Raw genomic sequence first — 72,089 nt, 5'->3', positions numbered from 1 at the left:
ATCTAGATCGCTATCTAAGCTTCACATAGTGGAAGCGCACGGGTGGACAGAGCCATCTTTGTATCAGTTGTTTGGAGTTAAAGAATTTACTGATTCTCCTCTTATCTGTTGTGTACTCTCTATCTCTTTCTAGATTCTGTTCACTACGCCGTGTAATATTTTACAATACACTCTTTCCTTGCAGGGTTCTATGTTGGTCATAGGGTAAACATGGAAGGGGCAGCCATTAGTGAGCTTCCATGTGGAGTTTGAAGCTCCCCCTTCAACTTGGCTTGATCAGGCTTTGTCCAAGGCTTCATTAGCCCCTTTGTGGCCCTCCCCACTAGCCCTTGCTTGACACTTGGTGCAGCACCTCAGTCTGTAGGTTTGCGCTGATTGCGCCAGTTGGGCAGACCATTTCCAATCAGCATTTGAATGCTCCACTGAAGCCTGGCACACTTTTGGTAGTTCATAACCTCATTTGGGCACTCCCTATTGCCAGTTGGTATGTCTTGAGCTTTGACAAGGCTTGGAGCACTGCCAGTGAGCTTCTTCTTGGCTGGAATACACAGTAGACCTACTGTTCACAGGTCTGGGCAGACTTCTGCAGGTACATTGGAGCTCACCTATACTTCATATGATGCGCGTACACCATGAAAACAATGCCCATTGTTGGTGGATGTAATTGTTATGGTTTGCCATCATTTTGGCATTGATTTGGGACTGAAATTTCATAGTTTTGACAATCATTTCATGCTGTAATAAAAGCGGGCTGAAGCTATTCTACGTGCTTTGGGTTATACCTATTGGTTCCAAATTATGTCTTGGATATATGCCATGAAGTATTGATCTTTGGGGTACGACTTCAAGCTTGGATTTCATTCCGTATGCTTTTGGAAGAGCTTTGACATTATGCACTCATTGACATGGTTCATGCTTGACATTGGTATATGCTTTGATAGTGATGCTCCTTGGGTTTATGCATACCCGTTGCCTACGGCTTGATGCTCATGTCCTGGTTGATTACCCTATGCATACGTTGAGCTTGAGTGCTCATTGAAGCTCTACCTTGGATGCATTTTGGATTATCTGGAGTTGTCTTGGATGTTACTTGGCTTTTCAGAGTTTGGATTGGGATGTACTTGATGTCTTACATACTTATGGATGCTACATATGTATGCTCTACCGCCTACATGTTCGGGATGTACTATTGATGTATTGTCTTGGACTTATGTCATTGGCACTGTGTCTTGCCTTGGTTTGAGCTCTTGAGCTCATACATATGACTTTTGTGCCAGTGGGAGCATTCTTGAATGCTTATCAAACATGGAGCAGGCGGTGCTTTTATGCATTGAGCAGTTACATGCTATTGAGCAGTTTACAGACACTTGAGACTTTGGGACTTCTTACCCTTTGGGATGATGCATGGCTTACATGTCTTGGTTCACTGTATGCTTATGAGCTGAGTCTCAGATTTGGATCCGTATCTTTGTGAGCTAACACCTACTTGTGTCAAGTTTTGGTAGTGGCAGGAACACTTTGCCCCGTTGACTGGGGGGTGTGCCTACTCACTGGCAGATGTTTGTATGACATGTTTGGGTGTTGGATTCATGCTTATCGACTGTCATATGCCTATGTTATGCCCGCATGATGCCAACTTTGGTCTTGGCAGTATCTGATTAACTTGGGATCCGATTTTGGCACTGTTAGCTCTCATTTACTGAAATCTGTAATTTATTATAGCAAGCATATATGTATGGACTGACATGGATTTTTCATGCTGAAATATTTTGAAATGATGTATTTTCACTAGTACTTGGTGGGCAGAAGCTTTGATTACACTTTTCTCGCCATTTTCTCTCAATTTTGGTGATTTTTTTGTCATTTTCTGTAATAAACAGCAAGCAGTTTTGAACTATCTATAGTCTTCTAGCCTGCATTATGGCGAGTTCGTCCATTGAACATGCTATTTTCAACATCATTAAGCTTGATGGTACAAATTACTCTTATTGGAAGAGTCAAATTTGGCAGGAGTTGGTGCAGAAATCGCAAATCAAACCTGTGAGGTTGAGCAAGCATCCGCCTGCAACTATGCCAGATGAGGAATGGCTTGAGCTTGATGAGTTATGCAAGTCCACTATTGTATTATCTCTCACAGAACAGGTTCACTACGATGTATTTAAGGAAGAACAGAGTGCATGGCAGTTGTGGGACAAAATCAAGAATCTCTATGACAAGAAAAGTCCCGCGAGTCAGATGTATTGGCTAAAGCAGCTTATGGATCTGCACATGAAAGAGAATGTGACCATGTCTGCTCACTTGAGCCAGTTCCATGCTATACTCAAGAACTTGACTTCGCAGGACATCACTTTTGCAAAGGATGTCACTCCTCTTTTCTTGCTTGGTACTCTTAATGAGTCATGGGATGTATTCCACATTGCATTATGTGCCTCTACTGCTACCTTGAAATTATTTGATGTTGAGAGTACTCTTCTGCAGGAAGAGGTTAACCGTAAGAATTTGGATGCCTCTCGTGTGTCGCATGCTATGAGAGTTAGGGGCAGGAATAATGGATATGGAAAGCATGGCAGTGGCAGTGGCCGTGGCTGTGGACGGGATTCTCAAAAATCTTGGTCCAAGTCTCGTGGAAAGTCACGTAGCAAATTCGGTGGCAGGAATGCAGATGTTACTTTCACCATTTTGGGAAAAAGGGCCATATTAGGCCACAATGCCATGAACTGCACAATGAAAGGCGAAAAGATAAGGGGAAAGACAAAGTACAGGATAAGTCTTCTGATCGTAGCATAATGTCTACAAAGTCCAGTGTTAAAATTGAAGAGATCAATGCTATGCAGCCTGAGGATGTTGATGATGATGATTATATCCTTGCAGCTTCTTCTAGTGCTTCATAGATGATAGAGATACACTCTATGTATGCACAGTGTTGGCTCTTGGACTTAGGCGCGTCCTTTCATGTGACACCTTGCCGAGAGTGGTTTCATTCATACCATACTGTTTCGGGTTCTATGCGCTTGGGTGATGACAGCTCTCTTGATATTGTGGGCATTGGTGATGTTAGGCTGCAGTTTCCTTCTAGCACAGTAGTTTTGTTATGCAGGATGTACGTCATGTACCTGCTTTGACATGCATTCTCATGTCAGCTGGACAGCTTGATGACACGAGATATCATGTATGTTTTGGAGACTCTGCATGGAAGATCACTCGTGGCAGACTTGTGATTGCGAGAGGTGCCAAGGCTGGCAGCCTCTATCCCTTGATTGTATCAGCTTTTTCCCTTGATCATGTTTTGTCTGTGGGTTCTATCCCACATGTATCTCTTTGGCATGCCCGTTTGGGCCATATGACTTTGAAGGGAATGAAAATGCTTTCTGGTTTGCAGTACTTACCGCCCCTTGATTATGCATGTTTTGATTCATGTGAGCATTGTCTTTATGGCAGGCAGACTAGGTCTATGCATAAAAAGTCTGGTAGGCCACGCATGAGTGAGCCCTTGGCATTGGTACATTCGGATGTCTGTGGGCCCATGCCTTGTCAGTCTATGGGTGGTGCCAAGTATTTTGTTACTTTCATAGATTATTTTTCACGAAAAGTTTGGGCTTATCCCCTTAAACTAAAATTCGATGTCTTGGCTGTGTTTCAGAGATGGCTTGCATTGGTTGAGAACCAGTCTGGGTATAGGCTAAAATGCCTAAGGACAGATAATGGGAGTGAGTATGTCTCACGTGCTTTTGAGCAGTTATGTGATGAGAGGGGTACTAAGCGCCAGTTGACTGCCCCCTACACCCCCCCAGAATGGTTTGGCTGAGCGGATGAATAGAACCATCCATGAGCGTATACATAGTATGCTTAGCCACATAGGCCTACCATAGAGCTTTTGGGCTAAGGCAGTTAGTACAGCTGTGCATATCATAAACAAATCACCTTCTAGTGGTTTGGATTTCCAGGTTGCCGAGGAGGCATGGACTGGAAAACCTCCCTTTTATGCGCATGTCCATGTCTTTGGATGTGAGGCATTTTACCATGTGCCCAGGGACAAGAGAAGGAAGCTGGATCCTAAGAGTGTCAAATGCATTTTCCTTGGTTATGGGGATGCAGGCAAGATGGGTTACCATCTCTGGGATCCACAGGCGCGGAAAGTCATCCGCAATCATGATGTAGTCTTCCATGAAGACAAGATGCATAGGCTATTGAGAAATAGACAAATGATGTATGCTCCAAGAGGAGCTGTCCTGAATCCCATATGCACAGTGAGGAGAGTGGAACAACTCAAAGCCTATAAAGCATTGTACTTGACTATGAAATGAACACAATATCATGATGCTTTGTACCTTCAGTTAAGTGTCTGTCATTGTCGATTCTACACAAGATTGTGTTTATGAGTCCAAGCTAATCTATCTTGGAACCTAATTCACTTGTGTAATAGTTTGTCTCTACTTGTCCATGTCATTATGAACTTGGTTTACATCTTTGATCCACCATAGCTTGTGTCATGTCCTAGATCCACATCATTTAACATGGTATGAGAGCCTAGTTGGGCATGGCACAGCTCACACTCTGAATCTCTAGTCTCCCTTCATCTCTGGTGATCTCTAACCAACCCACATTCAGCTCATATCTTCAGTTTCAACTTCAAATCTCAGTTGGACCTTGTGGCAGCCATAGCCAGCAGCACCCTGTCATCTTGAAGCTCCTATATCTCACTCCACATACCAAATCTCTCTGAGCTTCCTTCTGGAAAGTTGTTCTCCACCTCACAAAGATTCCTTATCACATCAATCCATGAGATTTGGCTATCTGGACCTTAGCATTGTCACTATTGTCAGTTGCTACCATAGCCCCAGTTTGTGGCCTGCAGGACATACCTCACTTTGAGCTCTCATATCTCTCAAACCAGGCAATATTTCAGTGTGCTTTCTTCAGGAGAATTGTTCTTCTACTTAAGGAGCTTCTGCCTATCACATCTAAGCCTGACATTCGATACCTACAAGTCTGGCATTGCTGAAATTCGATGTCGCTACCATAACTATGCCTGGTTACGTTTCGCTGATCTGCGCGCGTATTGCACTACCCGATCTTGACGATCATCATGGGGCTCTTGTAGAGCATGGAGTAAGCTACATTTCCATAAAAAAAGTTTCCAAAATGATCAAATCTAGCTCTAGATATCTGAAAAAAGCCAGGCCTGGGTCAAAACCCTGATCCAGGAAGCCATAGCCATCAAGGTGCAAGCTCATTTTTCCTTCAATTTCTCATTACTTTTAACTGAGGGCACATACTGACACTCTTATCTGAGTTTGAACTCAGTTCCCAGCAAGATTAACACTTCAAATCAACAAGCAAGAAGAAGATCAAGCACCGACATTCAATACTAAGCTCAAGAATAGTATCTATTGATACTCAACTAGTGTCAGTTGACACTAACCTCCTTGTGACACTTCACAAATCCCCCTTGCTGGTCTTTTCTCAGTTAATTGGAGCTGCTCAACATGGCAGAACTTGAGCAAATAGCAAAGTTCAATGGAGAAGGCTTCCATGCCTGGAAGGAAAAGACCATGTACCACCTAATGCGAAAGGACTTATGGGACTTGTTTGAAGATGATGCAGATAACAAGAAGGAAGATGATGAAGACGGGTTCGTTGAAGAAGACCAGTTCAAATCCAAAGAATGGAAGAAGATGAATAATAAGGCACTAGGCATCATTGCTTGGGGATTAAGTGATGATGTGTTACATCATATATCTGGCATTAGAAATGCTAAAACCGCCTGGGAGGAACTTGATAAAATGTTTGGTACTCAAGCAAAGAATTCAAAGGTAAAAGTTCAATAGCCGTACTGCTTGCAGGTGTAAACAAGGATCCATATGAAAACCTTGTGTCCACTTTGAGTAATGTTCCAAGCCTCACACTTAAAGATATTGAGCACTCACTACTCGATGAAGAAGGCAAACTAAAAACCAAGAATGCAAAAGACAATGTCTCATCATCTAGGGACAATCTTTTGTACACCAAAGGAGCTACTGGACCTAAAGGAAGAGGTCGAGGATTCATCAACAACAATAACAAGGATCGGATTACATGTCACTATTGTGGTAAGACTGGCCATGTAGCCAGTGAATGTTTCCACAAGAAGAGAGCCCAACAATTGCAAAGTGATCATCACCAGAACCAATACATGGAAGAAAGAGAAGAAGAAGAATATGCTTCCACTACCATCAACAACTCTGACAGATTGTTTTGAAGAACTTTCATTGTATCTTTCATATGTTTTTCCCATAGTGGATATTTCTTAGTGAATTTGATTTGTACAACCCTTGCCAAGATGTAAAGTCTCAAGCTTTAACTTGACTAGGCTGCCTATGAGCTAGTCTTCCGGGCCATGTTATCATGAAGGGGGGAAAAAGCCAGCAAGTGTAGGGACTCATCATTTGAGGGGGGGTGTTGAGAAATAGACAAATGATGTATGCTCCAAGAGGAGCTGTCCTGAATCCCATATGCACAGTGAGGAGAGTGGAACAACTCAAAGCCTATAAAGCATTGTACTTGACTATGAAATGAACACAATATCATGATGCTTTGTACCTTTAGTTAAGTGTCTGTCATTGTCGATTCTACACAAGATTGTGTTTATGAGTCCAAGAAAATCTATCTTGGAACCTAATTCACTTGTGTAATAGTTTGTCTCTACTTGTCCATGTCATTATGAACTTGCTTTACATCTTTGATCCACCATAGCTTGTGTCATGTCCTAGATACACATCATTTAACATAGGCAGCCTGAGAGAGTTGTTGAGATCCATAGGGTCATATTTTAGGAGAAGCCAAGAGCTTCCGCATAGCCAGTTGGACAGCCTACAGCTGCAGCAGATGCGCATGGTCAGGGTGTTGGACAAGCAGCTGGGTAGGCAACAAAGCCTACTGTGAGACGGTCTACTAGAGACAGAAGTCCACCTAATAGATTTCAGCCCTCGATGCATTATGTCTTAGTTACAGATATAGGAGAGCCTTTCACTTATGATGAGGCTATGCGCAGGGGTGATAGTCACTCCTAGGAGAGGGCTATGCAGTCTGAGATAGACTCCTTGCATAAGAATGAGACTTGGCATTTGGTTTCCTTGCCTAAGGGCAAGAAGGCTTTGCCATGCAAGTGGGTGTACAAGCTGAAAAGTACCCCTAGACACCCCAAGCCGGCATACAAGGCTAGATTGGTAGCAAAGGGTTTTAAGCAGGAGCATGGTGTGGACTTTGATAAGCTCTTTTCTCCTGTGGTTAAGATGACCACCCTGCGCTTAGTCTTGGCTTTGGTTGCTCAGCTTGACTTGGATTTATACCATATGGATGTTAAGATGGCTTTCTTACATGGGGACTTGCATGATGAGATTTATATGGAGTAGCCTAAGGGCTTTGCAGAACCTAGCAAGGAGCACCTAGTGTGCAAATTGAAGAAAAGTCTTTATGGCTTGAAACAGGCACCTAGGGAGTGGTATCATAAGTTTGATGCCTTTATGCAGTCATAGGGCTATAGCAGGAGTGCTATGGATCCATGTCTTTACACGAAGAAAGCCCGTGATGGTTCTTTATTGATTTTGGTACTCTATGTGGATGATATGCTAATAGCAGGAAAAGCTCATGATGAGCTAGATGCTCTTAAGGCTCAGCTCAAGAAGAGCTTTGAGATGAAAGATTTGCGACAGGCCGCTCACATACTTGGTGTGCGCATTAGACGTGACAGGCATTAGGGACTCCTCTACTTGTCACAGAGGGAGTACATTCATAAAGTCCTTGAGCGCTTCCGCATGCAGGACGTAAAGCCTATTGGCTGTCCATTGCCTTCTTATGTGAAGGTATCACAGGTTGATTGTCCGCAGACAAATGAGCAGAGGGCCGAGATGGCCAAGATTCCCTATGCATCCACAATGGGCATTCTTATGTATGCCATGATAGCCACTCGTCTAGATATTGCATTTGCAGTTGGTGTTGTGGCACGCTATATGGCTACACCTGGCAAGAAGCATTGGGATGCCGTGAAGGGTATCATGAGGTACCTGAAGGGCACTGCAGATATGTGCATATGCTATGGCAGCCAGGATACAGGAGTCGTGGGGTACACTAACTCTGATTATGCAAGACATGCAGATAGTAGGAAGTCCACTTCCGGCTATGTATTCACATATGCTGGAGGTGTTGTTTCTTGGATGTCCCGAGTGCAAAAATGCACGGCCCTTTCTACTATAGAGGCCGAGTATGTTGCAGCCATTGAGGCTTACAAGGAGGCCATTTGGTTGGGTCGTTTGGTTGCTGGCCTTGGTATTGATGCTATCCATATATTGCATTCGGATTCTATGAGTGCTATTCAGTTAGCCAAGAATCCGGTCTTCCATGCAAAGACGAAACACATTGAGGTGAGGTATCACTTCATACGTGGGGTCGTTGAGGATAAGTCTGTTGATCTTGTCAAGATCTCGACTAACCAGAATCCTATAGATCTGCTCACGAAAAGCCTCTCTACAGAGCTCTTTGCCTTCCTCAGAAGGTTGATGGGCGTGGGATGAGATGATGTCTTTCCTCATCCCTTTGTACATGTGTACATGTCGTACTGTCTTTTCCTTTTTCTTTTCACTCCTCACTAGGGCAGATTCGCCTTTAAGTGGGAGGTTGTTGGGGGTAAAGGCGCCTCCGCCTAGCCGCCCGTGTATTACTACACTGACTTTCACTGCCACTGCACATTGCAGGTGGCGGGCGCCCGTCACCGTCGCTTTATTCTTTATTCTTTTAGTGACAATTTGAATAAAGGAAGGCCTGGTCACACATTGTGACTGTTGGAGTTCCCATTTCTTGTCTCTCTCTTTCTTGCTCTTGCTCTCCCGCCATATCTCTGGAGTGCAAGCTTCGATCCTTCTCACCTTTCAACATCTATACAAATGGTTTTAGTGACAATGAGAGCAATTTTTTGGATGAAATTTTTCATCACTTTAAACATCAATATATGGCCGATATCTTGTAGTATGATTATGCGATTGTACTAGACGCAGTGGGGGTAGGGGGTTTTCCAATTGGCACATCACCAAGTAAAGATGACTATGAGGCTCTTGTGTACTTTTTAAGTTGCAATTGATCTTCATAAGTTTTTAAAAAATCCTACTCTTCCAACCCCTATTTTGAGTTTGGAAAAAAAATTGAATGGCCTTCTCTCTCTCTCTCTCTCTCTCTCTCTCTCTCTCTCTCTCTCTCTCTCTCTCTCTCTCTCTCTCTCTCTCCATGTGTACACACACACACACACACATGTATATATACTGAAAACAAGTGTGTTGACACTTAGAGTTCTAAATTGAGATCACCCCAGTACCAGCACAAGAAAATCGATAAGTTTAGAGGTGGCTAGCATTGTACCCTATGTGACAATTTTGAGGACCACACACATAATAGAAAATAGGTACAATTAAATGTTCTTTTTATGGAGATACATAATTTCATAGCTTTGGTGAATTGACATTAATTTTATATTGCAATATAATCAAAGAGGTCGCATATTGTACAAATAGTCTTCATTGTGCTTTTAAAATTGAATTTAACTCAAACAAATACAAAACGCACCCCTCCCCCAACAACCGGCACAAACATTACAACATAGTTGTAGTAGGGAATCTCTGCTTTGTTTGGTTTGCACATAAAATCTAGGATGAAATACAGCATTGATATCATCTCCTCGTGGACAAACATTCAATCATGCATTTGTTGCATAGACCCAAAATAAAAGTGTATTACACTGTGGCCTTGTATGCAGTATGATTGCTATGTTCCACATGATTCAACATGATTAGAACTCCCAGTGAATGTGTATGCATAATGAGTTTTGCAAACAAACTCATACTTTGATAGGGAGAACCTGAGAGAAATACATATACATAGTGACATTAAAAATTTTATATTGCATTGGCCTCATCTGCAATATGGCTACTATGTTTCAAAGATTCAATATGATAAAAATTCCCCAGTGAACCTATATGCATAACGAGTTTATGCAGGCAATATTCATACTTTGAAAGGGGATAACCTAAGGAAAAAACATATGCACAGTGACATACCTTTCAATCTTTACAGCTTCCTTTCACATGAAACATGCATTTTCTCCAATCTAAGATAATATTAAATGCAAACATTATGATTTATTTATTGAAATATGTATTAGGATTTAAATCATATGACTCATGTTTTAGTTGAAGGATGCTAGCATAAGCATATCAACAAAGTCACAAGGATTCCCTAGTTTGTGTGGGATAGTGAGGATCATATGCAATATTGACAATAGGTAGCTTCAACTTATTCTTTCGAGGCAACTATTGTGGCATGGTTTGTAGTGTCTTTTCTATAAAATATATGTTTCAATATCTTTGGAACTTCCATAGGCATTGTAATTTACATGCATGATGATACTTTTCTGACAACAGACAACCTTTTGCATGGAGAAACAAAAAGACACACACATGGAGATTGACATGTAGTTCTGCCTTCATAGCTTTATGGAGGATCACTATTGGCTCGAGGATGTATATTTGAGGACTTGTGGTTCAGAGTCCAGAGTATCATAAAGCATTTAAGACCAACAAATCCCTAGCAATTGTGATGCCTCAAAGGAGACACTTCAACAAATGCTTATCCTTTGTCAACTACAAATGGTATTGCATTAAGTCCTCAAACCATTGAGGATACCTAGGTGCACCTACAAATGTTATATCTCTATTTTAAACTACTTGCATAGAAATGATATAAGGAACATTTGAATTAGATTTATAATGATGATTATAACCTAAGATGAAAAAAACCCAACAATGATAATCAAGTGTTTAGACAAGTCAAGAACACCCAAGCAACAAGTAGATTCATATATATGCCTAGGGTGAACGTAGAAGAGAATTAGATAACCAAGTAATTTGTCATTTCTAGGAACAATAATATGGGAAACAATGGATTAAGTTACATATGAAAAGATTACCCAAACCATGGTAGAAACCATCTAGCTTGTAGAGATTGCTAGGCAAAAGAGGACTTAAGGAGGTTAATTAGATTGCTCATTAGGTTAAGTCAATGATGCTTTGTAAAAAGGGATGGGGAATTTTTGTAATGTAATGCTTATAGTGCTATAAAATGATGTTACTAAACTCTACAAAACTAGAGGTAACATTATAACTTCTTAAGGAAAACAAAAAGGATTACTAGAAAGCTTAAATCAAAAGGAAAGGAGGAAATAATCATTGGTTACCTAGCATGAAAACTAGAGGAAAGAATCCTTGTAATCTAGCATGAAAACAATTAATGCTAAACTAGAATCCCATGAAGGGATCCCAAAAACCAAGAGCCATAAGTCACTATAGCCACCCTAAATTTGGGCTAAATCCCTAACATCCATCTCCCTAGATATCTAGAAAGACTACTTCAATTTTTGGAAAGAATGTTTTCCTACATAAATGAGGATACTCACCTTGATTGTGGCTAAGATAGACTATTACATATTGTTTGTGCTACTAGTCAAATAGGGATAATTTTCACAATCGACTACTATAATTTTTTATATTTTTTATTAATGCAAAAAGATGTATCTCTCCTTCTTTTCTATAAGCTGAAAATAATTAACTTGAGTTATCAAAATGAGATGTCATCTAGAGCTTCTGTAAGGGAAAGATAAAACATCCTAAAAGGACTAGCAGTAAAGCTTGAGGAAACTCTCCTAATAAGCTTACAAGTTATTCTAAAATTAAACTAGACTTCTCTAGAAGTGAAAATGAACCACGACTTCAAAGCTTTATATATCAACTTGGGATGAATTTTTTCCATGAGGACTTTAAACATGAATTGGTTGAACCATTTCAAACAATATAAGGTTTAGGATTACCTTCCATGCATGTCACATCCTCTACTTAAAAAGGTGTGAGTGTATCTAAGAACCTAGTTCTTCCAACCTTCCATGACTATCACCAATGAAGTGGGCTAGCAATCCCTTTTGCTAAACCTTTACATGCTCAATTTGATAATAGTTATGTATCTTTAGGAAATACTTGAATTTTTCAAGATGTGAAGTAGGATTTAATCAAAAGAAAAACCAAGAGCATGAAAATGACTTTCTTAGCATCTCACAACCAAATAATGAAGCTCTTTCAACTACAATGTATCATTGAGTTTTACTTTAAGTCATGTGTACTTGCAACAAAGTTGTAAGTTGCACATGTAGGAAAGAATGGCCATGAATGTATGCATGTTGATCATGCATAAATTATAGAAGGGGTACATTTATCTAAATAAACCTTGATATAGATGCACATTGACTATGTCTACAATTATATATGAGCATCTTTACATAAAATAAAAATTACAACACATAAAAGTGCAATTTAAATTTATTTGCACTTTTGACTCAAGGCATAGAACACAATAGGAATTGCTTCACTATCCAAATAAGTAAATAAAGTTAGTTCGTGATGATTTGTATTTGATGAGGTATGCTACACATGTGTAGGTGTTTGCATAAGAATGGCTATGCATGTAATCACTCCAATGAATATAATCATAACTAGTTGCGTATGAAGCTAGGCCGCTTCATGATAAGTGCCATGAAGCAATATCAAAATGCATGAGAACTTTGCTTCCCTTGATTCTTCCTCCCATATGTGGTCAATTTGGGTCATATGATTCTCCCTCCTCTTTTTTCCTCTTCCAACTCTCTCTCTCACCTTTCTACTCTTAAAATGTGTGTGTGTGTGTGTGTGTGTGTGTGTGTGTGTGTGTGTGTGTGTGTGATTTTTTGTCCTCTCCTAACTTGTGTGTGTGCATATATGTCCTCTCTCTCTCTCTCTATATATATATGTGTGTGTGTGTGTGTGTGTGTGTGTGTGTGTGTGTGTGTGTGTGTGTGTGTGTGTGTGTGTGTGTGTGTGTGTGTGTGTGTGTGTGTGTGTGTGTGTGTGTGTGTGTGTGTGTGTGTGTGTGTGTGTGTGTGTGTGTGTGTGTGTGTGTGTGTGTGTGTGTGTGTGTGTGTGTGTGTGTGTGTGTGTGTGTGTGTGTGTGTGTGTGTGTGTGTGTGTGTGTGTGTGTGTGTGTGTGTGTGTGTGTGTGTGTGTGTGTGTGTGTGTGTGTGTGTGTGTGTGTGTGTGTGTGTGTGTGTGTGTGTGTGTGTGTGTGTGTGTGTGTGTGTGTGTGTGTGTGTGTGTGTGTGTGTGTGTCTTAAATAGCCAAAATACATCAAAGTAAACAAGATCGTGAGGGAAGTATATCGCTTATTACATACAAAATCGAATAGGAAGATTATTAGTAAGGACTACATAATTAAGTTTGCATTCTAGGTGCCAAGTGTAGTATCCGATGGCTCTCTCAATTGCCCTCATAAGTTATGTTTACCTTTCTCGTGTCCATTAGGCTATCGAACACATATGTCACAATATGCATGAGGAATGTAGAAGTAAGAGAATGTATCTCAGAGAGACAGAGATTTGGATGGCATAAGATTGTTCGATACTACAAATTTTACTTATTTGATTCCGAAAGGGTATTTAAGATATTTTAAAACCATGATTATACAAATATGTAGGATGATGAGAGTGAAAGGAGCCTTTACATCTAGGATCAAGAGAAGTGAGAGATTCTAGTGAATCAATGTCTATTTTTGCTAGTATTATTTCCCCCTCTACATGCATTGCAAGCAAGGATGAGAACACATTTATTCAACTCTACATAGTTAATTGACCAGAGGAGGAATCAAGTACATTTTCCATGCAAGTAGCTCCATATATTAGAATGATTTAGCTAGGTCCTTTAGAAACCATATCCATAAACCCTACTTAATACACTTTCTCCCATTGAGGGAAAAATGATTATGCTCTCCCTTCCCTAAAAAGGGGTTTCATGTACAAGTTTATATTCTTTTACAAAGGACAAGGGCATTATCCATGATTAGAAATGCTACCAAAAAACACATTGGAATATCTATTCCAAGTGCACCATCTTGGTTATAACCTACAAAGTAGAACTTTAATTGGAGCTTTTGAACTCCTAATAGTAGTCATTGATGTTAGGACCATGAATGAAGATACCATGTTGAAAAATTAACCATCACATTCATAATGCCCATATAAAAGGTCTTGGTAGGCATATACTCTAGGGAATGGACATGTTTCTTAATGATAGGAAAGCATACCCACAAACTTCCAATGAAGAAAAATGTAAGTACACCAAAATGGGAGAGAAATACATACTAATACTTATGTGTAATGATGTATTATAGGTGTAGATGAGTAATGAGACCCACATAGAATCAATTTTTAGATATACTAATGCTAACCTTCCTAGCATCACAGTTCTCATGACCAAATAATCTTTTCACAAATACTTTTTGTTGCATTGATCTCGATGTTGCTATGAGACATAAAAATAAAATCAACATAATTTCATAGAGAGGAGCCAATGTCCTCAATAGTAATGTTCTTCACTATGCTATTGATTCTCCACCACATGTAGAATTTGGTGCTTTACTTCATAAGAAGCATCATGCCAAAACGATGAGATTTGCTCTACCTCCTCCAATGATGTGAAGAACCTCGTGACATTACATGTTCTGAACAAGAGAGCACCATGACATTCAACATATGCTAACTTGCAAAAATCTTGATCTTCTTTGCACCTTTTTTGGCATCAAAATTAATTAAGGTCAATCTTGATATCAAAGTGATGTATAGGTAGACTTTAGCATCTTCTTGACTAGCAAAACTATTGTAGCCTACCTCATTTGCAATGTGCTAGACACCACACGCATAGGCGTGCATGCAATATTAAGAAATGATGCTCATGCAACCTTGCATCTAGATTTAAGATTATCTTGAACAAATAGGAGAAATATAGGATTCTGCACTAGTGACATTTTCCAAGCAATATAACTTATGTGACCAAGTATCAAAAATACATTCTTGGACTATAAAAGTTCACTTGGCTAAGAAGTCAAATGCCTCCTCGATCTTCTCATGATTAAACTTTGAATTATACTCATATGTCAAGGTCTGAGAGAGCATGGATGTGCTAGACAACCCATGGAAGAAGAGAAAGAGGTGTAATAAACAAAGTCCAGAAGAAACTTCTATAGAGAGTGCCTTAGATGCCACAGTAGAGCTGAAAGACTATTTGAGGAACTTGAATATGAATCCATGTTGTTGCACCATATGCCAAGATATGTAGAAGTAAGTATAACAAGGAGGCCACCCATAAATTCACAAGAGCATGCATGTAGTTTGCAAATAAAGGTTGTGGAGGTTACAATATATCGAGTTTATAGAAGGCCCCTGTAGCCTCCACTGATAGAGAGAGAGAGAGAGAGAGAGAGAGAGAGAGAGAGAGAGAGAGAGAGAGAGAGAGAGAGAGAGAGAGAGAGAGAGAGAGAGAGAGAGAGAGAGAGAGAGAGAGAGAGAGAGAGAGAGAGAGAGAGAGAGAGAGAGAGAGAGAGAGAGTTAGGGTGTTCAAAGTCCCTCCACCACCACCTTTGTTCCCTCCTATGATCGACCAAGGTACCGAATGAATTCTTTGAGTACACTCATAAGAGCAATACAAATCTACATCATTTGGTTGTAAGCGACGACTTGTGGATACTTAACATGATTACTAGATCATGATAGTTCAAGATGTGGGCTTAATAGTAGAGGATAAGAAAAAAGGACTTTAGCACTACCTTACCACACAATGTTCGTTCCTAGAACCAAGACCGCTTGGCCCATCAAGGAAACAATATGATCCTTATTTTCTATTGTTCTTTTTCATGCTCTTCACTTTGCACCTCCTTCATGTTCCACCAACACACACCATGGAAGCATGCTACATTGAGGTGAGAAGATACAAAATTCAAAGAAACCTTAGAGAGAGAGAGAGAGAGAGAGAGAGAGAGAGAGAGAGAGAGAGAGAGAGAGAGAGAGAGAGAGAGAGAGAGAGAGAGAGAGAGAGAGAGAGAGAGAGAGAGAGAGAGAGAGAGAGAGAGAGGACCATATAAACCTTAGATCCCTATTGTACATGGCAAAATTTCACTTAAAAGGTCCGTTAGCATTATATATTAAATTTGTTTGCAAGGTTAATGACCTTATACTGTGGAGTTTCAAACTATTCCATGCTCTGCATGCTCTTATTTATCTAAATATATAGATTTTGAGTATTTTCTACTACTCTTCTTGAATTTGCATGTGCACTATTACAACTTGCCATAACCTTCATCCCAAAAGAAGGATTCCTTATCCCAAAAATATTTTCTACTATATCCCAAAAGAGATGTTGCAAGGATTCCTTATCATTGTACTTACATTTACCATAAAGACATCATCTTTTTCATCTCTTGTTAAAGAACACTAATAATGACTCTCCAAAGAAAGAGCTTCTCCTCAAAGGGCAACTTCAAGGACCAACAAGTATGTCCTATAGGCCCTCGCTAGTTAGATTGACTTTCCATTCTTTGCTTATCTTGTCTAACTTAGAAGCTTGTGATTTACTAAATGCCTTGATTGCTAAAGTATTGAGATAGTGGGAAATATTATTGTCTTTATGACTTAAGAGGGGAAGAGTACACTAGCCAATGTTGCCATTGAGGACTACCTCGAAATAGGAAGGATGGCGAGCCACAACATCTCGACAAATTTTACATGATCTAGTTAATTCCCATTGATTCCTTGCTTCTTGAAAATTGAGAGTTATTTCTGGATCCTTGATCCACTAACTTGTAAAGTCCTAGCTTTAACCAAGTTGATCCCCCTTTTCCCAACCACCTTATCTAAGCGGGGAAAGCAGATTCCTTGCTTCTTGAAAATTGAGAGTTATACTTGGATCCTTGATCCACTAACTTTGTAAAGTCCTAGCTTAGCAGAGTTGATCCCCCTTTTTCCAACCACCTTAGCTAGGCAGGGAAATCAAACCCAAGTCTAATCTCTTCGTTACTTATGTCTTGATGACTCCCATTTAGTATTAAGACCATGAGTCTAGCATGTTAAACATAAGACTTGGTGCCTTAATTTTACAAATAGCTTGAGTGGACAACAAATCCTCTCCATTTAGAGGCCAAATTTTGCAAAATCCATGTCTACCAGTGCAAGAAGTTCCACTAACATTTGCAACCAAGGAATGCTTTCTCCACATCTAGTTGGAGATAGATTATCTTATTGCCTAGATGATTTAGCTCATTGTTTTGCTATGATGGCATTTAGTACATTTGTCCAATAGTGATCTTCCTTTTATAAACCCATACCAATGCTTGTTGACCCATTTTTGGACCAATACGAGCCAATCTCTTTGTAATTGCATTTGTGAAGACTTTGTAAATGGTGCTCATAAGAGCCATGGGTTGTTAATGGAATAACTTTAGGCACTAATTTTGCTTAGGGATTAGGCTGATGATACTCTTCTTTTGGGATCTTGGTAGTTGTACTGATTCCCAATAGTGATTTAGCAATCCAGTGACTATCTATGAGATGCCATCCCGACAGTGGATTAAGCATTCAAAGTATAACATCACGGCCTAGGGATTTGGTTTTGCCTAATCTTGTAAGAGAATAAGTTGTTGACAACATCCCAATCCAAGTTACTATCTTTTGTATGCAAGCCCCTGAAATATTTATGACATTCTTTTGCAATTTTTGTACGACTTGTTATTCAATTCCCATGCTCTTGCTCTAGAATGGTGAGACTTTCCTTGATTCTTTTGAGCCTAATGATTTTGACAAAATCTAGAGGAATCATAGTCATGACCCAAAATCACGTGCTTATTGAATTGCAAAGACAGCTTTTCTAGTTCTCTCACACGTGCCATTCTCCTAATCCCATGAGCATGCTACAATAGCAAAATATAATCCCAAGATAGGTTGGATCTAAGATCTCCACGCGCTAGTTCATGCAAGCATTCATTGGCCCATTTCAATTCATCTTTCTCCATGTCACATAGCAACATAACATGTAATGGCACACAATGTTCAATAGTGCACAAAAAGGTCCCCAAGGGTCCTATATCCCTTTTAAGATATCGTTTTTCATATTTTATAGATGGCTCCCCACATCCTATAGGAAAACAAGGGCTACTTTGAAGTTCCTTGGATTGACCATTAATCCATTGTGAGATCCTTCTACAGTGCAAGCATGAAATGCCATTAGTTCTACAATGACATGGATATGATCAAATAATAAACATCAAAATCCACTTTAGTTTTGACCATTGCATGTAGGCATGTGCCAAAATTAGAATTATACCATCTATTTAGCTTGTCCAACATGACCGAAAGAGCTATATATCATAATAGCTCAATCAAGTTGTAAACAATCCTTGATGTCTACCAATTTTAGGTGCTCTTGCATCAACAACCAGATTTTGAGCTCTTCACCTTGCATTAAAGCTAGGGAAGTTAAAGCATCAAGTGGATCAGTAAAAAATTAAAATCACCACCAATAAGGCACCTTTCATAAGCAATGCTTCCCAAATCCCTCTAAAGCCTCTTCCTAGCACTACTGTTGTTATGACCATAGACATTTGATTAAATAAATTTTACCATCATCCCAATCTAGGGATATTTCCAACAATCTTTCTTCAACTTCATTCCTTAAGGGATGACCAGTGTGAAACAACTCGATTCCTCTCTAGTCTTGCCACCAAAGAAGCAAGTGTATTCATTGTGTTCAAAGGATGCCCCACTCTTTTTATGTGCTTGGGTTGTCACTACATCAAAGTACCATTTCCAAAAGAGACTTCTCTTAGTCTCACTATTTAGACCCTTTGCATTAATTGTTGCTCCTCCATGGTTTTACTTGGATTGATCCTACACATATCAATGTCGAATATTTATCATTGTTTTCCATGGATCCATGCTCAATCATCCATTTGTTTGCCTAGATTAGAGTTCTCACCACTCGTTCTTGCAGTGAACTTGTTGTAGCTAATGGCACCAAAACTGTTTCATTATCCCATGGTGTTAAACATTTGAACTTTGGCATCCATGCTAGGAAATTCCCTATCAAGATTATCCATAGGAATTTTGTTAAGATGCATGAAGGAACTCACCTTACCTTTGTTGTATCGAGGGATGGCCACCTTGTTCCAAAAGTTGCTAACCTATGGGGGTTGTGATGAGGTGCTCTTTTGGGACACTAGTTTTAGCTTTGTTTGCTTGAATCTACTTATGATTCTTAATTGCATTCCATCCTTCCTCTTCATCACTATTCTTCCAAGTTGTTTTAGGTTCCACCTCTTGTTGTGAGGATCTAACCACATCTACCCATCTTTCTTTACTGAGATTAACCTTTCCGCCATCTTTTTCTTGTGCTCCACTTGGACATTGTCTATAATAGTGGTCCTAGAGACCATATCTACAGCTAGCACTTGCAAATTTACTCCATACTAGATAAAGTTTAAGCTACCCAATGCCTAAGGCATCCAATCCTAGAAATTTGGCTTCTCATATCCAATGTTCCAAAGTAGGCACCACATGATTCCTAAATGGACTTGCAAGTAGAGGCATGTGCAATGTTCTTCCCAGACCATTAGCCATGTCTAGGAGCAAGTTCCATAGATAGGTTGGTAAGTGTGGAATCTCCACGCACACTTGACATTCGTGCTTGATGGTATCCCTTCCAATTTCAACAAATTGCCATTGCATAATATACACCAAATCCAAACCCTAAAAATATATGCCATGTGCCGGACTCTTCTTAGCAGCCTTCCTTTTGTTGAAAACAACTTTGAAAAATCGTCTACCTCCATAATAGATTTGATCGATAGCACCATCTATTTGAGGATGGTATTGAACCAAGTAGCCACATCCATTATTGGGAGGTCTACATATAAAGAAAACAAGAACTGCTTTAGTATCGAAGTGACAAATGTTGTTGCAGACCTTATTTGCATCAAGGATTATCTTCTTGTTGACTCCTTCGTGCTAGGAGATTTTAACATGGTTGAAAGCATTGAAGACATATTTCTAATGAAAGGACAAGATTAAATAGGTGGAAAGACCTCTATGAGCTTCATGAGTGGCATAGAATGGACCTCTGCAGTTTTTGCAAGTCTTTATTCTTCCATTTCACCTAACTACCCTATCATAGGAAGAATTACTGTTAGGAGAGATTTATGGAATCCCTTCAATCATCAGTAATTGGCTAGGAAGCATATATATTTGGCATGTGTGGGCATGCAAAAAAAAGGCGATATATGAACATGTAAATGTTGACCCCATTCACTCTTCTAACATTGAATTTTTGTTTTAGGTGAATGCATTGAAGTTGAAGATAGAGCAAGACTAAATAAAATGGATGACGAAGCAACCACATTAGAAGAAGCATAAGCATAAGAAAGAAGAGGAGAGTTGGGAATACGAGAAGCTCAAGGCCTGCATGGAAAGGGAGATCCATTTGTGACAACAAGGGGCCTACTAGGAAGAACTGTTCTCATTTCCTCAAGATGAAATACTAAATGATATGTAGCAAAGAGCTTTATATCATCTCAAAACAAAAGTCCTCTATTGATATGCCTAAGATTTGGATAGCAAGAACACAAAGTTAGACTTCATGTATAAAAAATCTTAGAAATGTACTACTATCTTTTACTTTTAAAATCTTTTTTACTGGCTTCTTCGGAAAATACGAAGAGTTAGTTTTTAAAAGATTTAGTGTCTTATTCAAAAAACAAAAACAAAAAGAGCTTAGATGCATGTTGTGCTTAGGACTTGCGTGCTTTAGAGCCCCATGGGGCAAAATACAATGTGAGAAAGAGAGGGAAAATCAATCGCATGTTTGATGTCAGAAAGGCTATCGCCATTGGCTGAGGATTTCGGCGACTTTACCGCCAACCAATGAGAAGCGACACCCTTGCTAGCGCTGCCTTAGCAGAGGGCTTTACGCAAATGTCAGGTAGTAGGGGAAGCGGAGGCCCTTTTTGCAAGACCATAAAATGTAGATGACATTTTGGCGTTTAACACATGCACCTAAAATTTGCTTCATCATCATTTTTTTTATTAGGCTTCTTGGGCGGGAGCGCAGGCTGTCAAGGACTCAAGGGCCCCGGTGACAGTGACTAGAAATAAGACCAAAAATGAAAGAGGAAAAGAAAACGGCCAGCTTGCCGAATATTCCTGCAATTATTTGTGGTGGCCCTTTGGCCCGTAAGCTTCCTCTAAGGATCTGAAAGTTGTCCGTGCCACATGTGGGACCTACTGACGGGCTGCCACGTGTCAATAATATCTTCTAGTTCCACGTGAGCGTAGATGAATCGCGCCTACTTGAGCGGCAGAGTTGGAGTCTTGCGTTCAAATCGCCGCCACGTCAGCGGCGCACGTTTGTGACAGGAGCCACATCAGCCTGGGCGACCGGAGATACCAGCTTGCAAGGTGCCGTGACCCTCTCTCTTACGAAGCTCGAGGCTCTCTCGCTCTCTCAGAGTCAATCTATCAATCAATCGCTCACAGGCAGAAGCGCTTCCCTTGTTCTCCACAACCCTACGCTTCTCGCCGTCGCGATTGCCTCCCAGACTGCTGGCGTCTGCTCCATTCGTCCAGGCCGCTGATGCAACCCCAGAGTATGATTAAAACCTGTCCTTAATCGTCCTGGTATGTCTCTTGTCTTGGCTCATTCCGTTCCCCTAACCTGAAAAACCCTAGCCCCTTCCCGCCTCATTTCTCATTTCGTATTTCCGCTTCCCCTCCTCTATATGCCAATGGCCAAAACTGCTGGCAACATGCTCGTCGTTCCCCCTTTCGAATGCGCTTGGTTGATGGACGACTACCTCCGCTTCCCTGAGGCTGGCCGAGGCTGCGTCGCCTTCGAGGCTTGTGCAGACAACGACGTCACTGTGGTTTTGAAGGAGAAGGCCGGATCCAAGCATTACCGCACGGATGTGGATCCAAATTATGCTATTGTACTCGGCAGCCACAGGAATCGACGGCTGAAGATTGAAGTTGATGGCTCGGTTGTGATCGATGCCCCTGGTGTGGTCGTCTCAGCATCACATTTCGAAAAGTTCTGGATTAGCATCAACGACGGACGCATCAGTGTCGGAAAGGGAGACCCTGGCAAGGGCACTCTTCTTGAATGGACTCATGATGAGACGCATCACAAGGTTCAATATGTTGGCCTCAGCAGCTGGGACAAGCATGTTGGCTACAGAAACATAAGGATGATGCCCTATGGCATTAGTATTCCTCTCTCAGAGAGGCTTGCTCATCACACTACTATAGCAGGAGGACTCGCTCAGTTTCTGGAGAAGCCTGAATTTTCAGACATTCATTTTTGTGTTGGTGCAGATCAAATAACAGTGCCTGCGCATCGCGTTGTTCTATCTTGTGGTTGTTCTAAATTTCCATCAAATTTCCTTATACAAGATGGTACAATTACTCTCCCTGTGGAGTATGATACTCTTCACGGTGTTCTTGAGTACTTATATACAGGCCAAACTGAGGTATTTTTGCATATATACGTGCCACTCTTCTCAGTAACGTTGCAAGCTGACTGCTTTTCTCACTTGCAAGTCTTTTCTCAGGTTCACCAGACACAGCTAGCATCCATTTTGCAACTAAGTGAAGAGTTTGGTGCAGAATCTTTAGCTTACCAATGTAGACAGATGTTGAACTCCAAGTCTCAGGACAGAATCTCTATGGTTTGCAAATTTGCTACAACGTACTGTGATCCTGGAGCAGCCCTTATAGCTGTTTCTGGAATAGATCCCATGAAGCTAAGGGATCTTCTCACTAGTGGAGACTACACAGATGTGGACATCATGTTGGATGGAAGGGATTTCAACATAAGGGCTCACAGAGTGCTCTTAAGTGCTTGGTGTGCTCCTTTTGCAAAGGTATTCTGAATGTGTTTATTAATAAAAATTGACAGTTTACCATGCTTTTGATTTCTTAATGTTTTTGTTAGGTGTCTGTTTTGTGTAGATGTTTTATGCAGATCTACCATGGATTTGAAAAACTTGCATGGCATATGTTGGAAATTGCTGATGAGACATGAGTAGTAGATATGTTATTAGTCAGAGATTTGGCCGAGGCACATCCCTGCTGACTTGAACTCCGTTTGACCCTGCCTGCTCTTTTGACCTGAAGCCAAACTTATAACTTGCATTATATCTCCAGATATTGCTGTAGCTACAAAACAACACATGAAGTTTGACATTGTACAAGTAGAATTACTGATTGTGAGAGAGATGGCACAATATCTACTTTCTAAAATATAATTTAATGGGGTGACTATTGGAATGAAAATGTTCTCTGATCTCTGGGAAGGTTCAGAGGACGTATCTTAGATCACTTAGAAGGCCACTATATGAGGTGTTTATATAACTTGGATGATATAGGGAATCCATCGACCTAAATATCTCCTATGAGAACCAAGGCAGACAAGGAAACTATATGAGCACTGGTGATATGCTTTTGGAGAAATGGAAAAGATGATTAAACAAGCTTGTTGTAAAGTTAGAATTAATCAATTCACACTTGAAGGCTGGTCCAACCTTTATCACTTTGACTTCTTCTTTTGAAACTATACATATAATGAGGTGCTAATCATACTTTTTTGTGTGCTATTTTGGAGATAGTACTTTTTTTTCTTGTGTTAGGCCAGGGCTTTTAGGGACCAAGAAAAATCCTAAATTGGAATGTTTCATAATGTTGTTGCTTAGTCTTGTCCAATGATTACTTGAGTGTCAGGATCATAGCTACTCCCCTACTAAGGAAAGCCTAGATGGTCCATTACTGTCATGGGGACCAAGAAATCTAGTATCCTCTAGAAACTTGTAGAAGATTCAAAGTTCTAGAAGATTCTAAGAAGGTTCTAGAAAATTTCTTGAAGGATTTTAGAACAAGTTGCAACGCTTGCATTAGTGCTTACATCAACATTGCTTATGTTACTGCTTATGTTAGCGATTATAATCTCAACATGCTCATGCCAGTGTTTATGCCATCTCAAATCTAGAATCTTTCCCTTAACCTCCTTTAGTATAAATAGGGGTTGTAGGCTACAAGCCCTTCAGTCTTGCCAATACCAATTGCAAGGCTCTTGTGGGTAAGTCCTCCTCCAGTTCTAGCTTAATTCTTGTATCTCTAGTTCTTCTCTCATCTTGTATTTAGTCTCGTAATGTATCAAGATCTTTTTTTGTCTTGTATAGCGAACCTAGTCTTGTTATAAACATTATCATATCGAACCTTGTATGTCATTATGCTCATGTTAGCGCTTATATCATCTCATATCTAGAAGCTTCTCTTTAACCTACTTAACTTTAGTAGAAACAAGGGTCTTGGGCTACAAGCTCTTCAATCTTGCCAATGCCAATTGTGAGGCTCTTGCAAGGTAAGTCCTCCTTAGTTCTAGTTTAAGCCTTGTGTCTCTAGTTCTTGTCTTGTCTTGTATTTAGTTTAATCATATATAAAGATTGTGTTTTGTCTTGTTTTGTGAATCTAGTCTTGTTGTAAACATCACTATATTGATATTGAATCTTGTATCGAGAAATACATTGTCGTACTATGTCTTCTTACAATAAAGAATCAAGCTCTTCTTGTTCTTCTTCAAGTTAATCCCTTGTAAGTTGTGAGGTGGCAATCCTTGTCCTTGCCAAGTTTTTTGTTGCCCTCATGGCAATTACTCCTTTGGTTCCTCTAATCAACTATGTAATATGCTTCCTTAATGTTGGGTGTAAAGTCCCTTCGTCTTTGGGTGTAAAGCCCCTTCGTCTCCATGCGTCTCCATGTAAAGTTATATGGGTGTGAACACACCCTTATTTGTACCCTAACATATAAATACATTTTATTATGTGGATTTTGCAACAATTTGGTACGCTCATCTTGGGATTTTCTCTCTCACACACTCAACATTGCTGCTCCACTTTTGATTCACACTCCCATTGTGTACTCATACCTTCAAATTGGTATCGGAGCTCCAACTAAAGTGTGCGTGTCTCAAATTCAACTTCTTTGCATGAAGAAACGTTAGCTTCAGGCATATGTGTGTGCTGGACAGACATGCGACATGTTAGAAACCCTAAATCTATGCAGGCAACAATTCCCAAGTTGTAGGCGACAGTTTCCACGTTGCAATCGATTGTTCCTAGGTTAGTGTGGACTAGGCGACAACTCACGGGAGCTGGCGACAGTCGGTCTTGACCAGCGGGACCTAGTCGACAGCTCGTTTGATGTCCAATAGTCAGCGGGATCCAAGTGGCAGCTCGCGGTGGCACCTAACAGTTAGTTGACAGCTTGTTTGACTTTTTGTATGAGTTGGCACACTTACACAGGTTTTGGTTCATGCATGGAAGCACATCTAAGAATTTTTCAGAAATTTCATGGTTGAAATTTGGGGCCTTTCCTAGATTTGATGCCGTTTTTCCATAACAATGACATTTGACCTGGAAATTGCAAACATAGTGCACATTGGCTCTGAAAAATTTGGGGCTTTTTATGTATCCGTGAAATTTTGCTGAGCTGAGCTGAATTTATTGACATTGGTGCACATTTGGACCTGAGAAATTGGGGCTTTTGCAAAATTTTGCTAAATTTGCTTGTTTATGCTCAAGAACACGCATTGATGCAATTGGGGCAGATTGATCAGTAAAAAATTGGGGATTTTATTGAAAGTTGTGGATTTTGGCAAAATTAATGTGTGTAATGCGTTTTGGGGACACTGTTGAAGCAATCTTGGTGATGTAAGCAATGAAATTTGAGTCTATTATCTCCCACTTGTGAGATTTTGGAGAAATTGTAGAGAATTCTTGGGAATTTTTTTGTGTATTTTAAGTTGATTTGGGCAAATATGTATGCAGCATACATGCAGCTCTTATTGAGTTGATGTATTGATAAATATTCATGGTGTAGCAGTCTTAGAGATCATTTGCAGAACTCGTCATAATTTACAACATTGGTACTTGACACTTTTGCTGACAAATGGCCACTAATGTTTCTAGCAGTAGTGATACTAAATCCCTCATTGAAATCAAGAGGTTTGATGGCATTGGCTTTGATCTATGGAAGGATAGGATGCAAGGCATTTTGATTCTTAAAGATTGTGATGATGCTCTCTTGGAAACTAAGCCTACAACTATGGTAGATGAGGATTGGGCTAGACTCAACAAGAAGGCCATTGCATACATTAAAATGGCTGTATTTGATGATGTATTTACAAACATTAAGCGTCTTGATACAGCTTATGCTGTATGAAAAAAGTTAATGGATACTTATGAAAATACAACCCGAGTAAATCAGGTGCATCTCATGCGTAAACTTGTGAACATGGAGTTGGATGAGCCTAAGCTAGCATTTGAGCATTTGAGTGCTTTCACAAGGATTTTGAGGCAGCTGCAGGACTCTGGTTTGCAGCCCTTCAATGATAAACCGAAAGCTATTTTCTTGCTGATGACTTTACCTGATAGTTGGGAGGCTTTGATTGTTTCACTTAGCAACAACACTGCTTTAACCTTTGATGGTGTTAGAGGCTCTATCCTCAATGAGGAGATTAGAAGAAAGTCCAATGGAGGAAGCAGTGGTTCAGTCTTATCATCTTAGAGGTAGGTCAAAGAAGAGGGATAATGCAGCAAATAAAGGCAAAAGTAGAGTAAAAGCAAGGGCGAATAGCAGGATGTTACTTGCTATTAGTATGGACATAAAGGGCACAAAAAGCCCGAGTGTTGATACTATAAGAAAGAGCAAGAAAGAAAGAAACAACAAGGAAAAAAAAAAAAAAGAATGACAAGAAAGATGATGACAACTCTCCCTCAAAAGAAGTTGCAAAGGCAAATGTTGGATCTAATGTGGTCATTGAAGAGCTCTCTGACATTGGAGAGATACTTGTTGCAGTCTCATGCAATGTAGACACTATGGTAGCAGTAGGTGATATGCACATCACCAAAAAGGAGGTAATTGATGCCTTACTTTCAGCCCATGATGGGCTGTCCTAATCTTGAATAGTGGATAGCGGTGCCTCTTTGTTACTCCTTCCCTAGAGACAAAAGGAAGGTATAGACTTCTAGGAGGTTTTTTCACTAGTGGTGAAGATGAGTACGCTCCGTGTTTTGTTTGCTCTCACCGCATCCTTGGATTTAGAGTTGGACCCAAATGGATGTGAAGACTACTTTTCTTCATGGTGATCTGGATGAAGAGCTTCACATGAAACAACCAGAAGGCTTTGCCATTTGAGGGAACGAGCATTTAGTTTGTAAGCTGAAACGTAGCTTATATGGGCTGAAAAAAGCCCCTAGTCAATGGTATAAAAAGTTTGATACCTTCATGCTCAACCATGAATTTAAACGTAGTCGTGCAGATAACTGCCTATATACTAAAAGGGCCAATTATAGAAGTCTTATTGTGCTGGTCTTATATGTGGATGACATGTTGATTGTAGGAAAGCATGAGTACTTTGAATGCTCTTAAAAGGCAGCTAAGTTCAGCCTTCTCTATGAAAGATTTGGGGGTAGTTGAACACATTTTAGGCATGTGTATTAAAAGAGATAGAGGGCAGCACTTGTTGTTTCTCTCACAAGACAAGCACACTAGTAAAGTACTTGACAGGTTAAATATGGTTGATGCTAAGCTTCTTGGTGTGCCTTTACCACCACATACAAAGCTTAGCAACACTGATTGCCCAAAGGATGATGTAGTTGCTAGTGCTATGAAAGGCATACCTTATGCATTAGCTTGTGGATCTTTGATGAATGCTATGGTTGCAACTTGCCTTGATATTGCTCATGTAGTGGGAGTTGTTAGCAAATTCATATTTAACCTTGGTAAGCCACATTGGGAAGAAGTGAAAGGTATTTTTAGATACTTAAAAGGTGCACAAGAGAAGTGTATATATTATGGAAAGGGTACACTAGAGTCGTAGGGATTTTGTGATTCGAACATGGCAAGAGATCTTGACACTAGGAAATCTACCAGCGGGTATATCTTTACTTTGGCTGGTGGGGCTATCTCTTGGTGTTCAAGGTTGTAGAAAATTGTGGCATTGAGTACTACAGAGGCTAAATATATTTCAGCCATAGAAGCTTCTAAGGAAGCTATTTGGCTTGGTCATCTGGTCAAGGACTTTGGTCTTTCTTCACGTACTCCAAGGCTTGGTTGTGATAGTAAGAGTGCCGTATATCTTGCTAAGAGTGCTATGTTCAATGCACATACCAAACACATAGATGTTTGGTACCATTTATACGACAGGTCTTGGAAGATGGTCTTGTCACACTTAACTTGCAGATTGGTCACCAAAATGCAGCATTTTGGAGGCTGGAAACTGGTAAATGGAGCAGTGTACCACCGATCGGAGGTTGGAAACTGTGCACAGTCTGCTGTAAACAGCAGGCTGAAACAATGTCTGATGTGGCTGGTGATGACAATGATCAGATTGCAGCAGATGATGATGTCGCTAGCAGCTGACGTCAGCATGGATGAAGGCGCCAGCAGCAAGAGCAAACATGGATGGAGTGGTAGCAGTCTCAAGGGCTGGACAGCCACGTGGGAGAAGACTAATGGCTGAAATTTGCACGTGGTGTGAGAAACTTGCACAGTCGGAATGAGGCTGAATGGGGACAGCCTGTCTATTTATAGATATGGAAGGGCGTCCCAAAAATTAGGGTTTCCATTGAACTCTCTTGAACCGCTCCCTGTTTCAGGGTTTTGCTCTAAAAGAGCATTTTTTAGTGTGTTTTGGGGCTATTTAAGAGGCTAATCAGCAAGTAATGCATGTTTTAGCTCAACACCTTCATCTCCCTGTGTCTCCGTGTAGAGTTATATGGGTGTGAAACACACCCTTATTTGTACCCTAACATATAAATACATTTTATTCTTTGTGTACTGTAACATTTGGTACACTCATCTTGGGATTCTCTCACTCTCACACTCAACACTGTTGCTTCACTTCTGACTTGCACTCCCATTGTGCACTCATCTCTTCACTTAAAATACTGAAGTAGTATGACTATTGCTTGTCCATTATGTTGTGTCTACTATGTGGTCTCAAAGAGAGTAAAGATGTTGCTTAGGATAGTCATGTTCTAGATAAAGCTTGCCATTATATCATGAATGATTTTTGGTAGAACTTAGAAGAGACTTGAGTCTATAGTTGATGATAATTATTAGTGCGTAATAGGCAATTGACAAAGGGGATGGGCTGCCACTATTTGAACTGTTATCTCTACTCTTTGGAGTAAGAAGTTGGTTGGCATTCCCCTTACTCAAAGGTTTCCTAGAATACCCCTAGTAGGAAAGACTTCACCTCCATGTAGAAGGTGAAGGAGGCTTTCAAGGGCCCATCATTTCTTAGGTATTGTAGCTCCATGTTACAAAATGCTAATAAATCATTGACAAACTCACTCACTCAAACCTCCTATTTACACCAAATTGCTCTCTAATAGATCTGCTTATGTTGAAAGAGTCACTTGTAAAGTTGTGTGGCCATCTCTTAGTTCTAGACTCTTCCATTGTGTGTGGTCACCCCCTAGTTCTAGACTCTTCCATATTGATATGTGAAGCTATGATTTTGTTTTCTTGAGGCTTGTGGTTGGCGTGCTTCTAAAAAGTTAGGGGTTTTAGTATCTACAAGCCCTTACTATTATGTGTGCTCAAGGCCTAATTAAAAAAACCCTTATTTTTGAAATTTCCATGAATAAAACATAGGGTTTTAGTATATGTTAACCCTTACTATCGTGTGGATCTGAGGTCTAGTTAGAAAACCCTTTATTTGTAATTTTTTCATAAATAAAGCATACCCTTTTGTAATTCAATCAATGAGTACTGCTATTAAATGATAGCCTCATGTGTGAAAATTGTCTTAAAAGGGGTTTTAAAATTCAGTTTTATTGAACCCACGTGATACATATTCATAAGTGACCCTCTCCCCCCTCCCGCTCCCTCGGTTTTGTGGGCACAAAAAGATGATTGATTTTAGAAAGAGGTTCTTTTGAGTCCTACCTTCAAGGTTGGCTAGAGTTGTCTTGGCACAAATCTCCTATGTTTCATAGAAGCTCCTACAACATTTGCTTGAATCAAGTCTTGATCCCTTATGAGGGACCTTGCCTTCTCCTAACATCTCCTTGGACCTTGACCTTGGAATCACTACTTCATACATTAGAGCTCTTTGTATTTTTGGTCTCACTTCTCTCTCTCTAATAGTGGAGGTTGAGAATTTGATAGAGCTTGGGTGATGGGTTTGAGGAGGATGTTGGCACATCTAGAGTGGCAGCTTTGGAACGTGGTTGGAGCTTGTCAATTACCCTTTTGTGCCACCCCAACTAAAGCTCCAAACAAAGAACTTGACTAGAAGCTCTAGTTGACATCCATTTAGGAAGCTTGGGTTCTCCAAGCATCTTGTGTTCCCCACAAGTAAGAGGAATGCTTCCCACTCCTTGCTTTGCTTTTGGAAATGAGATGCCTTACCTCATTGATCCTCCTATGAGAGTGCAGCGAATGTGGAAGTGTATGAACAAGATTGAAAGGCAATGAAGATGAGAGAAGAGGGAGAGAGACAAGAGATAGAAGAATGCAAAAATCTACAGTCAACGAATGCTGAAATAAGGAAGACAGATATACAAATGGGCTGTCGAAGTATCTCCTTGAGCTAATCTCTCTCTCCACCACATAATAGACAAGTGAAGTGGGTAGGTAGGCTGCCAGCTATAAATAACATGAAATATGGCAAAATATGATCAGGGTGGCCAGCCAAAACTGGCAGACCAGCAAGCAGATTTGACCGAGTGACTGCAATAAATGCCCAACAATAGCGATTTGCTGCCATATTGCCAAATGGCACTGCACCCTACCGGAGAATTGTCCAACCTGCAGTGTAAAAGATGCCCACTCTTGATGACTGCTAAAAATGCACAAAACTGATAGGAAATGTGTAATTGTGTCCGAGAGAATCGACTGTACCAGCTGTAGCTTGACAATGCTAGTCCAAGGGATGACTTAATCTCTAACTCTCAGATCTTGGACGAGGCATAAGGCTCAAGGATCTAGAGTGCTGCCATAGAACAACTTGAGGAAGCGCCTTCGTAAACAAATTTGCCAAATTATCCTCTGTCTCATAGTATACCACATCAATTGTCTCATCCAAGATTTTCTCTCGAATGAAATGGTATTGTATCTTAATGTTCTTTGACCTAGCATGAAACACTAGGTTCCATGCCAAGACAATGCAACTCTCATTGTGGCAATGAAGTGTTGTAGGACCTCTTTGCGGGCAGCCAAGTTCTCCTAGTAACCTCTGAAGCCATACCATCTCACATGTGGTAGAAGACACCACTCTACACCATCTTTGTAAAAGAAAGGGTAAGTGTGGGTTGCTGTTACTACTCCACAAGAAGAAACCTGCACCGAAAGTAAAGCAATATCTTGTCATTGATCTCTGTTGGTCAATATCTCCAGCCCAACCTGAATCTATCCGGTTTGAAAGAACCAAAGCCGAATCGCCAGTACTTGCTGAATAATGAAGTTCAAGATTGGGTTTTCCCATAGGAACATCAAAATCCTCATAGTAGTCTTCCAACGAATCACCTTGAGTTCACTCGTGAACGAGACAAGCAAATCTACGTGAAAGTACAAATCAATTCGAGTATTAATGAGCCATATCAACGACCTAATCAATTGTTCATAGTGGGTAGTATCCGTTGTCGGTGAATTTACATAGGCTATAGCCTTTGAGTTTGAATTTACATAGATGTAATGAGGACAATGTATTTTTGAAACCTCACTTAAGATGTGGATTAATTTTTAATCACATGGTTAAGTAAATGTTGCACATGTAAGGTATAACTGGGGTTAGAGTAAAATTACGAGGCCGGGATCCAAGGAAATCACAGGATATCAAAGGCAAAAGCTGCTATAAGTTATGCTGCATAGGTACTTGGTAGTATCTAGTGTCAGTTGTTGACCAAGGCCATTCATTTGGCCATAAGTGTTAGTTGGTGACATTAGAGAAGTGGTGTTTAATGGTACGTGACGCTAATCTAATGGTCAAAGGTGGCGTAAAGACACTCAGGAATGGACGTTGCCTAGCCAATTTAATTATTGCTCAATGAGACTATTTTTTTGGGCACCGAAATAATTATTAGATTAATTTTCGGTATTTAACGACTGAAAATTAATATTGAATTTGCTGAAAAAACCATTTAGGAAGGTTGCTACTTGTCAAAAATGCCCATGCAAGATTGAAAAACGTCTTTAGAGGTTGGAGTGATGCATTTTAGTGCATTCAGCTTGCAAGAGAAAGGGAGGAGATGTTGTTGGTTTGATCTGCAGCCATTGGAGGACCTTCTGAGGCAACTAGGGGCAGGAGAAGACCAATCTATAGCAGGCAACAACATCTATAGGCTGTCAAGATAGGGTAGCAATAATAAATGACTGATTTTCTTTAGTTCTTCGCAAAGAAAGTTTGAAATTTCTCTCTCCTCAGCAATCTCTCTTCTTTGAGCCTTTCTATAACCTTACTCCAAAGATTACAGCATTGATTTCACTAGATACTGAGAAATTTCAGATTTCTCTGCTTTAAACTCTAATCTCAGTAGAAATTAGGATTTAGCAGCAGCTTTGGAAAGTGTGCTAGAAATTGAAAGCTCCAAGGCTTGGATTCAATAGGGGGTTGAAGTTGTTTTCAGTCAAATTCAAGTGGAGGGATCAACAAATCAATGAATTTGGGGTATTTTCCATCTCCATCAAAGCGGGTGAAGGCCAATTGATTGCCTAAATCAAGGGGCAAGTTAGATTGAAGACTTGTTGGTCATTTTGGACAGCAAGGGGATTTGGAATACTGAAAGGGATTGGGAAAATCCCATTATACATCAACTTATTCTTCAATTAAGTTAAAGAAATACCAAATGAGATGCCAATTTTGGGGCCAACAGGGTGTTCGTTGTCCAAGATTGTAAGTTAATTTGCATTTCTTAGTTTTGTAATAAATGTTGCTGGTATAACTAGGTTGTAATGAGAGAATTACCACCTATCCACGAAAGGAAAGCTTGTTCCAGTAGAAATAACCTTGCATTCCTCCATCTCAAATGTAGTCGAAAGCTCCTGCACATATTGTTGTTGAGAGATGAAAATCTTCTCAGAGTGTGCCAAAACTCATGACCTAAAAAGAAATGGAGAAGGCCTATATTTGTCGTCGAAAACACCTCATATAGTGTCTCCTTTGTCTGCTTGACCATTTGGGCATGGTTACATGTCAAGATGAGATCATCCACATAAAGCACGAACAACATGTGTCCTCCAGTTGAGGTGCGGACATACAACTGGAAATCAAAAGAGGAACGCCAACGTTCTAACTTCCTTTGGAGGAATGAGTCTATTTTCTTGTTTCAAGCACGAGGAGCTTGTTTGAGGCCATAAAAGGCCTTCTTCAACTTGTCCATTTCTCCATCGGAGGAGGAAAATCTAAGAGGTCGCTCAACATAGATTTTCTTCTCTAAATCACCATCAAGGAAGGTAGACTTCCTAATAAATTGGAAATTGGCCATCTCTTATGGGATTGACTAAGGCAAGAATGACGCTAATGGTAGCCATTTGAGCTGTAGGTGCAAAGGTGTCATGGAAATCCACTCGTGGCCGCCATGCGAAGCTCTTTGTAATGAGCCGCACCTTGTGCTTATCCAGAGTGTCATCATCATGGCATTTGGTCTTAAAGACCCATTTGACTCTAATCACCTTTCTATGAGTGGGCCGAGGTACAAGGTCCCAAGTGCCATTTTACTCGATTGTATCCTACTCCATAGCCTTCTTCCAATTTGGTGATTGTAAAGCCTTATTCATGAAGGTGGGCTCCCTATCTTGCACAACATGTATGATCAAACAATAGTTAGTACAAACAAGCTTGGTGGAGTGTGTTTGGATCCTTGGTGAGTGTTGTGGGCCATCTTATGGCTCCCACTCCTTAAGGACTGCCTCAATCCTTGAATCACAGAGTGCATCATATATAACAAACCATTTGTATATTAATAGTTACGAAGATATATTGGCTTGATGATTTCAAATTAATTTGATGCTCATGTACTTTGAAAGGCAATTTGTTTTATTTAAGTGTTTCAAAATATGATTAAATATTTATCTTTCTATTTAAGGGCGGTCAATGGATAGAACGCCCTATAATTATACTTGGGTTGTCATTGATAAGTTGCCCAAGAGAAATTAAAAGTTTAGTTGAGCGGTCAGATTGACCACAAAGCTCAGATGACTAAGACTTTTACACTCAGATAGCCCATTGACTAGAAGCCCATATAATAGTGGTTTCAGAAAGTGAAATTAGATGCTTAATGATCAAAGAAATAAACTATGAACCAGTGAATCTATATAATGAAGCTCTCTAGAAGCTAAATTTGGCAACTTCTAAAAGTTAGGAGGTTACTATTTTTGAAAATTACTCAAATGGAAATTCTATTTGCATGAAGGGTTTCGGAATTTCGCAAGGAATAATTTTGTCTTTGGCAGCTATCTCAAATTCTTAACCGTTTGAGAGATTTTTAGAGTAGAAGGTTTGAAAGCTTTTGTCTCTAGAAAAGTGACACGTGGTATCTAGAATATGACATGTGTCATTTTGAAGAGACCTTGTCTCCCTTCACTTGTCATTTTCAGCAAACACTTGTCATTTGTAGCCTCTACTTTTCACTTTTAAGCACCCAAGCCCTACACCTATATATTGGAGGTCTCTCTTGTCATTTGGAATAAGCACTCATGTTGAAATTTCAGCCACATGCTTTGTACTCTCCTATTTATCTCTCATCTAAGAAGCACTTTTTACTTAGCTTGATCTAATCCAAGCACTAAAGAAGAAAATTAGCTTGTTGCTCAGAGTTTGCAAAAATTAGGGTTTCAAAACTCTAATTTTCAGAATTGCAGCAAATCAACCATTTTATATACGGTTTAGGCACTTGGTGCATGTGGTTTTGTTTCAATAATTTCTTGTAAAGGGGGAGGGGCCGGTTTCCTTTTCAACATGGTGTTGACTCCTCTCTCTCTCTCTTCTAATTTTCATGGTGATAAGTGATCGAGTTAGTTAAGCTCAAAGTATTGTTATTTTCATGTTTTTCCCAGCGCTTACATCATGTTCCCAACGAGGAGACCGATACTCCCCTTGCTACTCTATTTATGTTGAAGTCTTTGGAATATCCAGCAGGGCTGACTCGATGGGTGAATCTAGTGGTGAAGCAATGTCCTTCTTCACTAGAGGTGGAGCCTCAATAGGCAAAGGCTCCAAAGGCATTGGAGCAGGTGCCCAATTGTCACGTGGATCTCCAAGGATGGGATGCTCAACACCCCTCTCTGCTGAGCTAGAAACTCTATGAATCGAACATCTCGACTCGCGTATACCTCTTGTGAAACAGGATCATAAAGCATGTATAATTGGGATTGCGAGTTGTAGCCCATGAGCAGTTGTCTTTTGGAAGTTTGCATTTGAATATCTAGAGAAACTTGCTTCATATTGGTCATTTGATCTAACTCTAGCCATATCTTCTGAGCCATAGTCAAGTGCTCGATGTGAGCAATCATAGCTAGAGTGCAAGAGAGAAAGAGGAAGGAGTGTATGTGGGCATTCAATTTGTCCCAATGTGTATGTATCTTCATCATCACCCGCCAGATGCATTAATTCTCCCCATCGAGCTTCTTATTGAAAGGAAGAGCCGGTAACACAAGGACTTTGCAGTCCATAATAGCATGAAACTCCACGTCAAGTTTGGGAGACATTGTTAACGGAATAACTTGCACAAAATCAAGGGCAACCCCCTCTGACTCTGCACATAGTATCGGTGCTTTGCTAGGGCTTCGTCCACTCTTCCTCAATGAGTTTCAATCGCCGCTGGAGGCGATGAAAACTCGAAACTTGCTCCAAAAGGCTGAAAAGACAGCCTTTTTTCCTTTACCAACAGCAAAAACCTACAAAAACCAGCAACTTTGGACCTTCCCCATGCCTCACCCGTTCGCCTGAGCCTCCAAATGCTGAAAACACAAACTTTTGTCATGAAGAATCCTCCCAATCAGGTTTGCCCATGATCTATAAGCCCTTCTACGCTGCTTTGATACCATATTAGAGTGCAGTGAATGTGGAAGCGTATGGACAAGATTGAAAGGCAATGAACACGAGAAGAGGGAGAGAGAAAAGAGACATAAGAATATAGAAATTTGCTATTAATGAATGCTGAAATGAAGAAGGCAAATATACAAATAGGTTGTTGAAGTATCTCCTCGAGCCGATCTCTCTCCACCACCTGAAAGACAAGTGAAGTGGACAGTTAGGTTGCCAGCTATAAATAGCATGAAATATGGCCAATATATGATCGGGTGGCCAGCCAAAACTGGCCGCAGCCAGATCTGGCCAGTTGGCTGCAATAAATGCCTAACGATAGCGATTTGCTGCCATACTGCCATGTGGCATTGCCGCCTGCTCTAGAACTGTGTGCCGACCTGCTCGGTGAAAGGCGCCTGCTCCTAGTGAGTGCTAAAAATGCCCAAAACTAATAGGAAATGTGTAATTGTGCCTAAGAGAACTAACTGTACCCACTATATCCTTACAATGCTAGTCCTAGGGATGACTAAATCTCTAACACCTCCAAGGTCTCTTGATTGTAGAAGTCCCCTCCTACAATCCAGGACTTGACTATTGGAAGGCTAGCCACGATAGGTGACTCCGAGTGTTGCCTTCACTTCAACCTTGGTGAGTGTGCAGATGCCTCATGACACTTCTTTTTTTGTGTTGTCTTTGAGATATGGATGTGGCCCGAGCTTCTCTTGCTTTTACAAGATTAAGTCTCTATAATGGCTAGGCAAAACCCCTATTATGAATGGAAATGGCTTGTCACTAAGTTCGTGTGGTTGGGTTATTGCAACTATTATGTATGTGCATAATGTTAAGTTTGCAGGTTAAATGTTTGTTTAATTCGTAAAAAGCACATTTTCTGATTGCTTCAGGATGATTAGGTTTTAGCAAAGAAGGACCTTAGCCTAAAAATTCCACATATGGAGGTATTTTTGAATTTGACCTCTTTTTTCAGCCCTCTTTAGAAGAGCTACTGTGTTAATAAGGCAAATGCTGGGAAGAAAATCCAAACTTCTAATGATGGCATCAAGATCTAGCTGTGATCAATTCTAGAGCCAAGGACATTATTGTTTTGTTGGAAGCAGCCAACAGGGCCTTCAAGCCTTCTCTTAGATTTGAAGGAGCCCTATACTAATTCTCTTTGGTATACAAGACTTCAACTAAGTGAGGCTGTACGTTGCATCAATTTTGTCAAATTATGGTGATCTGCAGCCTATTTATAGACCCTGACCCTTTGTGGTCTTGTATCTTTCTTTCTGTCAGTGAGACTGACATTGCTGAGTGCATACTCAGACCGCGTAAATTCTTTGCTTCAGAATATAGTCTTTGTATTCTCTGGGAGCTCTTTTTTTTATCTGAGACTCTCTCTCTCTCTCTCGTGCACGCGCATGGTTCATCTCTTTCACCCAGCCTGTGCATTTACTTCCACAACACTGCAGTTTGACATGGTATTAGAGTAGTGAAGGGTTCAGTGTGCCAACAAGGCTGCATTTTCAGCATATGACTGCAAGTGGCAGACTCTGCATCAACCTACGTTTTCAGCATACAAGTGCGAGTGGAGGTGGCATGAGAGAAAGAAGATTTGTGGCACTTGTTGAATGGGAGGGCTCCTTGGACTTGCTTGGAGTCAAGAGGGAGTGTGTAGACCTGATTTTGTGGAGGAGTCAATGGGAGAAGTGCTGAAAAGGCTGCTTTTTCAGCCTTTGGAGAAGATTTTGTGTTTTTATTGCCTCCAGTGGTAAAGAAACCTCAAAGATTAGGCAAAGGAAGTCCTAGCAGGCTGTGTTTTCGGAGTTAGAGGGGGACTATCGGAGGAGTGCAACCGATTCAAGGTGAGAGAAGGATGTCTAGCCATTCTAACATGGATTTTAGTCCCATAAGATTAAAAGCTCAATAGCATCTGCAAGGTGGTGATGGAGGCTATCTTGGAGTCCTATGATCTTGGGGAGTTGATGACCAAACAGAATGATTGTCCAATGGTCAAAGACCCCAAAACTCTTTCTACATGAGAGAGAGAATTTGGAGAAGGCACATGCATACTCTGACAAGTTGAATACTCACATTGATTCGTACATATTTCTCTCTTGCACCCCTCGGTCATTGTGCATGTGAAGCATATGATAGGTGCACGAAAGATATTGCTGCACTTGGAGTAGCTCTACAATAAGATGACACATGTGAAGAGGATGTCTATAGAGGTGCAAATGCAAATTGTGGATCCAAACAAGTCTGCAAATTGTAGATTCAAAAAGACTGTACCCATAGAAGATTACATCAACAAATTGCATCAATTGCAATTGGAGATCCTCAGTGCAAGGAGGGTGATCTCCTCTAAAGACATGGCTGTTACCTTTTTTGTTGGCACAACTAGCTGCCTGTGATATAGTGGCTTTTATTCTTGATCACTTGTGGATGCATATGATGCAAGGCAATGTCTATATTGGTGACATTACTTCCATCCTAGTATGTAGTGTTTGATGAGATTCACATTGGAGGTCCTTTGTGTGCTTGATCTTGGCTTTCCATCTCTTATTAGTGAGCAAGATTATTGTGGAGTTTGATGCTGAGTCTTTTTGGATTTGTGATGGTGAGACGAGAAAGGTGGTGTTAAGTGGGAGAGAGGAACATGGTGTGTACCAGCTTAAGAACACAATCACTCTATCTCACTATCTTCTTTTGTCTCTACCCTAGATTTAGCTTTGGCATGCTTAGTTCAGTCATCTCAATCCCAAGTACCTTCAGAAGGTGGCTTATGAACGTAAGGTTTGTAGCTTACTAGAGGTTGGGGTGAGGCAAACCCTATGTATGTCTTTATCAAAGCAAAGTAGCAATGTGATTCGGAAGATTTCAGTGCATGGAGATTTCGAAATTGTTGATGCTTGCGGTTACCGAAGTTTAGATGGATCATTGATTTGGTTGCTTACCATCCATCTTGGTCTTTGTTTTTTGGTAGGTCTACTTGCAAGGTTTATGAATGAGCCGAAGAAAACTCATTGGCAAGTTGCTATGAGGATTTGGAGGTTTCTCAAGAGCACACTTGATTGTGGCTCGTTCTATGCAGCTAGTTTAGGAGACCAACTTGATGTTGCATGGGTGGACCGACTTTGACTAGGTTGGAGATGTTGATAATTGGTGATCAATTGCTAGCCATTGCTTCTTACTAAGTACAAGTGCTAGTTCTTGGAGTTGAGGATCGGCGATCAACTACTAGTTGTGTTGCTTCTTACTTGGTATAGGTGCTAGTTCTCAGAGTAGCAAGAAGCAACTAATGGTGGCCCTATCTTCTACGGACGCAAAATATAGAGTGGCATCTACTACCACATGTGAGTTTGTGTAAACTTTGGAGATTGTTAGGAGAGCTGGGCTATCATTAGAGCCATGCCACTTCATGCCTTTGACATTGTCCGCTTCAATCAGGCTTTTTAATATTTTTTGAGATAAGAAACACAAGAATGATTTTAAAGTTGAAAGGGCCAGTCTATTAGTACACTTATTTTGAAGGATTGGACCCTTTTGAAGGCTACTCCAATCTCTCTCTGCGGTTCGGTTGGGATAATACTATGATCCACTAAAGAATCTATCATTTGTCTTAGTGCCAGAAATTGGGAGCTTGACCAAGTTTTACCCTTGCTCAAAGTCCCTAGATTATGGTGAAGCTACATGTTAGGGGTGGGCTCTAAGGTTTTTGATGGTGGATAAATTCGGATACTAGGAAAGTCATAAGATCTTTTTATACACAAGTAGCTCATACGCTTGCTAGTTCGTTTTTTGGTTTTGCCAAAAGGGTAGTACATAGGCACATTATGCCTCTAAATGAGCCAAAGTCATTACCACTAATAGATATTAGCTTTCACATGCTTACATGGCAATATTTGGTTGTTTATAAGGTACATATATACATCTTTAAACATTTTTGGGTCCTTTTCGAGGGGGGGGGGGGTGGGTTTTTGTTGAATTTTTTAATTCTTTTACTACACAGCTAAAAGAATTGTAATGATTGCTTTTACATGTAAGGCTTTAGCATTGATTGAACACTTTTATAAGGAAAGGTCTTAAATGGTCTTCCTGTTTGCCTTCTTGTTCATTGAATGTTTTTCAAATTAATTTACTTCATTAACTCATGGGTTTACAAAGATTTTCTAGTTAATATTATAAAATTTTCATAGAATGGTAATGATTACTCTTACATGCTTCTACATGTAGAATGGTAACCATTACTCTTGCATATAAGGCTTACCATTGAACGCTCTTACATGTAGAGGTGATAAATGTGCTGTCTTGTTCTCCTTTTTAATTTAATGCCTTTTACTGATTTTTCTTATTTTCATAAAAAGGGGCTATAATACTTGTTCATACAATATTCTGTATATGTGGTAGGACCAGAGACACTCTTTGTTTATCCTTAACAAGATCATAGGTGTATACATCATTTGACCTCATAGGTCACTTAGTAGACAATTTTTTTTTTTGTTTGTTTGTTGAAAGAGTTTGAATTAACGAATTAAAACATTCACAAAGGACCTATCGCCAACCAATTGGACTTAAAGATAGGTAGAAAGCAACACATAGAGCCAATATGCTACAAAAAACACAAGACTACAATAACAAAATTAAGGGGATCATGACGTGGGAACGACTAGGTAGTGTGGTGATATCCATCCATGGAGCAGCCACCTCTCTGAGGTGGATCGTACAAGTAGAAACTATGGAACTAACTTGTCACTATAACAATCTTCAAACATGGTCCACATGACCACCAATACTTGACTGTGAATAAAAAATAAATAGATTGTATGTTTGCCAGATGTGTCAAGGACCAGTCCAAAGCTGAAGATGATTATGATTCTCTCTATGTGTTGTGTTGTTCTCCTTTTGAATTTAATGCCTTTTACTGATTTTTATTCTTTTCATAAAAAAGGGCTATAATGCTTGTTTATACAATATTCTGTATATGTGGTAGGACCATAGGCACTCTTTGTTTATCCTTAACAAGGTAATAGGTGTATACATCATTTGACCTCATGGGTCACTTAGTAGACAATCTTTTCTTTTTTTTGGTGAAAGAGTTTGAATTAATGAATTAAAACATTCACAAAGGACCTACTACCAACCAATTGGACTTAAAGATAGGTAGGAAACAACACATAGAGCCAATATGCAACAAAAAACACAGGATTACAATAACAAAAGTAAGGGGTCATGAAGTGGGAACGAATAGGTAGTGTGGTGATATCCATCCATGGAACAGCCACGTCTCTGAGGCAGATTGTACAAGTAGAAACCATGGAACTAACTTGCCACAATAACAATCTTCAAACGTGGCCCACAATACCACCAATACTTGACTGTGAATAAAAAATAATGGATTGTATGTTTGCCAGATGTGCCAGGGACCAGTCCAATGCTGAAGATGATTATGATTCTCTCTTTACCCCCCACCCCCCCATACAGGGTAATTGTTCTACTTTAGAAAAACACAAAATACAAGTGAACTATATGACTAACAATATAGGAGTCACAATTGAACACAAAAATGATCTACACTCCCCTCCCAACCCTGCCCACCCATCCTTTTTGTAAAGGGTAAGTAGAGTAATGATTGAAGAAAGTGCAAGAGTGTCAATCAGTCTAAAAATGCAGAGGAACTGAAGAAACTGCCATATGCCATGAGAGATGATGATATTCATTTGTTACATATGTGCGTGTGTGCCCACGTGTGTGTTCCTAATGTTTTCGCTACACTCTTCCTAATGCTCACCTTTTTGGTAGCATCACGTCTTGTAGATTAACCTATTTGGAGCATTGGTTTCACCCCCCCAAAAAAATGTGCATGCACGTGCATAGACAGTTCTAGTAGCATGCTTATCTTAAAAGTGTGCATATTTTCCAGCTTAATTTTTCTAATGATGTATATTTGGGAAATGCACTGCAGATGTTTACCAATGAAATGCATGAGAGCTATTTGACAAAGGTCAACATCAGGGATGTGCAACCTAATGTGTTCTTATCAATGCTCAAGTTCATGTATGCAATGCCCCTGGAGTTGGATGAAATCGATGGTGCAGAGTGGTTTCTGCTCTCGCTTCTCTTACTGGCTGATCAGTTTGCGATAGGTTTGCTTCAACAGGAGTGCATACAAAAACTGCAAGAGAGTCTTTCAGAGGTCTGTAACCTCCCATTAGTAGTATGTATGTTTGACAAAAATCTTTGCCTTTTAGGCACTGTTGATGTATAATGTCTCTTGCATCATAATGTACATCAATAGTGAATAGTATGTCGGAAATCCATGTGCGAGATTCCATTTTTTCACACAAATTTTTAATTTAAGGGTGTTGTGGATGAGGAAGAGTGAGTGTTAGCATGTAATTTCTTCAATACATTTAATGGGTCTGGCAATGCCTACAATGCAGAGGCTGTGAGTTAGAGTGGTGGACAAGGAGAGAATCTTCTTCCTAATATGTTGGGCTCTCTGCTCAATTTAATTTAGCAGTGCTTCTAATGTCAAACTTGGTTATTTCTTTTGAAGGTTGCTTGCTACTTCAGTAGGGCAGACTCTGGTTCTTCCCCAGTGGGAAGAAGCAAAAAGACGCATTTTTCAGCTGCTAGTGTTTGACATGATGTGCTTTACATAACCTGCAGGGTTGCTGTGGTCACGTCGAAGCAACACCTCCAGCAGCGTATTTTTGCGTGCTAATTTGGTTAAGAGGAGATTTGGGAGCTGCACAAACTGTTCGAGGGCAGTGTTGATCTGATTTCGAGTGTTGCTAGCTGACAAATTCTTTCTTTTGGAATGCAGGAATCTGTGTATGCCATTCTGCAGGTAGCTGTATCTCTGCAAACGTGTGAGCTGCTGCAGGATGCATGTGTTGAGTTTCTGGCCAAGCATTTTGAGGATTGTGCAAGTTCTTCTACATATTTCAAGGAGCTGGATTTCTCTTCCCTTAGAAAGATCCTCCAGGTATGCCTCTCCTATTTGCTCATAAAGCAGGCAGATGGATATTCACAAGGAGCTGCAAACCATGGTTTTATGTATTTATGTTCTGTTAGTGTAACACACCTGTGTTCTCCAGAGTCGAGACCTTAGTGTGGCGACAGAAGAAAGAGTACTGAATGCAATTGTTTTGTGGGCCAGTGGGGATGCTCAAGTTAATGGCTGGAGAGAGGCCAGTGATTTTCTTAGAGACCACAGTTTGGAAGACTTGTTCAATGAAAGGCTGCCTCACATGGATGATCTGCTTTCCTATGTCCGATTTGCTCTCATGCCATTGCCCATACTGTGTGAGGTAATGTATGGACAGGACTCTTGAATCATCTTCCAACTTGGGTCTGAAGTCTATCATGACTTGGGCTATTAAATCATAGCAAATTTTTTATTAATACCAAGTTTCATTCTCATACAGCTGGAGTCTTCAAATCTTAGTAGTGTCAGAAGGCTTAGAGAATTGGTGAGCGTTTTTTCTTTTCCTGAGAAATGCCTTTATGTAAGAATGTTTCTAGTACTTTGTAATTTATGGTTGTGATGCTCAGACAAGAGAGGCCGTTGAATACCTTGCTCCTGACAAAGAGAATTACAATTTTAAGGGGTAAGTTCAATCATCACAAATATGAAGAATTTTGTAAATCCTTTACAAAGTTGAGCATAGATTTCTCTGTTATCTTGCTGTCTTAGGCAGAGCTGCTAGATAGAGCAACATTTTTGTCAGTGAATTTATCCTCACAGTCATGAGATTAACTGCATTGAATGGTGAATGTCAGGGGCCTTTCTGCTTCTCTCAATAACAATAACGGGCAGAGGCTTATCCAATTGAGTGAAAACTGCCTCAAATTTAGTCATCGCCCTTCGAATATGAAAGAACTGGTCTACATCTGTGATGGTGATAGCAATGGAGTAATCTACTTTGCAGGAACCTCGTATGGTGCCCATCTATGGATGAATCCAGCTTTAACAAAGGTATATTTGAAAATGGAAGACATCATTTTTACTCATCAATGACAAGTTTCAGGGTGTTTCTGTGTGTGGCTAATCTGAGAGTTATTCTCCAAGCAGAAAATAACTGTCACCGCCAGCAGCCCTCCTTCCAGGTGTACAGATGCCAAAGCTTTGGTTTCAAGACAGTATCAGGTTGGATGTGTTCTATGTTAGTAACTTACCCCCTTAAACAGCAGAAAGCCAAATCTGGGCCGACACTGTTGGTTTGTGTTCTTCCTTTCCCAGGGTACCTCATTTGCAGGTCCGTGCTTTGAAGGGGGCCATCCATCAGCTTGGTGGAAAGTTGATCTCGGTGAGGATCATCAGGTAAGTGCTCATGGCAGGCTAGTTATTTAACTCAAGATAATAAGTGAAAGCCTGTTGTACATTGACCTGCATTCAGATGGGTTATGTCAACTGATTTTTGAGTCTGTGTCATTAACTATCTGCAATCAGCTTATTTGCAATCACTACACAGTCAGACAAGATGGTTCCTTAAATTATATGCGATCATGGAGTCTTCAGGTATTTGGTGCCACAGTATTTCACATACTAAGCATCTAGCATCGGTAATCATGAAGACTACAATCACACTTCTGCTTGTGCAGGGTTCTATGGATAATGAAAATTGGCTTGATTTGAAAGTTCACAACCAGGAGAAGACTCTTAACCATTCAGGACAGTATGCCTCGTGGCCTATCCATGGCGCAAATGCTTTGGTACCGTACAGGTTTTTCAGGATTATTCTCACTGGACCAACAACAAGCAGTTCTCATCCCTGGAATCTGTGTATTTGTTACATAGAGATGTATGGTTATTTCCAGTAGCAGTGAACGGTTCACAATGGCATTAGAGTGTTTGAAAGCCATACAATTCATACCTTATGCTTCGTACTTTACATAATCAGTAGTAAATGTGCTTATTGAAAACTTATGGGCATTGTATAGAGCTGCAGAAAATATCCAGGCATTAGGTTGATGATGGCAGTCAGAAGCTGATGATTCAATCTTGGATTGGAGTAAGGATCCCTTGGTTATGATGCAAGTCTCTAGACGTTTGTACAATGCACTCCATTCTCATGTCCATGTAATACAAACTATCTTGCAATCTCATATGGGGAAATTTAGGTTACCATTTGCAATTTTAGACACGGACATTTAGTTGAACATACATGTACATGTTTTTTGAGTTATTGTGACGAACACTCTCTCAAAAGGAAAAACAAAAAAAAACTCTCTTCTGAAAGACTCCTGATCTCTTAAAGGTGCCACAACATCAGCTTACTAGCGGTCAAATTTATACTTCTGAAGCACCTGCAGTGCATGTGTGATGTGCCACTTACGTTTAATGGCAACTTGCAATGCATGTGATGTACCGCTAATTTGTAATGGGAACGTACATTATAATGCTTTTCACAATTAAATCTCAATGGCACGCTTGAATGACAAATGGCAACGTGCAGGTGGATTTTAATGGGCATGTCTCTATGCACCTTGTATGGTTCAGGTCGTAGTGCCATGGGCACATTGAGCTGTAAGATGGTACGGCCTTGCCTCTATTTGCACTTGGGCATTTTGGCATTTTGGAAGGGTGCCTACCTCCTCTCTAACACTCATATTCGTACTATGGTTAGCAATACTAAGCTAAATCTAATCTCATGTTATGTTAGAGGCCTTTGTTTGGGTGCAGAAGGAAAGTGGCATGCAAAAGTATAATGAGGAAGAGAGAACTTGACGTATTAGCACTATAGGAAATAAAATTGCATGCAAATGAAGGGGATGATCTAAAGATTGAAGGCTATACCACAATACTCACGATAGAAAGGAGAGGGAGAGGAGGCACACTCATGGGTGAGAGAGGAACTAAAGCCCTCGGTACTTTGGAAGGAGTAAGAGGGCACAGTTGGAGTCGTCCAAATCAACATTGTAGGAGTAGTGCTCCATGTCTTCTCCATATGGGCCAAATGTGTAACAAACAACCCATAGATCTGATCATAGAGGTAGACTTTTGCAAATTTTCACTCTTTATCATTGATCTTCACATGTGCAATGGTTGCTTGGTTGTGGAGTGCCAAATTCAATATTTCTCTGTCCTTTATCTCTCTCCTCCAAGAGACCATTCATGTGGGAAATAGAAAGAGAAGAACGGGATGAAGAATGCTTGTCCGACATGCACCAGATTGATGCAAGTTTGAGAGGATGTTAAGAAGTGATGTCAAGTGTTGTTTGGAGATTGATGGCTATCCATACATTCAATTTTCGTTATCCGAAACGTGCAATTTAGTGGAATGTCTATTTTATGAATAAAATTTGCTTGTTTTTGATATTTTATGGTTCAAATGAAGTATATGGTACAAAAATTTATATGAACCTTATTTGACATGTCTTTGAGGGCTGTGCAAGTGATAATGCATAGAAGACGTAAGTGTGGTTGTTGTTAATCATTTAAAGCTCGAAATGCGGTATTTAAGTAGACAAATAAGGATTTTTTCCATTTCAGAAAAGGGCCAAGCTTTGGGGGAATTTAAGTGGGAGGCTAAAGCATGAAAACACAATCCTAATGGGAGATTGGAATATGACACATACAGAAGTTGAGAGATTGCATAAGAATGGATCCATGATAATAATGGAAAGGGAGAGTTGGGCTGAACTTTGTTGTCAACATGATTTAATGGATATTGCCCACATGTGTGAGGCAGATAAAGGCACCTTCCCAAGCTTGTTATTTAAGTTTGAAAGCATTATGGTGGTGTCATCTTGATCAGAGGGCAGCTAGATGGCTGAAGACAATGAGCAATGAGCTATAGGGCAACTTTATTATGGAGCCAATGGATTGTAGAAGAAGTCAGGCTAATCATCGATTATAGATTATAGCATTGCACACTACTTTAGGAGTAATATGAATAAGTGTAATTGATTTCAAGTCTAGATCGTGGTCTCCAGGTGCAATCGGATTGCACCCTCTTTGTGAGACTATAGAGCCTTAACATACTTAAAACTTGACATAGAGATATGCTATCATTGTAGACATGTCACTTATAGCATATTAAACAAAAGATGCGTATAATGCCTTCACATGGCACAATTGGCTCAATGATAGTACTTGGCGAGAAGCCCAGTTGGATCATGGAGAGTGGTAGATAGTACCTCAACCTAGCCTCAAGATCTTGGCCGAGGTCATGGACTTTGACCATAGCCTAATCCAGGTCATCTTTAAGGTAAATATGGCACAAGGCTATAAGGAAGGGTATATTCTTCATTTTTGCAGAACAAGAATTTTGTGCAGCAAAAGGATATAGAAGTCAATATGAGCCATCATTGAGCTCACAAAAGGGTATGACCGAGTTTAAGCTAAATTTAGGAGAAGGAATACACATTTGGCTATTTAGTGCAAAGCTAATCTATTGGCTGCTCTTGGCACTAATCCTAATGGTCAACAATTGGTGTCGCTACTTCAAAGAATTGAAGATTATTGTAAGATGGAGAAAGGGAGAAGAGTTCCGGCTACACAGACGACACAACTAAAGGGAGCATGGTTCATTGAAAGAGATATCCCAACCCCAACATTCTGCAAATCCGTGCAATAAAAACATAAAAAAGAACTATAACATACCCGCCTTTGAGTACGTGATGAGTAATGTTTTAGTAGTCACTCAGAGTTTACCTTCCAATCGTTGCCATCCGTACTCTAACCAGAATGATCAAATTTTGTTCGGGTTGGTTAACCCTAGGTCTACCCCGCAAGGGAAGCATCCTACCGTTACCCACAAAGGACCGACTTGAAGGTTTCTAATTGATCTAATAGTCACCTATCAACAACTAGCTCACATCCGGAGGGGTCATTCGAGAGGGTTCTTGTCCGGAAGGAGCGACTGCCATTACCCTTAGTTCATGGAGTACAATACTTTTTTCTAGTAGTAGACTAAGGATTTATGAAATCCCTCGCAGTGCTCTAGCATAGTCGTCGTACCTTTTCCCTAAGATAATTTATAGTTTGGGTTCTGAGACCAAACCCTAGGTAAGTCAACGAATTGGCCCTTCCTAGAGTTTCTTTCGAGTGTTTGTTTTTTTGGGAAACCTCTCGGATAACCGAGACCACCCTGCGCCATAGGACTAGATTCATCGTCGGGAATCCATCCACCCACTTCCCTCTATGAAAGTTCTTAGTTATCTAATTATCTACCACATTGCATGAAACATATAAAAACAGTTTCATTAATTAAAATCCATTTATGCACAGTTGTTCGTTTACGTAATTTACTCACAGACATACAATCAAAATATTACAAATTCATTGATTATATTCCATAATGTGTGTTCTCCCGTCCATACATGAGAAAAAGTATAATTTCACGTGCTACCTCATCCGTCGCATCTGCACGTCACCAAGATCAAATCCACCTATAGCTAGCGTTTATAGGTGTCCCAAGTAGAACTCAAGCCATATAGGGGACCAAGTAGTTCTTAGGTGCGAAAAGGGATTTACTAGCCAGAGCTCCACTGGCACCCTCTCCACCTCCTACTTAATACAATCCCTGTTGGGAGATCTCTTGTCATCGGAGCCGGTCCATGCTTTTGCGGCGGTAAAAACATCCCCTCTTGATATGGGGATTCAACACCTATCCTTGGGGGAGGTATAAGGTATCCTTGGGGAAGGTATAAGGCTCCTCAATTCTTATCTGTTTCAATTCTTAATTTAATCAGGATCTAATCTAGAAAATCACAAACAAGATTGATGTCTGCAAGCAGTCATGACTTCAATCAATCATGCAACTTTCAAGTGATGCTTAATTGTAGTAGCAATCGACACTTGAGTTTCACATAATGAAATCTTCCCCTTGGAATTCAACTAGGGATATCTAGATTTTGGGATCTCTAACTTCCCAGTTATTGTAACCAAGTTTCTTGGCCTTAAGTCAGTATTTCTAAAGAGATATCTTATTTGGATAAAACTTTTTTTAGAAAAACTTGTGGTATCGCGATTTGTAAAGGGTTGTTATCCATGCACGTGACTCCGTCTCCCGTGCTTGCAACTCCAATTGTTGATTCCACGTTAGTAGGGTCATTCATGATTTTTACTTTTGAAATATTTTTTTTTGGGGCCATGACGGAAATATGATTCATAGAAGAAGAAGAAGAACACGACAGTAATACCGGTTGGCAAGGGTGTAAGACTCTCGATGATGATGATGGATATTGCGGAATTCAATGATGTAGGCATCACGGATGAATCGTCTTGCCTCGTGGAGAGCAATACTTCACTCTCTCTAGTAGACGGAATAGAGATGAAAGTAAAGGTATGATAGAATAGGATAGAGTTCTTCAGTGCCTTCTCTTCTCGGATTAGAGTGAAAGAGGATGAGAGATGTTCAGCGCATCCCCTTCCTTAGGTTGAATGGAATGACGTCTCTTCATCTCGTGGAATAGAGTCACCTCCTTCTCGATCAGCGTCTCGTCCTATCAAGATTGCTCTTGTCGCTCTTCTTCTGGTTATCCCCAAGCCCTCAATTTATAGTTTTTCAAAGGGGGGGGGGGGGGGGTAGAAGAGAGGAGCTTTCTTTTTTAGCGACTTTCAATGATATCATTGATGACAAAGAGAGAACACTTTCTTTTAGCACTTAGCTTTAAATCTTATGCTTTTTTTTTTCACTATTTTCGTTTTTCTGCCCTGTAAATTGTTTGGATCATAATTTCGTCATATGAACTCCAAATATAGTCATTCGGGTACTCAAAACGATCAGAACACATTTGATTGACAAGATAACGAGGGTAGAATTGCGAAAATCCATAAAAAATAGGCAAACATAAGATTTTCTTTAATCTCATTATTTTTATCCATCTTTTGTCTTGGATGACTTATTCCCTTCAAAATAAGTCAATATATATTTGGATCCATCTAAAGTGGGAATTAATAATCTAAACTTGATATTAGAGATTTCATACTATTCTAGTAAACCAGTCTTGCTTCTTGTAAATCTTATAGAGATTCTACAGTTTTTCCATGTGTAGACGTGCAACATCACGTATACGCACATTAAAATAAACTAAGTAGTGGGGACATAACAAGAACACATTGCAATGATAGAAGATGAGGAGGGGAGAGTTCACACAGATAATGTCTCAATAGCCAAAATGTTTGTGAAATAACTTGGAAAGCATAGTAGGGGTTGGGGACTAACACAGGAGGTAGACTATGTAGAGAAGCTATGCAATGATAGAAGATGAGGAGGGGAGAGTTCACACAGATAATGTCTCAATAGCCAAAGTGTTTGTGAAATAACTTGGCAAGCATAGTAGGGGTTGGGGACCAACACAGGAGGTAGACTATGTAGAGAAGCTACATCAATTTCTAAGGCCAATGGAAAAATCAACCACAAGAGAGACATCAACACGGCAAGCCAGAGCCTTCTCAAATGAGGAACTTTAATTTGTGGTGATAAAGATGAAAAAGGGAAAGTTCCTAGGACCGGATTGAATCCTAGTTGAAGCCTATTAAGAGATCTAGCTTGTTTGTAGGAAAGTCATTGTGGACTTTGCCAATGCATGCATGAAAAAGGGCACTAAACCACAAGAGGTAAACCAAGGAAGAATTAAGTTCCTACCAAAAGAAGTGATAAAAAATAAACCATCATAGTGGAGGTCACTATCAATATTAAATGTAGCATATAATATAAATGTCTAAGGCAATAGCTATGAGGTTGAAGTATCTCTTGGGAGAAATCCCACAACATGGATTTGTCTATGGGAGAAAGATCTTGAACATACTAGTGGCAATTGAGCATGCAATAGAGAAGGGAGGAAACTTCATCCTAATAAACATTCACCTAGATAAAACCTATGATAGTCTAAGGTCTAAGGTGGGACCTTTTATTGGAGGTAATGGGAAAGCTAGGGCTAGGGGATGGACTATGCAGAATGATAAATAGTCTGTTCATTAAATGCCTTTGGCAAAGGTTGGGGATAAATGGCTACATGTCCCATCCATTTGTGCTCCAAAGTTTGGTGAGATAGGGATGCTCCCTGGCCCCACTATTATTTGCCATTGTTGCTGATCCCTTATTTTGATAACTCAAACATTGTGCAAGGTAGAAGAAGGATATGTGGCCAATTTGTTGAAAGTATATGATCAATACTCCCAAGTGTAAGCTGCAGTCATAAGCAAACCCAAAATGGAGATCATGTATTTGGGGTTAGAGGACCAACCAAATTGGCTACAAAAGTTAGGATGTAAATTGTTCAAGGTGGGTTTGATCCTAAGGTACCTTGGGGCACCAATAGGCTTAGTTGTATTGCGAAAGAAGAAGATGGATTGGTTGCTATCCAAGATGGAGCAAAAGGAGAAGAAATACACCAAGTCTCACCATGGCAAGAAGACTCATAGTGGAGGATAAGATATTGATGACAACAACCATGTTTGTATTGGCCATAACCCCTTTCTCCAAGAATCAATGTAACACGCTAAACAAGTTGCTAAGAACCTTTTTGTGGACTCATGGGGAGCATGAGGGATGGCACTTAATTGATTAGGATGCAGTGATAGAATCACAGACCAATGGAGGGTTAGGACTGGAGAAGGTCATTGAGAGGGTTGAGAGATTAGCCTTCAAAATATTTTTTAGAGTGGAAAAAGAAAAACCATGGGCTATAATTACTCATGCTATAGTGAGTGTAGCCAAAGTGGGAGGTGGGAGATGGGACTGTCTAACATGGGAGGATAAGTTGCTAGCCTCATCCTTAAAATTCAACCTAAAAAGCTATGAATTTGTTAAGAACCTAGTTCTTTAGACATGGAGGAAGCTCATTAGAAAATTAAGTTGGGGTGAAGGAAACTCAAGGACAAGAGAGTGCACATTATTGAAATGTGTATGTACCTTCTCGCATGCATATAGGGACAATAGGCCACCAATCAACACAGATGGTAAGTTGGCGACCAAACTAGCAAACAAAGGGCTAATAAGATGGATAGATACATGGAATGAGATTGAAGCGGAGTTGTTGGACATAGACACAATCAAGGCTAAGTTCAATTTGGAGAATGGAGAAGTAGTGTGACTACAGAAGATGATATAGAGAAAGGCCTACTCTTGGCCACCCTTTACAAAAAAAGGACCCATGAAGGTTTTGAAATCACTATGTAATCAGAAAGGGAAATTGACTTAAAGAGGAGGTAGATGAGGGACTTTTGAGGAAGGAAAAGGGATGTATTAGCGAGGACGCACCTCAATGGGAGTGTAGGAGAGGAGGTTGAGTAGGACATGGAAAGCCACACCAAGCTGCCAACTTAATCTGATGCTATGTAAGATCGGGACTCTAAAGCTACCAATAAATGATCAGATTGGGAAAATGATGAGAGTCAACACGTGTTGTGTTGGGGGTAAAGCTGCTTGTGCCTAGCCAGGGCCTGTGTATTACTACATTGATAGTACCCACACACCTGTACATTGCAAGTGATGGGCGCTCATCACCGTCACTTCATTCTTTATTCTTTCAATGACATTTGAATAAAGTAAAGTCCGATCGCACATTATGATTTGTTGGAGTTTCCACATCTCGTGTATGTCTCTCTCTCTCTCTCTCTCTCGCTCTCTCTCTCTCTCTCTCTCTCTCTCTCTCTCTCTCTCTCTCGCTCTTTCCACTATAGCTCTTTCTTCCACTCGCATTCTTCCACTCCAAGCTTACTCCCTTCAATTGGTATTAGAGCCATCCATTCAAGGATCTTCTTCATCCTTTGCTTTAGCCTAGATTGAAAGCTTTATCTCAAGGTTTCATGGCAGCCACTATTTCTTTCTCTCGAGGTATGCATTGAATCTTTTCTTCTTTCGGCTTGTTCTAGCTTGCTCTGCACTTGTTGAGGAGCTTTCCAAGGCTTAATTGAGCCTTGTTGAGCGCTAATTGATTTGATGAGCTTCTCAAGGCTTAGTTGCGCCTTGTTGAGCACTTATTGAGTTGATCAGCCATTTTATCCATTTTGAGTGGATACAGAGCATGTTGTAGAAGTCGAGGCTAGTTATGATAGCTTGAAAAAACTATCGTATTTTGGCCATAACTTTTACATTCAATATCGGATTTAGGAATTCTATAGTCATTTCAGTGCTATAATAATAGGGCAACAAGCATTTATAAGTGAAAAGCTTATGTCTAATGCTCATTGATGCTTTATGGGATACTCAATAGATGTACCACTACGTTGATTGTTATGTATACTTTCCAATATGCTATGGCATGATTTTAAGCTAAGATTTGAGCTCCATTACATTGATATTGGTTGTGGTTACATGCCTTGATTACTTCAGTGGCTTATGTAGTTACGGGCTTGAAGTACATATTGGATTTTATGCTTCTGGATATATGCTCTATGAAACTTAGATGTTTGGATGCTATCACCATGATGTTCTGAGCTTTGCTTACTCATTTGACATTCAACTTTTGCTTTATTTGGCTTTATGTATTGAGTCACTTTGACACTTGGATGTAATACAGAGCATTTGGTTTATGGAGTTGAGCTTGAGGTTATCACAGTGAGATAGTGAGACTCATTGTGACATGTACATGCTCTCTTGATATTTATTGGATACAATTATCCTATCATGGGCTGATTTGATCTCTTGGCTTGGACTTGATACTTATGTCTGCTAGGGTATTGTCAATGGTATTTATATGCTTTTGGATTATGTATTGAGCCTTTGCTCAGTGGGTTATGCATCTGGTAGCTTTCTTCATTTACCCTTGAGATTGTAATAGAGTAAAAATGCCTTAGCCAATATTTAGCCTACTAGGGTTAAGTATAAAAGGCTAGTTGTAACTAGCCAAGGATCTTTTTGGCCATTTCTAACATTTCATATTTGAGGTCTCAACCTCCACCATCTAAGAGGATGCATACTCTTGGCCACCATAGCTTGGGGTGCATACCATGTTACAGCCTCTCATCAACCGGTTCTCAGCCATTAATGGTAATATCTTTTTAGCCTAGCCACCTTGGCTATGGTTTCTTGGAAAATTAGTCTTTTTCTAAATTGTATTTCCAGTTTAATCATTTCCTATGGAAATTAGCTTCTTTACATTAGTATTAGAGCAAATATTTGATCCAATGGAAATGTAATTTTCATGGTGAATCTGGTTACAAGACTAGGCACAGGGTAATTGGAGGTTAAGAATTAGTCATTAACATAGTCAAAATTGTGACTAGTTAAGGTTCTCTGCAGTAAGTTGTGACTAAATTTGAGGATCTTGAAGAAGGCCTGAAGGAATACTGGCAGATTCAAGGTTATTTTAGTGACTCATGGTCAATTTGGGGACATTTTGAAGGTTCTTGGACTTAACTGGAGTCTAAACAGGATTTGGAAGAGTTAAACTGTAGATACTTTTGAAGTAGGCTTCTCTTTTCTCTTTGCAAGCTTCCTTATGGGAGCTTTCATGGATTTCTCTTCTCATACCTCTTTCCCATAGCTATCACCTCTCATGCTACCTACAGAGGATGATTGTGCTGAGGTCTTAAGCAACCTGTAGACTATCATTATGCTTAATCTTTGGCTTGTTTCTCATCACATGATGCAAGAATGTGTCCACGGTAGTTTGGGCCAGTTTTCAACATGCTCCTGTCCTCTTGAATCAGTCCATGACTTCATCCTTAAGCTATGCCCTCTCTTGCATGATCAAATGTAGCCCTAACATGAAGTACTAGCCATCTCTTACTTGATCTTTCACTCTTCTTCAAGCTTGGAGCTCTTATCATAACCCTTGCTATGGTTAAGACTGGACAACATGAAAATTTCAAATATTTCTTGAAGTTTTGAGTCAATCTTGGTGCCTTTTAGCTTCAAGAAGTAAAAGGCAAGTATCTACAAGTGACATTGGGTATACATTGAAGCTTTAAAGTAAGATTGGAAGCATTTTTCCCATCTCAAATTGGAGAAAAATAGAGGAGCATCAATGTTCATAAAATTTTTCTTACTTGAGGCTTCAATCCATGGGTCTTTTGTTGTCTACAACCTAAGGAAGTTTAGATTGAAGCTATTTTATCAAGGATTGGCTTACATTGAAGCGTTCCATTAAGATTGATGGCTTTTTTAGCCTCTTGAACATGGCAATGTCTATAAATTCTTGAAATTTTTGATTCTATCAAGAGTTTGGATTCTTCAAGGCTCAAAGGATCTTCTCCAACAAATCATCATGGACTTCTACTTAAGTATTGGAATTTTATTGATGCATTGGAGCAATCTTTTTGATTGGGAGCTAAAGTTACATGGAAGCAATCATCATGGGACAAATTCTTTTTGAAGATGGCCTTATGTTCTTCAATCTTGATTCATTGATAATGGATTGTGTTGAGTATTGATAAGGTGTGGTTCATCTACTACTCTTCATCAACGTTCAGAGGTAATTCTATTGCTTTCAGTTGAATCTCTTTTCCATTCTATTGTTGAATCGGTCCTACTGTTGATAAAGAGAGATTGAGTGTAATAGATCCTTTGAAATCACCATTGAAAAGCATGTAGAATTCAACCTAGGACTGATTGTGATTGCTTTATGATTTTCCTTTTTTTTGCCCATTCATAATTTGATGCCAAATTGATCGCATAGAGCTATTCACTACCTATCTAACTTGGAATTTGGTTGGATGATTGAACATTGATTCTATAGGACTGAAATAATGATAAAAATGGTATGTGGGATATTTGTAAAAGTAGCGAGTCACTACAAAAGCGTAATGCCCTATCCCTAGTCCTTTCAATTCAGTCATTTCCTAATTCCCACTTGCATTTCGTTGAATATTCCAAAGGCTTTTTTAGTCAATGACATAGCATCCTTGTTTGGTTAGCCATTAGAATGTACTTACCATGTTGATTCTCGCGAGGAAAAAGTGGATGCCACGTGAGTCGAGAAGACAATAGTGGGGTGACTCTCCCTTCTTGATTATGACCTTGAAGGGGTACACAACCTGACTTGAGGAGGAACTTTGCACACCCCTCAAGTCTCGGAGCCCATGCAATTTTTAAGTTTAGGTGCATGTACATGACCATTGATAGATTTTGATAGTAGCAACATCAAAGATTAGCCCTATTCGGAGAGCTACAGGTGGTTGAAGTTCCATAGGTACAATATTGGAAGAGGTGTATGCTCTTTGGATACCTATAAGTGGTCACAGTTTCACAAGTCTATACAGTAGGTACCTACCATTTCACATGTCATTCTTAAGCCCTACAGGTGTCCCACATCCATAACCATCTTCAGGTTGCTACATGGGTTATTCTCACATAGGGAACTCCCACAAGGTCAAACATGGCATTTATAGGTTGTGGATAGGGTGCAGAAAACTTTTTTTCAGCATTGAAGATCTTATTATAGAAAATTTTGTATTGATTCATATTGAGGACTTGATAGCTCTATTGATTCATATTGAGGACTTGATAGCTCTATTCGAAGAGGGGATCATAAACTTCGATTTGAATAAAAAAGTTTGTTGATCTGATATCAAGAGCTCAAGTTATTGCTCAATAGGTACAATGAGATATCACCAAAATTGCATACAGGGCGACACAATTTATCATTGTTTCACTTAAAGTCTCCAACCCAAGTTAAAATCTTTTCAAATATTCTATATTCCCATATAATGAGATTTCCATTGGGCTATTAAATATTTATTGACAAATCTCACACAAGAGAGAGACACACAAATGGGAACTCCAACAGTCACAATGTGTGACAGGGCCTTTCTTTATTCAATCTGTCACTAAAAGAATACAGAATAAAGTGATGGTGACGGCCGCCCGCCACCTGCATTGTGCAGTGACAGGTACTATTAGTGTAGTAATACACGAGCGGCTAGGCAAAGGCACTTTTACCCCCAAAAACCTCCCACTTAAAGGTGAATCTGCCCCAATGAGGAGTGAAAAGAAAAAAGAAAAGAGAGTACAATATACACATGTATAATAGGATGAGGAAAAACTTCATCTCATCCAACACCCATCAATCTTCTGAGGAAGGCAAAGCACTCAGTAGTGGGGCTTTTTGTGAGCAAATTTACAGGATTTTTATCAGTGGAGATCTTGACAAGGTCAATTGAATTGTCCTCCATGACCCCACGTATTAAGTGATATCTCACCTCAATGTGTTTTGTCTTCACATGGAAGACCTAGCTGAATAGCACTCATGGAATTCGGATGTAGCGTAGGGGTAGCATCAATCCCAAGGTCATGAACCAAACGGCCCAACCATATGGCCTCCTTGCAAGCCTCAATGGCTGCAATATACTCGGCCTCAGTGGTAGTAGAGAGAGCCGTATACTTTTGAACCTTAGATATCCAAGAAACAACACCTCTAGCATAGGTGAAGACATAGTTGGAAGTGGACTTTCTACTATTTGGATGTCCTACATCATCAGAGTCTGTGTAGCCCACAACTCCTGTATCTTGGCTGCCATAGCAAATATACAGATTTGCTGTGCCCTTCATGTATCTCATGTTACCCTTTATGGCATCCCAATGATTTTTGCCAGGTGTAGCCATATAGCGTGCCACAACACCAACTGCAAATGCAATATCCGGACGAGTGGCTATCATGGCATACATCAAACTGCCCACGGCTGATACATAAGGGATCTTGGCCATATCGGCCCTTTGCTCATCCGTCTGTGGACAATCAGGTTGTGAAACCTTCACATAAGAAGGTAATGGACATCCAATAGGATTTATGTCCTGCATGTGGAAATGCTCAAGGACTTTATGAATGTACTACCTCTGTGAGAGGTAGAGTAGTCCCTGATGCCTGTCGCGCTTAATGTGCTACCAAGAATGTGAGAGGCCTGTCCCAAATACTTCATCTCAAAGCTATTCTTCAGCTGAGATTTAAGAGCATCTAGCTCATCATGAGTTTTCCTTGCTATTAGCATATCATCCACATAAAGTACGAAAATAAGTTAAGGAGCCATCACGGGCTTTCTTCTGTAAAGACAAGGATCCATATCACTCCTGATGTAGCCCTGTGATTACATAAAGACATCAAACTTATGATACCACTCCCTAGGTTCCTGCTTCAAGCCATAAAGGCTTTTCTTCAACTTGCACACTAGGTGCTCCCGACCAAGTTCTGCAAAGCCCTTAGGCTGCTCCATGTATATCTCATCATGCAAATCCCCATGCAAGAATGCAATCTTGATATCCATCTGATACATGTCCAAGTCAAGCTACACGACTAAGGCCAAAACCAAGCGTAGGGTGGTCATCTTCACCATAGGAGAAAAGACTTCGTCAAAGTCAACTCCATGCTCCTATTTAAAACCCTTAGCGACAAGTCTTGCCTTATAAGTTGACTTGGGGTTTCTAGAGGTACTTTTCAACTTGTACACCCATTTGCATGGCAAAGCCTTCTTGCCCTAAGGCAGTGCAACCGAATCCCAAGTTATATTCTTATGCAAAGAGTCTATCTCAGACTTCATAGCCCTCTCCCAAGAGTGACTGTCACCCCTGCATATAGCCTCATCATAGGTGAGAGGCTCTCCTTCATGTGTAACCAAGACATAGTGCATCGAGGGCTCAAATCTATTAGGTGGGTGTCTATCTCTAGTAGACTGTCTCACAAGCTTTGCAGGCCGGTCCAACACCTTGGCCATGTGTACCAATTGCTGTTGTAGGCTATCCAACTGGCTGTGTAGGAGCATGTGGCTCCTCATGGAATATAAGCATGCATATCTCTACCACCTTCTCAGGCTGCCTATGCATCTTGTCTTAATGGAAGACTATATCATGGCTACGGATGACTTTTCGCGCTTGCAGATCTCAAAGGCGGTAACCCATCTCGCTTGCATCCCCATAGCCAAGGAAAATGCATTTGGCACTCTTAGGATCCAACTTAGTACGCTTGCCTTTGGGCACATGGCAGAATGCCTCACATCCAAAGATATGTAGATGCGCATAAGACGGAGGTTTCCCAGTCCATATCTCCTTTGCAACCTGGAAATCCAAACCACTAGAAGGTGATTCGTTTATGACATGCACAAATGTACTGACTACTTCAGCCCAAAAGCTCTATGGTAAGCCCGCATGTGGCTAAGCATACTACGTACACACTCCTGGATGGTTCTATTCATCTGCTCAGCCAAACCATTCTGGGGTGGGGTATAGGGGACGGCGGTCAACTGATGATTAATATCCCTCTCGTATCATAGAGTTGCTCAAAAGCACGTGACACATATTCTCCCCCATTGTCAGCCCTAAGGCATTTCAATGTGTGCCCAGTCTGGTTCTTTACCAATGCAAGCCATCTCTGAAACATAGCCAAGACTTCGGGCTTAAGCTTAATGGGGTAAGCTCAGACTTTATGTGAAAAATCGTCAATGAACCTCACAAAATACTTTGCACAACCCATAGACTAACAGGGTATGAGTCCACAAACATATGAATGTACCAATGCCAGGGGCTCACTCATGCGTGTCCTACCAGACTTCTTATGCGTATTCCTAGTCTATCTGCCATATAAAGACAATGCTCACATGAATCAAAACATGCGTAGTCAAGGGGTAGTAAGTACTGCAAACTAGAAAGCATTTTCATTCCCTTCAAGGATATATAGCCCAAATAGGCATGCCAAAGAGATACATGTGGGATGGAACCCATTGACAAAACATGGTCAACAAAGGACCCATCAACTACAAGAGGATAGAGGCTGCCAGCTTTGGCACCTCTAGCAAGCACAAGTCTGTCACAGGTGATCTTCCAGGGGCAGAATTCCCAAATGAAAAATGCCAGCATCATCAAGCTCCCATGCAGACATAAGACTACGTGTAAGCGCAGGTACATGACGTACATCCTGTAATAGAAAAGTACTGGCCAATAGAGAACTGCAACCGTACATCCCCAATGCCAACAATAACGAATGACCTATCATCACCCAAACAAACTAAACTAGAGACAGTGCGGTAGGAGTGGAACCACTCATGGCATGGTGTAACATGAGATGAAGTACTAGAATCCAAAAGCCAGCACTACACATACATAGAGTGAACATGGTCAACGATGTAGCATCACAAGAACTAGCTGCAAATATGTACTCCCCATCGGAGTCATTAGTCTGCATGCCATTTATCTCCTCGATTTTCACACTAGAGTTCCCAGGCATAATGCTGCGATTAGAGGACTTTTTCTATACTTTGTCTTTCCCCTTCTCTTTGCGCTTCTCATTGCGCAACTCATGACACTGTGGGCATATATGACCCTTCTTGCCACAATGATGACATGCCACATTAGCATTTCTCCCATGAGACTTGTTGCGTGACTTATCATGCGACTTAGACCTAGACTTCTGCGAGTCTCTACCACGGCCATTCCCACAATCATTCTTGCCATTACCATCTCTGCCTCTAACAATCAAAGCATGCGATACACAAGAGGCATTCAAGTTCTTACAGTTGATCTCTTCTTATAGAAGAGCACTCTCTATATCAGGTAAGTTCAAAATAGTAGCAGGAGCACATGAGGTAGTGCAGAATACATCCCATGAATCACTTAGAGTCCCAAGAAAAAACAATGGAGTAACCTCATCATTAAAGGTAATACCATGTGAAGTCAAGTTATTGAGAATAGCATAGAACTGGCTCAAATGAGCATACATTGTCATATTCTCCTTCATGCATACGTCCATAAGCTGCTTCAGCCAATACATTTGACTTGTTGGACTTTTCTTGTCATAGAGATTCTTAATTTTATCCCAAAGCTGCCAAGCACTCTGTGCTTCCTCAACCGCATTGTAATGCACTTGATCAATGAGAGACAAGATGAGGGTGGACTTGCATGACTCATCATGCTCATCCCATTTGTCATCAGTCATAGTTTCAGGCTGCTCGCTATGCATCCTTAGTGGCTTTGTCTGCGATTTCTACACCAATACTTGTCAAATTTGGCTCTTCCAATAGGCATAATTCGTACATCAAGCTTAGTGATGTTGAAGATAGCATTGTCAGTGGAAGAAGCACCTATAATGCAGTCCAAAACAGTGCAGATAACTCAAAATTTCTTCTTGTTTTCTGCTGTGCAAACAACCAAAATACCACCAAAACCAAGGCAAAATGACCACGAACTGATAGCTAATGATGGTGCCCACCAAGTACCATCAAAAGTACATAAAATCACGATGATTTAGCATGAAAATTCCACACCAGTCCATGCATAATTGCTTGTTGTAAGAAATTATAGCCAAGTACAATGAGAGCAAAACAGTAGGAAAAATCAATGCACCAAGTCAACCACTGACTGTCAAAGCATAACCATCATCAAGTGGGCATAAATCAGCATATGACAGTCATACAGATATCGAGCAAACACACAAGCATGTCAAACGAATCCGTCTGTAAGCTGGCATATCCCTTGTGTAATAGGAAAAAGTGTACACAACACTGGCAAGACCTGACACAAAGAGGTGTATGCTCAGGGAGTGCGAAGCCCAAATCAGCCCAAGTACATGTATGCGGATCACGACACATCAACCATGCAACATCCAAGTGAAGAAGATTCTAGTCTCAGAAGACTCAAAGCTCAATAGTATAAACCACCTGCTCAATGTTTGTCAAATGTTCAACGATGCTTTGACTGGCACAAAAGCCATATGGATCAAGCCAAGAAGCTCAAGAAAGTCATAGGAGAGCACCGGTGACGAAAGATCCAAGACCAGACATTAATAAGTCATCATGAGCATATAGGTTTTGTAGCCTCCAATTAGAGCATCGATAGACATCAACTGTATCCCAAATACAACTATGGCAAGCCAAGAAATATCCCAAGTAAGTTTTGGGAAGCCAGATGCAAGCCAATACAAGGCACTAGTAACAATCGGCTCCAAACAATGTAGCTAGCATGTAGTAGTGGCATATGCCAAGCATGTCAAGACCGGCGAGACATAGGTAACATACATGCCTATACATATCCAAGACAGAGCATCAAATGCATTCCAAAGCTGAGCTCAAGCTCAAATGAAGATCTGGAATCAAAGACAAGCTCAACGTCATACCCCAAAGGTCAATACTTCATTGCATATCCCAAAGACATAGCTTCAAACCAATAGGCATAACCAAACATGAGCGCACTGTTGTATAACAGTGATTTAATATTCAAAATTGAGTATTTTTAGCGAGAAAAGCAGTCCAAAATGATGGCATAACATGTACCTTGCATCCTCCAAACAATCAGGCATTAATAGGTACCAAACCGGGACTGCTGTAAATAGTCCTGGGAATGTATAGATCAGATCTAAATTTGATGCCAATGATCAAGAAGGCTTCAACACATGTTAGAGATCATTGCCAAGGGCATTTCCAAGCCTGAAGAAGCATGACATAGCCATCACTGAGGAATAGGTGAGTTGTTGTAGTATGCGGTCCAGATCAACAAAAAAAAAGTTGCAAATTTGCTGATGTCTGCTTCTACTACTATGCATCCACGTGGCCTCAATGGTAGTGATTAGAGGCTCCAAGGGGTGCCCAGGGAGGCACACAACAAGCCTCAAGTGGCCAAATGCAAGAGAGAGCAAGATATAAGCTCCAAGGGTTTGGTTGCCTTGATTGACTGCAACTTGAGAACTGAATAAGAGCACTAAAAGAACACTTCAATACCTCTGTAGCAATGCCTTGAGGGTGCCTCAATATACCGCGAAGGTGCTCGGGAAGCCGGGGAATGACGGGAGCTCAGAAAGGTCGGTTATGGCTGCCGGGAAGGAGACCCAATGCTGTAGGTACTTGAATGGAAGCTAAGAATGCCATGAACCAAGCTCGGAAAGTCGAGAAGCCTCGCTCTGATACCAATTGAAAGGAGAGAAGGATCAAAGCTTGCTTGGAAGTGAGCTATTGTGGAGAGCAAGAGCAAGAAGAGAGAGAGACACAAATGGGAACTCCAACAATCACAATCTGTGACCAGGCCTTCCTTTATTCAAGTTGTCACTAAAAGAATAAAGAATAAAGTGACAGTGATGGTCGCCCGCCACTTGTAGTGTGCAGCGGGTACTATTAGTGTAGAAATACACGGGCAGCTAGGTAGAGGCACCTTTACCCCCAACAGTTATGCATATTTTTGAAAGAGGAGAACCATCAAGATTGAGGGGTAACCATCACCCTTCACAAATTCATGGCATTTATACCACAGGGTCTTAGTTGTTTAGCAGCCCAAAAGATAGTATTAGACATGAAAGAAAACAAGATAAAAATCGATGGGAGGTTGATTATCATGGATGTGACCCCTTCTACAAGTCTTTTTACCATCGTACCTTTAATGTGAAAAAAAGAAATGCAATAATCAAGTTCATGAAGGTGGAAGAAATGATGGGAGAAGATGAGCCCATGATCTCTCAAATAAAGAGCATGTTTCAAATGGTCAACCCTCATCTTATGGTTTTGGGAAACCAACTCTTAGGCAACACTCTTGGAATATAAAGATTCATAGAAGCAATATTGTTATGGACATCCATATTACAATAAAAAGGTGTATAAGGAAAAGATCAATATCACTAATTTCAAAGGAGATAACGCTTCACCTTCAGAATGGATTAACAAGCTTAAATTATACTTTACTCTTTATCCTCAAAGTGAAGTAAGATTTATTTTGCGGTTCTTCATATTGAAGGTTACACCCAAACTTTGTGGTGTTACATGCACAATATAGATTGGGCAAGATTTTCTCACTTGGGAGGAGTTCAAGCAAGCAATGATTGATGTTTTTGTTTCCCCTTTAGAAAAAGAAAGGCTTCAAAGAAGATGGTATGCATGTGCTCAAAGAGGGATGTCCGTTAGAGACTACTCAAACACCTACTTGAATATTTCCATGTACGTTGAAGGCATTTCACATTTTCCTAAGCTGAATAAATATGTTTTTGGTATTGATCTTGCCCTATCATCGGAGGTGGGAGCTTAACAACCAAAAACCTTGCATGAAGCCATACAATTTGTTGAAAGATATTCTTTGAAGTACAAAAGAGATGCATGAAATTTCTAGCAAATGAGTTTGGGCAATAAATTTTCCAATCAACCTACAAAATATGGGCAAGTTCACCGCCAATCAAGAGATACTTTTAAGCAAGGAAACAGGGGTTATAAGAGTCATAATATTTATAACAACAAAGTGCCAACTTTCCGTACTGTTTATGTCTCTAAACAAGGTGGAAATTATGCATAGAAACATGGGCAAAATTTCATCAGAAATGTGGCTGAGACAAGAGGAAAATTTTCAAGGGCTGAAGTTGCTATCCATTGACATGGAATCATCCTTGCAGATACAAGTTGCCTATGGTGCATATGAGTCTAGTAAATAAGTGTGTCCATATACTTCAATTGGACTATTGCCCTTTTGCACAATACAAATGGATTTGATCGCTTTGGATATGGTACCTCTATTGACATTATTATTGGTTGTAATTGGTTGAAATCCCTTGGTTAATTTACTTTAGATTTGAATAAATGCAAATGGAATTTAATTGGCAAGGGAAGCACATAGAATTGAAAGGCATTGACCACAAGCATATAGAATTCATCTCCATGAAGAAATTGCGGAAGGAAATCAATGCCAAGTCATGCATTTTCACTCTTTTGCTTTGTGAAAGTAGATGAAGAGGAGTCATCAAATTAGCCATCTTTTTCTACAAAGAAAAGGGATCCAAGATTGGAAGAGCTATTGGAGGAATACAAGGATTTATTTCAGCCACCGTTATCTTTGCCACGCCAAAGTAAGAGGTTGACCGTCCTATTGACTTGTTGCCCAATATAAAGCCCATCAACAAACCTCCCTATTTCTTGTCTAAGTTTGAGAGGGAAGAGGTGGAGCGAAAGTCAAAGAATTGCTACAAATGGGTTTAATTTAGCCAAGTCAATTGCCATTTTCTTCTCCCATGCTCTTAATCAAGAAGAAGGATGGATCATTTCGTATAAAACAAGCCAAATCCAGCTATCTTCTTCACATACCTAAGAACTCTTCTCACTCCATCCAAATGTGATTTGCATGGTTTCTTTATAAATTGACTTATCAATCCAACAGCATAACTCAAGTCTGGTCTTGTAATGGTCAAGTAGATAAGACTACCAACCATCTTTCTAAACATAGTGGCATCCTCAACATAAAATCCATCATCCATCAACTTAACATTTTGATCCAATGGTGTATCAACCGGTTTGCATCTTGTCATGCCATATTTTTCCAACATCTCCATTGCATGTTGCCTTTGTATCAGCCATATACCATGAGGTGTCTCAATAACCTCAATACCCAAGAAGTATCTCATCAAACCAGGGTCCTTTATATCAAACTCTTTATGTAACCCATGCTTGACTTCAATAATCTCCTTTTGAAGTGTACGTATAATAATGAGATCATCAACATAGATGACAAAAACAACCATACCATCTTTTGTATGCTTCACATAAAGTGAATAATCAGCTTTGCTCTGCTGAAATCCCATACTGCATAAGAATTTGCTGATTCTATCACACCATGCTCTTGGTGCTTGCTTCGGTCCATATAATGCCTTCTTCAACCTGCATACATAATGTGGGTATTTTGGATCTACATAGCCCTTTGGCTGATCCATGTACACTTCCTCTTCTAAGTTGTCATTCAAAAATGCATTTTTCACATCCATTTGATAAAGCTTCCAACCATAGATAGAAGCCAAGGCAATTACCAATCTCACTATCATCATTTTAGCTACTTGACTGAATGTTTCTTCATAGTCCAAACCATAAGTTTGTGCATATCCTTTTGCAATCAACCTTACTTTATACCTCTCAAGGGAACCATATGACTTACATTTGACTTTATAAATCCATTTACATCCAATGGATTTCTTGCCATGAGGTAATTTTACCAAATCCCAAGTCTTGTTTTTCCTTAGTGCATCCATCTCTTCATCCATTGCTTGTTTCCACTCTTTGGTCTCTACTACTTCAAAGCAAGTAGGCTCCACTTGTTGTATATAAGAAACCATGTATGCATAATGCATCTTCATGAATCCATTATAAGTCAATCTATCAACCGGATACCTTACCCTTTCTGACCTTCTCAATTGAGGTGCACTACCATGTGTCTCAACTGATCTAGCGTGTGGTAGAACATACTTCCCTGCACTTCTAGTGCCAGGTGTTTTAACATGCGGAATGCCATACTCATCATCTATAGATTCATCTTCTGAACTTTTAGCCATAGGTCTTTTTCCTTTTGCATCTTTTGCACTCCTTTGTGCACTTCTCAACCTACCACTCCATGGACTGTAACTGTCACTGCTTTCCACATTCTCTTGAGAGCCTAAAACATCTTCCCCATGCTGATTTTCAGCCTTGTTATTTGCTGAAATTTTCCTTCCATAGCCATCATCATCACTGCTTTCATAGGAATCAACATCCACTACAATTTTGGGCTTCTACCATGATTCATATTCACTGAATATGACATCCCTGCTTATGTATACTTCCTTACTCATTGGATCATAGCATTTGTATCCCTTCTTCTCATCAAGATATCCAAGGAAAATGCATTTTACAGCCTTTGGTTCCATCTTCTTCCTCAAATCATCTGGAACATGAACATAACACACACATCCAAAGACTCTAAGGTATGCAACAGTGGGTGTCCTACCATACATTTTATCATATGGTGACATATTATGAGTCAAAGCTGTAGGTGTTCTATTCATAATGTGAACTGCAGTATGCATTGCTTCTGCCCAATATGACAATGGCATGTTCATTTGGTTCATAATTGCCCTTGCAACCTTTGCAATGATCTGATTCTTCCTTTCAGCCACACCATTTTGTTGAGGTGTGTACCTACATGTCAATTTCCTTTTGATACCATGATCTCTCAAGAAATCACAAAACTCATATGACATGTACTCTCCACCATTATCTAACCTCAAATATTTTATATAGCATCCAAACTATTCTTTAGCCATAGATTTAAATTCTAAGAACTTTTCAAATGCTTCACTTTTATGCTGCATAAAGTACACCCAAGTCATTCTGCTAAAATCATCAATGAAAGTGATATAGAATCTACATCTTCCGCTCATGGAAACATTCTGACGTGGGCCCCAAATATCTGAGTGTACCATTTCCAAAGGAAGCTGCTTATTCTCCCCCTCTTTGGAAATGGCAATCTGGACTGCTTGCCAAATTGACAAGCCTCATATACATGATCAAAATTCACATATCCATAATGTGGTAGACCACGGACTATCTGTCTTGATTGCATTTGCTTCAATCTTTGCAAATTGACATGACCAATCCTTCTATGCCATAATTCCACATCCTTACCTTGCCCATGTCCTCTCTCAACATACATAGAGTTTTGAATCATTGGAGTACCTACATCCAAAGCAAATAATCTCCCTTTCTTTCTACCATGAGCAATCACCCAGCCAGGTCTTCCATTATGGAACTCCTCAATGAAACGTCCAAACTTATTGAATCTCACCTCCAATCCTTGATCAACCGATGCTAAGTTCTTAGTTATTGTGGCCACATAAAGTATATCACCAAGCTTATTCTTAATCCCATCTTTAGTAACAAGTGGCACACTACCAATATGAGTATTTTTATGTAAATTATCATCACCAACATATTCCTCATTCTGCATCTGCTCCTTGCTATCAAACCACTTAGCATGATGAGTCATGTGTTTTGTAGCTCGTGAATCCAAAAACCAATCATTATCACGAAGAGGGTGAGTCATGCTCCCAAGCACATGCTCCATAGCAAATAGGTGACCTCTAGACAATCCACCTCTAGGTCCATAACCTGTACCACCATAAGTGCTTGCATAGTGGCCATATTGTGTCCTTCCACAACCCCTGTACATGGCATTCTTTTTATGATAACAATCCCTCTCAAAATGACCAAATTGCCCACAATAATGACAAGTGCCATCTCTTTGTGAAGGACTAGACTGTCCTCTATCTCTTGGGAAAGATCTCCCCTGCCTCAGTGCGTGAAGTCACCACGACCAAAGTTTCCTCTTCCACGAGCAAAACCATAATTACCATGACCAAGTGAAGAGCCTCTAGCTCTAGATGAGCTGCCACGACCTCTCTGGTGATAGAAAACACTCTCTCCACCTGCATTTTTGCCACTGCTAGATGCATTCAATCCCAACTTGATTTCTTCTGTAAGTAGCAATCCAATAAGCTCCTCAAAGTCAGGCATAGAGCCTCCTCTAACTGAAAGAGAGGTATCCAAAGATTTGAAAGCTGGTCCAAGTCCATTTAGTGTCACTGACACTAAATCGTCATCATCAACAAGTGCATTAATGGATGCAAGGTCTTCTGCAATTCGCTTGATTTCTACCACATAGTCACTAATACTGTGATTGCCTCTCCATGCACCATGTAATCTCTACTTGAGTTGTATCTTACGAGCCTTTGTTCATGTTCCATACATTTTTTCTATGATTTTCCATGCCTCCTTACAAAAACTTTCCTTTTTTATATGAGGAATCAAGGTTTCTAAAATACATATGGAGATCCAATGCAAAACCTTCATGTCCTTCCATGTCCAATCCTTGTACACTTTCTGTTTCTCTTCAGTTGGATATTCAAGAAATTTTGGACATTCATCATCACCTGTCATGAGATCCCATAGACCTCTACCTATCAAAAAATTCTCCATCCTGTAAGGCCAAACACTATAATTGTCTTTGGTCAATTTGTCTCCCACAATCTGAGTGATCTGTGTCGTGTCAGACATTATGGCTACTGCAAATTCAAAAAAACCAGCAATACGAACTGTCCACAAATGGTATTCAATAGCTTGCCCCAATCCGGAACATCAGTGGTCCAATCTGAGACCAAAAAGCATAAAAAATAGTCCAAAAATGCATGTAAAAATAGCTTCTAGCAATATGATTGTTATGCATGTGTCCAAAAAACTATCATATACATCCATCCATGGTGCCAACATGTCATACATTTAGTTCCCAACAAGAAACATCCAAATCAGATCCCACACGATGTCTGTATGACCCAAAACGCATCAAAAGACAGGTCTAAAATTGACCACTTTTCGTGAAATTTTATGCAGTTTTTTGTGCCAACCTGGAAGTACATATCAAGCTGAAGCTACAGAATTTTTGCCAAAATTTTTTGAGCAAAAATCGGTCTCCAAATAGCCTCCTGTAAGTTGCATAGAGACTGCCCTTTTTCAGTCTTCAAACCAACTAGTTCTTTTTCTCTACAGAATGAACTGATTGACTGTGAACTAGTTTGGGCAATAACCAATTCATGAGCTCTACCATGTGAACAAAATTCCACCAAATATCCAGTTCATCACTTGGCCAATATGAACATGGTTTAATTTGAAGGTTCCTTTTTGAACCTTAATGGATAAGGTTAGAGATGCACTGCTAAGTGGGATTATTTTGGACGCATCAGTAGAACATTGCATCTGCCGGCACTATCTCAATCATTGGGAGCTAAAGCATCAAGGGCTTGGGGTTTAATGACATAGCCAGCAGCACTGGATTGGTGAGAACGAAGTTGTGTCCGAGAGCTTCTAGATGTTGGTGTACAGGTTGGTGAGGCACCCTGCCTGTGTCGACTACGCCTGGGTAATATTATGTAGTTGGTCCTTTGACGACTGCATCCTTGATACTCAACGCCATACTGTAGAGCTTCAAGCTCTCACTTTAGAGCTTCAAGCTCTCAATGAAGTGAGATTTTTCTCTTTTCTTCTCTGTCACATGGACACCAAAAAGAAGAGATGGTTTCCTCTTCCTCATTTCCATCCTCATTTGGTTTACCAAATGCATCCAGTGTGGACTCAAATTGCCTCCAAATCTGAGCTTTAGCAGCTCATCCAATCCATAGACCTATTGAGGGTGATTTAGATAGGAATTTGTACCTGATTTTAATGGAGAACAGCAAGCATTTGAGCCGATGTAGACCTCAATCTAGTGAGCTCCTCACTCCAAATTTTTATTCCCATACTTATGCTCTAATACCAACTGAAAATTTGATGAGAGACTCAATGGGGGTGGACAACAAAAGGTGGTTGAGATACGGATATGGAGGCTCAAGCTTTTTTCATACTCTTCTTCTTCATCTTCATACTATCTTCTCTACAGTCCACTTTTCCAAGTCTCTCTCAAAGAGATAGACACTTTGACCTTTAGGACACTTTACACAGCCTCTCACACACTTACTTAATACAACCATAGGATAAGGCTTAGAATATGCCTTATTTCTCAACACATAACAATCAAGCCATACCACTTAGGTTATTTTGTTTAGGATATGTCTATGAACCATACATTAATCAATCACATATCATTATGAAGTTTTGCCCTGATACCAACTGTAACGTGCCCGCTGTGCAAGCATGTTTTAAGCAGTCCATTGAGAGATGAATCTAAGAAATGCCACCTGGCACTCCCATGGAATGTTACGGGGTCTTTTGCCTAGGGTTTCTCGAGTCCGTCTTGCAAGGGAACGTTCGCGGCCAAATCCACTACGATCAACTTGAAATTTGGGTCCCTAGTGATCAAGGTCTCCTGATGGCATTTAGCATTGGGTCTTGGACATCCTACTTTATGCAGAGATACCCAAGTTGAAGTAGATCCATGCCACACTTGATTCAAGGAGAATGGGAAACGATAGGGATGCGTCGCTCAATCTCTCTGCCTATAGGGCATAGTCCCATTCCGGTCCCCTAAAATGGTATGAATCGGGGTAACCTAACAATTCCTAAGGGTTGGGCTGGTGAGAGGGACCACCCTGCTGTAAGACAAACCCGTTGGGGGTTCCACCCACCCGCTTCTCTCAATAGGCATTCTTTAGTTATTAAATTGGGTCCTACCACAATTATGTGTGACATTAAAAATCAGCTTCCTTAAATAAGCCTTTAGAAAACAGGGTTTGTTCACGTAATTTATAGTACAAACACAAATATAGAGCAAGACATTCTTTGACAAACAAGTTCAAACAAGCTCCTTAAACTCATCTTCAAGTTAATCTTTGTCTCTTGCCCATACAGGAGAAATTATTTATCCCTTCTACCCGACAGAAGTACCCGCTCCAAATCACATGGCACCACAATTTCCATCCTTTATCTAGAATAGGATCTTCCAACACCACATACGTTGGGGCCACGCATGTCCTCAACACCGTTTCAGACTTGGAAGGGGTGTCCACCCACAAGCTACCAAGGAGTGAAACACCATTTTTGTGGTTGGCCTTTTAACCACTTGACCTTAGGCCTATGAATCGAGAAGTGCCCTTCTCGGGTTGATCTATGATCTTAGAGGTGATCCACCTGTGCAAAATATCATTTACTTAATTAACTCATTTAGGAATCAAGCACAAACAAGGCAGTCAGCCTAATATCATCTTCCAAGAAAACATTCCTTTATTTCCATGGCAATTTATCATCACATACCCCTACCATGAATTTACCATCAATCACAAGCACTTCGAATAATCATCCAAACCACAATCCAACAATCAGTTGAATGTAAATGCATTTAGGGTGTTTTTCAATCAACCAACCAAGACAATGGTATTCTTTTCCAAACATTGCAAGAGTAGATGTGATAACCTTTCCATTGCATATTTGCTCTCCCCCTTGGAATCAAAGATCGATACTATGTAGAATTTTAACTTGACTTTATCTTCATTTTCCCTAAGACAAAGAATACAAGAAAAAATTGTAATGATGCAAGACTATCCACCAATGTAAAATAATTCCTGAATTATTGTGCAAGTTGTAATCAACTCATGGTTTGGCAGCACAAGGTAGACTTAACTGTTATATTATGTGAAACCTTCTTAGGATGGATGCAAGAATTTTAATGCAAGATCATTTCATGTACTATTGATGTATGTTTCATTTAATCTTTCCCATGCATGTACCGTCTATATGCATAGCCCTCAAGGTAACATTGTATGCTTTTCATGCTATGTATGATTTTGTCGCGTAGCACCGGGATGCAATGATTGTATTTGGATACAAGGATTTGTGCAAGTTCATTAGTACCTTAGATGAAATGGGAATTCATTACCCTCAGTTCAAGGAGGATACAACTCAATCATGGTATTTGTGGACATGTTGACTAAGGTTACCCACCTTATTACGATCA

At 40.1% G+C, this 72,089-nt stretch overlaps 1 protein-coding gene across 1 annotated transcript; it reads left to right on the top strand.

Annotated features, from left to right (window-relative positions):
* The first annotated feature begins 21,280 nt into the window (after positions 1-21,280).
* Positions 21,281-45,112, top strand: LOC148034794 (BTB/POZ domain-containing protein). Its single transcript, XM_087679764.1, has 12 exons — positions 21,281-22,441; positions 22,523-22,834; positions 41,966-42,196; positions 42,830-42,991; positions 43,104-43,316; positions 43,434-43,478; positions 43,561-43,616; positions 43,789-43,984; positions 44,081-44,155; positions 44,249-44,329; positions 44,459-44,527; positions 44,611-45,112. The coding sequence occupies exons 1-12, from the start codon at positions 21,695-21,697 to the stop codon at positions 44,827-44,829; spliced, it is 2,406 nt and encodes an 801-aa protein (XP_087535890.1). The 5' UTR covers positions 21,281-21,694; the 3' UTR covers positions 44,830-45,112.
* Positions 45,113-72,089: the final 26,977 nt, after the last annotated feature.

Source organism: Lygodium microphyllum, chromosome 6 (assembly GCF_053477565.2).
Source record: "Lygodium microphyllum isolate KBCC chromosome 6, Lygodium_microphyllum_v1.1.10, whole genome shotgun sequence".
Taxonomy (NCBI): Eukaryota; Viridiplantae; Streptophyta; class Polypodiopsida; order Schizaeales; family Lygodiaceae; genus Lygodium; species Lygodium microphyllum.
This window is presented reverse-complemented; position numbering and strand designations above follow the sequence as displayed.

Bases quoted from the DNA above. Each gene is read 5' to 3' on its own strand.
- LOC148034794 (XM_087679764.1), top strand. From the start codon at position 21,695: ATGCCAATGGCCAAAACTGCTGGCAACATGCTCGTCGTTCCCCCTTTC. The intron at 43,317-43,433 runs GTAATGTATGGA...ATTCTCATACAG, and splicing joins CATTGCCCATACTGTGTGAG to CTGGAGTCTTCAAATCTTAG. The intron at 44,330-44,458 runs GTAAGTGCTCAT...ATCTGCAATCAG, and splicing joins ATCTCGGTGAGGATCATCAG to CTTATTTGCAATCACTACAC.